The sequence below is a fragment of the Myodes glareolus genome, chromosome 4 (assembly GCF_982192425.1).
Source record: "Myodes glareolus chromosome 4, mMyoGla1.1, whole genome shotgun sequence".
NCBI lineage: Eukaryota > Metazoa > Chordata > Mammalia > Rodentia > Cricetidae > Myodes > Myodes glareolus.
The window spans coordinates 84,882,879-84,950,103 of NC_142029.1; the positions used below are offsets into that span (position 1 = coordinate 84,882,879).

At 41.5% G+C, this 67,225-nt stretch overlaps 1 protein-coding gene across 2 annotated transcripts; it reads left to right on the plus strand.

Moving 5' to 3' along the window:
- The first annotated feature begins 28,226 nt into the window (after positions 1-28,226).
- On the plus strand, positions 28,227-60,298 carry Rcn2 (reticulocalbin 2). Of its 2 annotated transcripts, none has more exons than XM_085689720.2 (8): positions 28,227-28,559; positions 28,931-29,036; positions 31,434-31,630; positions 39,650-39,763; positions 47,143-47,239; positions 48,225-48,367; positions 48,888-49,061; positions 58,221-60,298. In XM_085689720.2, exons 1-7 carry the CDS (start codon positions 28,416-28,418, stop codon positions 49,038-49,040), a joined length of 954 nt encoding a protein of 317 aa, XP_085545846.1. In that variant the 5' UTR covers positions 28,227-28,415; the 3' UTR covers positions 49,041-49,061; positions 58,221-60,298. The 2 variants fall into 2 exon arrangements, with proteins under 2 accessions (XP_085545846.1, XP_085545847.1); XM_085689721.2 differs by lacking the exon at positions 58,221-60,298 and adding an exon at positions 57,591-57,732.
- The last annotated feature ends 6,927 nt before the right edge of the window (positions 60,299-67,225 follow it).

The following is a 67,225-nucleotide window of genomic DNA, read 5'->3' on the forward strand; positions in this document are numbered from 1 at the left end:
CAACAGCTCAAGACTTGAAAATAGAAATAAAGAAAGAAAGCATAAACCAAGGGAATTCTGGAAATGGAAAATCTGGGTAAATGAACAGGAACTACAGATGCAAGTACAACCAACAGAGTACAAGAGATGAAAGAGAGAATCTCAGGACTTGATACAATAGAGAAAATATATTCGTTGGTCAAAGAAAATTATAATTCCAACAAATTCTTAACACAAAATCTGCAGGAAATCTGGAATACCATGAACAGACCAAACCTAATCATAATAGGGATAGAAGAAGAAGTCTAGCTCAAAGGCACAGAAAATATATTCAACAAAATCATAGAAGAAAACTTTCCCAATCTAAAGAAGGATACACCTACGAAAGTACAAGAAGCATACTGAACACCAAATAGACTGGAAGTCCTGTAGTGATATTTTGTTTGTATTTGAAAAAAAGAAAAAACTTGCCTGAAGATCTAAGCCACTAGAGGCCAAGCAGTGGAGGCACACAACTTTAATTCCAGAACTCAGGGTACAGAAGAATCTCTGTTAGTTCAAGGCCACCCTGGGCTACATGAAATTGATCCAGCTTAAAAAAGAAACAGAGCTCAAAGTGTTGAGATCACACAATTGTAATCCCAGCACTAGGGAGGTGGAGACAGGAGTGATATGGCTGGGCAGAAAGGGTAATATAAGGAGTAAGGAAACAGGAACTCCATGGGCAAAGTTCTGGCATCTGTCTCCTCTGGCAGCTACATGGCTTCCCACTGAATCTGCCTTCTTTTTCCAAGTTTCCCTCCTAGCTCTACCCTGCCCTATCACAGGCCAAAACAGATTCTTTATTCATTAACAAATAAAATCAACACATATAAAGAAGGACCTCCTATATCATCTCCTTTGATGTTATGCTGCATGGATTGGACATACAGGACCCACAGAGAAATGACTGCTAAACTTGCCTAAGGTGAGATGGTCCTTCAGGCTTCCTGCTTCATGAAAGAGTCTGCCAGACATTCTATAAGAAAGTGAATGATAAACTGCCAATATAGGTGGGACTGTCTTTGAAATTTCTTGCTTCATGGAAAAGTCTGAGAGATACTATGGGCCTGTAGGCTTAATACAAGTGCCCCAATGTTACAGGACAACTTTGGGTGACTGTCCAGGCAGTGAGATGTCTCTGTCATCTACTGCACATTTTGGAAGCTGTGTGATTGCACTTCCTTCCTACTCAAGTAATATTATCTTCCTTCTCAGACCTTTGATGAAGTTAAAGATTAGATACTTGTAGTTACTTTCCTCTTATTATTTAGCCAAGCCGTTTCTAATACAAGACTTAGACTCCTTAGGATAAAATGATTATTGAGACATTTAGCATATGTTCCTTTCTTAAATTGTTTATGCTGGTTGTAATTCTAGTATCAAATAATTCAATTTAAAAATGGAGTCCAAACTTTAAAAGAGAATTCTAAACAGAAGAATCTCAAATGGCCAAAAAACATTTAAGAAATTGTTCAACATCCTTAATCCTCAGGGAAATACAAATCAAAACAACTCTGAGATACCATCCTACACCTGTCAGAACAGCTAAGATCACAAACGATGGACGATGACAGATTATGCTAGAAAGGATGTGGAGTAAGAAGAACACTCCTCCAATGCTGGTGGGAGTGTAAACTTGTACAGACACTTTAGAAATCAGTATGATAGTTTCCCAGAAAATTGAGAATCAGCCTATCTCAAGATCCAGCAATACCGCTCTTGAGTATATACACAAAGATTGCACATTCATACCACAAGGACATGTGCTCAACTATGCTCATAGCAGCATTGTTTGTAATTACCAGAACCTGGAAGGAACCTAGATGTCCCTTGACTAAAGACTGGATAAAGAAAATGTCATACATTTACACAATGGAGTATTCCTCAGCAGTAAAAAAAAAAAAAAAAAAAAAAAAAAATACAACATCTTGCAATTTTCAGGCAAATGGATAGAACTAGGTAAAACCATCTTGAGTGAGTGAACACATAGAGAAAGACAAATATGGTATGTACTCGCCCAAAAGGGAATATTAGAGGTAAATCAAAGGATAATCAGGTTGCAATGCACAGCCACAGAGAAGCTAGGTAAAAAGGAGGAACCTAAGAGGGGCACACTGAGAGGGCCCCAGAAAGGGGAAATAGTTAAGATCTCCTGAGTAAACTGGGGGGAGGGGTAGAAGGGAGGGGATGGGGGATGGGAACATGAGGATTGAGATTGCCATTTGGGAGAGGGACAGAGAGGGAGAACAAGGAAAGACTTGTCCTGACACAGGGAGCCATTATGGGCTTAGGGAGAAAACTAGTACTAGGGAAACTCTTAGGAATCCACAAGAATGACCCCAGCTAAGATGCCTAGCAAAAATGGAGAGGATGTCTGAACCAGCCTCCCCCTGTAATCAGATTAGTGACCACCCTAACTCCTACCATAGAATCTGTTATGCCCAAATCTGCAAAGTCGCCCAAAAAGCCAACAAGGAGACAGTCCCATATGTAAAAACAAAGAGCCTTTATTTTATGCAAGTTTGCAAACTTGGTCTCCCTGCATGTTCAACGTATTGGAATAAACAGAGAGCCCCGAACTCAGTTAGAGTAGGGTTTTTATAGTAGTAAAAGTGGGGGTGAGGGGTTTCTGAGGTTTAGGGCCCCTGGTTGGCTGACATTGGTCTAGGGGTGCCCTGGTGAGTGTGTGCTGGCACATACTATCTACAGAGGTTGGAATACTAGGCATTTCCTTTGGATGGTCTGTTTTTGGGTGGTGTTCAGGTAATCTCAGTTTGTGGTTCTTCCTGTAACCAGGTATTGCCTCAGTAGTTTACTGAGACTCAGGCCTCTATTAATTTTATTGATGGCTGAGTCCTACTCTGGCAGGTGATAATGGTTGGAAGTAAAGAACTTCCTTTGGGTGATCTGTTCATATTTAGCTTATCATGGTTGGCTCCTACGGAATCAACATCCAGTAGCTGATGGAGGAAGATGCAGTGATCCACAGCCAAGCATTAGGTTGAGCTCCTGGAGTTCAGTTGAATAGAGGGATGAGAGATCATATGGGTAAGGGAGGGGGGTCAAGATCATGATGGGGAAAACCACAGAAACAGCCAACACAAGTCGTGATAGCTCATGGACTCTGGACTGGCACTTGGGGAACCAACATGGGACTGTAATGAGCCCTCTGAATGTGTGTGTGTCTTGAATCACTGACTGTTATGTGACTTGATCTGTTTGGCGGGATCCCTGGCAATGGCACCAGGACTTATCCCTGATGCATGAACTGGCTTTTTAGAACCTATTACCTATGGTGGGAAACCTTGCCAAGCCTGATTCGGGGGGAGGGGCTTAGTCCTGCCTTAACTTGGTGTCCCAGACTTTGGTCACTCCCCAAGGGAGACCTTATCCACTTTGAGGAGTGGATGGGTGGTGGGCTGGGGTGAGGTGGGGAGGTGTGAGATGGGGAGAAAGGGGGAACTGGGATTGGAATCTCAAATGAAAAAATAAACAAACAAACAAACTCGGGCAGATAACACAGGTATCACTTTCTCCCTGGAATACACAATCTTCCTTTGTTGAAGGGTGACAAGGAACAAAGTATTAAATGAGAAACTGAGTCCCTGTGTTGATACTTAGACAACGCAGTATGTAATACGAAATGGCCACTCTATATGAGCAGAGTGCAGCACGTTGTTCAGAAATACAGGCACAGCATTGCTTCTGCGCATCTTGCAGCCCATTGACCTGACTTCCCGCCCTTTTCCCACCTCTGAAGGAGGTGTAACCTCACCACTCCTGGGTCCTTTCCCATTGAATCTGATGCATTACTTAACACTAGCACATTCTGGAATGTTCATTTTCACCAAATCTTTTAGATGATGCTTACATTGCCTTTACACATCACTAAAGGATCTTCATTCCTAAATGGCTTTAGGACAGGGTGAGGAATAATCTGGTACTTGTAGGGTGTGGTTTCCCAAATGGGGAGCCTCAATTCTCCACAGCAGCATTGGTTCTTTCTATGTGCTTTTCACATCACCATGGTGACACGATCAGGATTCCTGTAGCAACCTGCCCTGGGCTATGTTACCTCAAACTCTAAGTTATCATATGCATCCATATTGGCTTTGGAAATCCAGAAATGTGCAGACTCCAGGACCTCTTATCTGGCTAATGACCACAGTTTAGGGCCTCCAAATCTGGATCCGCACATCCGCGCCCACATCGGGCCTTTCACAGAACAGCACTCGGTGCTTTCATTGACTCTTCACTGTGTCTCTTCCATTCCACACGGGGAATGCAGATCTGAATGAAGACGGACACACATCTGTGCTCTTCCTGAGTGACTGACACACAAAGCATGGGAGGCAAATGCTGAGGGCGTTAGTAATTGACAGAACGGTCTGCCACAGACCTCACAAGGTCTCACAGGAAGACTACCTAAGTCTCTAAAGTGATTGCTCTTGGCTACACCCTGCTTATCATGACAGCAATGTCCTCTTACACAGAGCTGGATTGGACTGAGTCAAGAGCTTTAAAACAATTCCTATGTTTGCCTTAGTGCGTACTCAACGTCCACATCCTAAGGAAGGTCAGGAATCTTCTCCACAGTGTTCCAATTGTATAACCATGGTGAATAGTGCCTCTCTGATTGACAAGAGCTCAGAACTCTGGGAAGATTAGCACTGTATATGAAAATGTCTCCTACTGTTAGGCCTGGAAAACACACCATCTTACATTATTAATGCCTCACAAATATGAGGGTTTCCCCCTTTAGCCACCGGTCAGTTTGTAGGAGCAGAAGAAGTTGCGCAAGTGAAGTCGTGAGTGAGTGAGTATTAGTGACAGGCACAGCCACAGCAAAGACCAAGGCCTTGGCCCAGAAGAAATTGGCAAATCCTTTCTCCCACGTGGGCTGGGCTAGAAGTTGGCAAAGCCTTCCTCTGGTCCAAGTGTGAGTGTTTACTGATGACTGGTCAGTGTGTACAAAAACTAGCAGCTATATCTTCCTCCTCCAGATGTTTACAGCGTGAGGCTGCTTGCCTATGGAGACCTCCTGCCAGACAGCAGCCGGCCTTTCCCCCATGCTGTACCTAATACACTGAAATTTCAGGTTGCTAGAGTTAGTAGGTGCCCTGCATAAGAGCCTACACCTCAACCCAACACCTGACTCCATTTTTCTTCACATATGACTATGTGTCTGTCCTTTCTTCACTCCCTCACTCCTCTAGTCAGTGTGTGTTGCCGTACCAATTCATGGCAAAGTCATTACGTTAGCAAAGCTAGCGTGTCATTACCTGAAAAATCCACTCTATCAAAATAACATAAACAGGCAGGCAGGGAGACTTCTGACCAGCGAGTGGCTCTGATCCTGTACCAGAAGATACAATGGAGGGGTAAGTGTGTTCCTGACCGCCACACAAGTCCAGAAAGGGAACACACAATCTTCCCGCCATCCTTATCTCCCTGGCTACTCCAAAGGGGAGGCTTCCCCCAGGTAAACCCCCTCTCCTCCTACGTCATCCCGGCTTTCTGCCTGGAACCCCTACCCTTCCTTTCTCCCTTTTTCGGGGCTTAAATTCCTCCAACTCAGCCTGGATGGGTGCCAAGGCCGGGAAGGGCAGTGAGTGCAAACGGGAGGGAGTTCCTTTGTTTTAATAGCCTGCCTGAAGCAAGGTAGGACTGCAGGCAAAGTGATTCCTGGATAACAAGGGGCACTAAGGTAGCAGAAGACCCAGCGGAGGGAAGAGCCATTGGAGAGCATCTGAAGGAAGAGATGGGCAGGCGCCAAGGCAAGAATTCCTCCAACAATATGAAAAACAACATGAAAACACCAGATCCCAGCGATCTTACGACAGAAGGACTTAAACACCCTATTCCAGAAGAAGTGGAAAACAGTGTCATTATGAAAGCAATAGAGTCTCTTAAACAGGTTATGAATAACTCACTTAAAGAAATAGAAGAGAAATATAACAAAAATGGAGGAAATGAGTAAAGAAATGGAAGAGAAATATAACAAAAAGTTTGAAGAAATGAGTAAATTCGTAAATGATACCCTGGGAAACCAAGAAAAAACAATCAAACAAGTAATGGAATCAGTTCAATAATTGAAAACTGAAATGGAGGCAGTGAAGAAAACACAAAACGAGGGCCAGCTGGATATGGAAAATCTAGGTAAACAAACAGAGACTTCAGGAACAAACATAACCAATACAATACAAGAGATAGAAGAACGAATCTCAGATTATGAAGACACCATAGAGAAAATAAACGCTCTGACCAAAGAAAACAGCAAATCCAACAAATTCTCATCACAAAACATTCAGGAAATATGGGACATAATTAAAAAACCAAATCTAAGAATAATAGGAGTAGAAGGAGAAGAATTGCAGATCAAAAACCCAGAAATTATATTCAACAAAATTATAGAAGAAAACTTTCCCATTCTAAAGAACGATAATCCTATGAAGGTTCAAGAAGCATACAGAACACCGAAAAGACTGGATCAGAAAAAAACATCCCCTCGCCATATAATAATCAAAACACAAAGCATCCAGATTAAAGAAAGGATATTAAGAGCTGCAAAGGAAAAAGGTCAAGTAACTTATAAAGGTAAACCTATCAGACTTACACCAGACTTCTCTATGGAAACCATGAAAGCCAGAAGGTCCTGGATAGAGGTACTGCAGAAACTAAGAGACCATGGATGCAAGCCCAGACTACTATACCCAGCCAAGCTATTGTTCACTATCAACGGAGAAAACAAAATATTCCAGGATAAAAACAAATTTAAACAATACGTAGCTACTAATCCAGCCTTACAGAGAATATTAGAAGGAAAATCACAACCCAAGAAATCCAACATTCCCAACACTGCCTACAATAACTCAAACATCTAGCGACCCTTTACAAGCACAACTTCAAGAAGGAAACCACAGGGGCTGGAGAGATGGCTCAGAGGTTAAGAGCATTGCCTGCTCTTCCAAAGGTCCTGAGTTCAATTCCCAGCAACCACATGGTGGCTCACAACCATCTGTAATGGGGTCTGGTGCCCTCTTCTGGCCTGCAGGCATACACAGACAGAATATTGTATACATAATAAATAAATAAATATTTAAAAAAAAAAAAGAAGGAAACCACATACACTCTACTACCTAAAAAAAATGACCGGAGTCAACAACCACTGGTCATTAATATCACTTAACATCAATGGACTCAATTCACCTATAAAGAGGCACAGACTTAGAGATTGGATACGAAAACAGGATCCAACATTCTGCTGTTTACAAGAAACACACCTCAACCACAAAGACAGACATCTACTCAGAGTAAAGGGTTGGGAAAAGGTTTTCCAAGCAAATGGACCTAAGAAACAAGCGGGTGTGGCCATTCTAATTTCCAACAAAATCGACTTCAAACTAAAATCAATCAGAAGAGATGGAGATGGACATTTCATACACATAACTGGAACAATTCATCAGGAAGAAGTCTCAATCCTGAATATCTATGCCCCTAATATAAAGACACCCACATATGTAAAAGAAACTCTTCTAGAACTCAAAGCAGTCATCAAACCACACACACTAATAGTAGGAGACTTCAACACTCCTCTTTCACCAATGGACAGGTCAATCAGACAGAGAAATAAGAGATTTATTGGAGGTATTGAATCAAATGGACTTAACAGACATCTATAGAACACTCCACCCAAATAGGAAAGAATATACCTTCTTCTCTGCAGCTCATGGAACCTTCTCGAAAATTGACCACATACTCGGTAACAAAGCAAACTTCCACAGATACAAAACAATATTAGTAACCACCTGTGTCTTGTCAGATCACCATGGATTAAAATTTGAATTCAACAACAATGCTTCCCCCCAGGAAGCCAACAAACTCATGGAAGTTGAACAGTCAACTACTAAATCACCCCTGAGTCAAGGAAGAAATAAAGAAAGAAATTAAAGTCTTCCTTGAATTTAATGAAAACAAAGACACAACATACTCAAACCTATGGGACACTATGAAAGCAGTGCTAAGAGGAAAGTTCATAGCACTAAGTTCCCAATTAAAGAAAACGGAGAAAACACACATTGGAGACTTAACAGCACACTTGAAAGCTCTAGAAAAAAAAGAAGCTGATTCACCCAGGAGGTCTAGAAGACTGGAAATAATCAAACTGAGGACTGAAATCAACAAAATAGAAACACAGAAAACAATCCAAAGAATCAATGAATCAAAAAGCTGGTTCTTGGAGAAAATCAACAAGATTGACAAACCCCTGTCCAAATTAATCAAACGGCAGAGAGAGAACATGCAAATTAATAAGATCAGAAATGAAAAGGGGGACATAACCACGGACACAGAGGAAATCCAGAGAATCATTAGATCTTACTATGAAAGTTTATATGCCACAAAGTTGGAAAATGTAAAAGAAATGGACATTTTTTTTAGATAAGTACCATATACCAAAATTGAACCAAGAACAGGTGAACAATCTAAATAGACCTGTTAGTCGTGAAGAATTAGAAGCTGTTATCAAAAATCTCCCTACCAAAAAAAGCCCAGGACCAGATGGTTTCAATGCAGAATTCTACCAGAACTTCCAGGAAGAGCTAATACCTATACTCCTTAATGTATTCCACAATATAGAAACAGAAGAGTCATTGCCAAACTCCTTTTATGAAGCTACAGTTATCCTAATACCAAAACCACACAAAGACACAACCAAGAAAGAGAATTACAGGCCAATCTCACTCATGAACATCAACGCGAAAATTCTCAATAAAATACTGGCAAACCGAATCCAAGAACACATTAGAAAAATTATCCATTATGATCAAGTAGGCTTCATCCCAGAGACGCAGGGCTGGTTCAACATACGCAAATCTATCAATGTAATCCATCATATAAATAAAATGAAAGAAAAAAACCATATGATCATTTCATTGGATGCTGAAAAAGCATTTGACAAAATTCAACACCCATTTATGATAAAGGTGTTGGAGAGACTGGGGATACAAGGATCGTACCAAAATATAATAAAAGCAATATACAGCAAACCGACAGCTAACATCAAATTGAATGGAGAGAAACTCAAATCCTTTCCACTAAAATCAGGAACACGACAAGGCTGTCCACTCTCTCCACACCTCTTCAATATAGTGCTTGAAGTTCTAGCAATAACAGTAAGACAACATAAGGAGATCAAGGGGATTCGAATTGGAAAGGATGAAGTTAAACTTTCGTTATTTGCTGACGATATGGTAGTATACATAAGTGACCCCAAAAACTCTACCAAAGAACTCCTACAGCTGATAAACACCTTTAGTAACGTGGCAGGATACAAGATCAACTCCAAAAAATCAGTGGCCCTCCTATACACAAAGGATAAAGAAGCAGAGAGGGAAATCAGAGAAACATCACCTTTCACGATAGCCACAAATAGCATAAAATATCTTGGGGTTACTCTAACCAAGGAAGTGAAAGACCTATTTGACAAGAACTTTAAGTCTTTGAAGAAAGAAATTGAGGAGGATACCAGAAAATGGAAAGACCTCCCCTGCTCTTGGATTGGGAGAATCAACATAGTAAAAATGGCTCTACCAAAAGCAATCTATAGATTCAATGCAATCCCCATCAAAATCCCATCTATCTTCTTCACAGACATTGAGAGAACAATAATCAAGTTTATATGGCAAATCAAAAAACCCAGGATAGCCAAAACAATCTTATACAATAAAGGAACTTCTGGAGGCATTACCATCCCTGACTTCAAACTCTATTACACAGCTACAGTATTGAAAACAGCTTGGTATTGGCATAACAACAGAGAAGTCGACCTATGGAATCGAATAGAAGACCCGGATACTAACCCACAAACCTATGAACACCTAATTTTCGACAAGGGAGCTAAAGGTATACAATGGAAGAAGGAAAGCATCTTTAACAAATGGTGCTGGCATAACTGGATGTCAACCTGTAGAAGAATGAAAGTAGATCCATATCTATCACCATGCACAAAACTCAAGTCCAAATGGATTAAAGACATCAACATTAATCTGTGCACTTTGAACCTGATAGAAGAGAAAGTGGGAAATAGTCTACAAGATATAGGCACATGAGGCCACTTCCTAAGTAGGACCCCAGTAGCACAGACAATAAGAGAAACAATGAATAAATGGGACCTACTGAAACTGAGAAGCTTCTGTAAAGCAAAGGACACTGTCAGTAAGACAAAAAGGCTGCCTTCGGACTGGGAGATCTTCACCAACCCCTTATCAGACAAAGGTCTGATCTCCAAAATATACAAAGAACTCAAGAAACTAGACACTAAAACTCTAATTAACCCAATTAAAAAATGGGGTACTGAACTGAACAGAGAATTCACAACAGATGAACTTCGAATGGCCAGAAGACACTTAAGGTCATGCTCAACCTCCTTAGCAATCAGGGAAATGCAAATCAAAACCACTTTGAGATATCATCTTACACCTGTCAGAATAGCTAAACTCAAAAACACCAATGATAGCCTATGCTGGAGAGGATGTGGAGTGAAGGGAACACTCATCCATTGTTGGTGGGAATGCAAACTTGTGCAGCCACTGTGGAAATCAGTGTGGCGGTTTCTCAGGAAACTGGGAGTCAACCTCCCTCAGGACCCAGCAATTCCACTCTTGGGAATATACCCAAGAGATGCCCTATCATACTACAAAAGTATTTGTTCAACTATGTTCATAGCTGCACTATTTGTAATAGCCAGAACATGAAAACAACCTAGGTGCCCCTCAATAGAAGAATGGTTAAAGAAGGTGTGGAGCATATATACATTAGAGTTTTACTCAGCGGTAAAAAAAACAATGACATCTTGAATTTTGCATGCAAATGAATGGAAATAGAAAACGCTTTACTGAGTGAGGTAAGCCAGGCCCAAAAAGAGGAATATGGTATGCACTCACTCATAAGTGGTTTCTAGCCATAGTTAAAGGTCTTTGAGTCTAGAATTTGTGATCCTAGAGAAGCTAAATAAGAAGGTGAACCTGAAGAAAATCATAGAGTTATCCTCCTGGTTAGTGGAACTAGGCAAGATTGCCAGGCAAACTTGGGTGCACGGGGCGTGGGGGGTGGAGACGGAGACCCACATTGGAACACTGGACTTAACTCCCTAGGTCCAAATGAGAAGCAGAAGGAAAGAGAACGTGAGCAAGGAAGGCAAGATCAGAGGGAACCTTCATCCGACGACGGATGGCGATACAGATGGAGACCCACATTGGAGCACCGGACCGAGTCCCCAAAGGTCCAAACGAGGAGCAGAAGGAGGAAGAACATGAAAAAGGAAATCAGGACCGCGAGGGGTGCGATCACCCAGTGATACAAGGGGACTGATCTAATGAGCGTTCATCAAGGCCAGTTGTCTGGGACTGAGCGAGCACATAATCCAGCCAGATTCTCTGAATGAGGCCGGATTCTCTCAATGTTGCTGGCCCGGAGTCTTTCTGAAAAGCCATTGACAATGACACTGGGACTTGTTTCCTCTGCATATACTGGATTTTTGGGATCCAGTCTGTTTGGATGCTCACCTTCCTGGACCTGGAGGGAGGGGGGAGGAGCTTGAACTACCCACAGGGCAGGAGACCCTGACTGCTATTGGGGATGGAGAGGGAGGAGGGGAGAGAGTGGGGGGACTGGGAGGGTGTTGGGAGGAGGGGCGGAAATGGAGACTTTTGTATTTTAATAAACTTTGAGAAAAATAAATAAATAAAAAATAAACAAAAAAAAGAGAAAAAACAAAATAACATAAACAGGGATGGGGACAATGGCTGTTTTCCTTTTTGGTGAAATCCTGAGCCTTCTACATTCCTGTGGTTTTTGCATTTGAAGTCTCAACAGACTATTTGTGTGATGCACATTCCTTCTGTGTGATATCCCCACTGTACAATAGTTGCCCATCATCATCTATGTCTTCAAACAAAGTTATCACAAAAGAAATCACTAAACCACTATCTAATGGAGGCAGCAGAAGGACAGGAACACTGGCAGGTAAATGAACTTTGGCTTAGGTGCAAACTGGTAACCAGCTAAAACTCTTGGGAGCATAACACTGCTGGAAGACGGATAAAAATGAGGCCAAAAATGAAAAGCTGAGTCCTGAGATTTCCACTACGAGGCTACGTTCTGTGCCATGACAGTCAACCTATACAGGGCCCTAAGATGTGTGCCCTGCTAAAGATGTGAAATGTCTCCTGTCACACCATTTGAGGTTTGGAACCTTTAAGAGGTGGAGTCTCTCTGGAGGATGTCAATAACTGGGGACAGATCTTTAGGCATGGGAACCTGGTCTCAGTGTTTTTTAATTATTAGAAATGTCAGGTGACCCTCCTATCCCTGCACCTACCAAGATACCTTCCCTGCTAGTTGCCATGCCGCCCATGTAGGGACCACAGAAATTCATCACCATCAAGGACTTGGAAGATGCCCACCACATCTCTCTTTTACTTTTCTATTTGGCCTATGTTGAAGACAAATGGGTCATGGAAAACGGTAGTAGACAATTGAAAATTTAAACTGTGACTCTGTTTGCAGCTGCTGGACCAGATGTGGCGTCCTTCCAGAAGCAGCAACATACATACCTTTACAGTTTCACCCCAAGAGGGTGTTAACTCTCCAGCCTGTGTCATAACTTTGTTGAAAATGATCTTGATCCCATGTATCTTCCACAGAATATCACACTGGTCCACTATATTGATGATATTTTTCTGACTGGACCAAGTGAGCAAGAAGTAGCGACCACTTTGGACTTGTTGATGGTGCATAAGAGTTTCAGAAGATGAGAAATTAGGGTGGCAATCCACAGTTAGGTGCAGACGATCATGATTGAAGTGCAAGAGATCCTTTAGTGTATCTCTTGGTGTTACCATGCCCTATAATTAAAGTCAACAGAAAACTTTAGTATTAGCCCAATCCAGAGAGGATGACAAAGGGCCCAAAACATTTAGTAATGAAGATTTGGGTCACCCCTCCAGGAAAAGAGCCAAGACCTGGTGAGGTGCCTGCTGAAGGTGGGAGAAATACAGAATGGGTAGGAGTAGAGAAAGGTAGTTATAAAAACCAGCTAAGGCCATGTGACCCGTTGTAGAAGCATCGATTGCAATTGACTTGAGTGTTTCTTCTGAGTCCAGCTTGTGTCAAGTTGATATAAAACTAGCCAACAGACTAGTGTCAGCTTTCAATGAGGCTTCAGAAGACTGAGTTTGCCAACAGCATCAGGATCGCAATAGGGTACCACTCCTCATGATACTGAGAACACATTGATTATGTTAGGCCTCTATAAATGACAGGGCAGAGATTTGTCCTTGCTGGAATAGATAGTTTCTTTTCTTTCCTTACCTAAAATGACTCTACAACATCACCAATTGTGGAGCTATAGGATATCATGATTCTATGTGTGTCTCTTTCCACCAAGAATTGCATTTGAAAGCAAGAGAAACAAATTCACGATCTTGGAACTGTCTAGTACTGTCACATATCATATTACCTAGTAGATTTCCCGATTACCTAGTAGATTGGTGAAATGATTGATGGGAGCTGTAAATAGAGTACCACTAGACACATTGGGCTCAGCAAGACCAAGGAAATAGATGTTTTACCCGAGTGACCAACAGATGGCGCTGCTTCCCTTACACCGCAAACACAGCAGCCAGAGCCTGGAAACTACCAGACCTAAAGACTCACTAACAAAACTTAATTCCGGTTGGCATTTAATTTTCACAGTCTGGAGGCTGTGGCAGGCAGATCTCTATAAATTCTGGGCTAGCCTGGTCATTACATAGGGAGACCAGCCAGTGCTACCAAATGAGACCGGCCTAAAAACAAAACAAAATCTTAATTCCCTCTCTCCAATAACCTTAGACTCCTCTAGTTTAGACACCTTTGTCCCTGACTCATTTTGAATTCTTGCTTGAAAAGAGGTCCTGGGTGCAGGTTTTGTGTGGAAGGTGAACCTTGTGAGCATAAGCAGGACAAGAAGAAAGCGAATCAGAGACCAAGCAAACAATAAGTCTGTGACCACTGTGGACAACTGAAGCACAGTCTCACTGTGTGAGAAGCTTTTGAATTGTCCTTTTGGAGGCTGGGCAGGCAAGTTGCATGCCCATCGATTCCAATTCATAGACCATTAGCTACCTGGCATTTTGAATCATAAAGGCGTGACTCACGGGAACTTATCGCCCGTTTATTCAGGAATTGCCTCACTAGTTTTTCCCCTTGGGTTTTTTTTTTTTTTTTTTCCTAACTCAAGAAACTGTATTTTCGGGACTGCATTCCAAATGCCTTCCAGAGAGGTTACTCAGAGTGTTTCTCTCCGTCCCTCCACAGCGGCACATGCAGGAGTGGCCGTGTTTTCTCCTTGTTCCTTTCTTCATGATCCGAGTGTGCAGTGTGGTACTAGTTTTCTAGGAGTGGCAGTGTGCAGCTCAGATGATGCCACCTCCGCACGCCTGCTGTCTCTCCATTTCAAGAGGTGGCAGCAGCGGTGTCCAGACACTGATCTGGGGTTTGCCTCATTGCTGCTGTCTATGTGGCTTCTTCTGTCAGGAGCCATAACTAATACACTAAGTTCTTTTCAGACCTCTAGTGGATCATGTTCTTGTGATGAATCCAGCTGATTCCTAACCTAATGTTAATCCCATGCCCTGTCTGGTTCTTCGGGCTGTATATAACCCCTCAACTGGCAGCCTCAGCACACCAAGAAGGATTTGAGCTAGCATCTATTATCTTAATGGTAGATATAGTCAGAATGGATTGCCAGGGGTAACAACAATAACCATTAAAACATGAGTTGTGTGTGAATACATGGTTCAAACTGCCCTAGTTCTTACAGTTTCACAACTCTATAGTCCCATGCTAATTAACACAACAGCTACTAGCCCATGTATCTGCAGAACAGTAGAAATGCAGTTGATCTGAGTTAATATTTATACCAAATGCAAACTACACACCAGATTTTTCAAAGACTTGATATAAAAAAGTAAAACATCACAATAATTTTCATATTGATTACATATTCATTGTATTGATGATAATTGGATATATTAGGTTAAATTCACTGTGTAAAGTTAGTTTCACCTTGCTGTGGAATAATCCTTCAGTACACGGTTAATATGCATTACTCTTATTGGTTAGTGAAAAGCTGACAGGCTGGTAGCTAGGCAGGAAGTTAGGCTGGAAAGTCAAACTGAGAATGATGGGAAGAAGGAGGGCGGAGTCAGAGAGATGCAGCCAGCCAGCCAGCCAGTCAGTCAGAAAACAAGACATGCTAGAGGACAGGTAAAATCACGAGCCACATGGCAAAATGTGGATTAATAGAAATGGGTTAATTTAAATGTAAGTGCTAGTTAGTAATAAACCTGAGCTATTGGCCAAGCATTTATAATTCATATTTAGCCTCTAAGTTGGTTATTTGGGATCAGGTGCTCAGGACAGGAAATGCTCGTGTACATCACCTGATCTTTTATCCTTTAGGTGTATTCAAGTGTGCTACTTATACATGTGTTGTAGGGTGCTAGAGATTAATGTCAAGTGTCTTCCTCAACTGCTTTCTACCTAATTTTTGGAGAGAAGGTCTCTCGCTGAAGCTTGTAGATTAGGCTAGATTGGCTATTCAGCAGATCCCACAGGTCCTCCTGGCTCTGCACTCCATCATTGGGATTACAGGGGCAGGTCACTATACCCAGTTTTTTCACATAGGTGATACTGATTTTTTTTACTGGGGTGCTGGGGTCAAAGCCAGTTCCTTGTGCTTGCATAGCAAGTGTTTTACTGACTAAGTCATTTTTCAACCTTTTTTTCATGTGAGAAATTAAGATCACACATCAAGTTAGCATTATAGTCCCATTGTGCAGCATTGTTTTAGGGGGAAAAATGACCTTTAAAGGTAGTAAGAGCTGAAAATAGCAAAGATGAAAAGAACTATAGTTGGCTGAATTCCAAAAGTAGCCAGGTGTCTAGAACCTATCACAGTGAATATAGTAAGGATCTTGAGACGAATGCCATTGTCCTAGATTATCCACGTAAGCTTTTACTGTGAATTAAGCAGAAGACAAAGGGAGATTGATATAGAAAAAGGATATTGAACTCAGTCACTGGTGAGAGCTGAGTAAGAGACAATACTGGATGCATGAAATACCGAGGAATGGTCCTTAGTCACGCCAGGCCTTCAAGAAGTGAAACTCTAGAAACTGGAAAACCCCAAGAAACAGATCCTCCCGTAAAGCCCCCAGAGGGAATATAGCCTGGCTGATTCACTCATTCAGACTTCTCAAGTCTAGTGCTATAAAAACAAAGACCCGGGAGTGCAGCTTAGGAGCAGGGCACTCAAGCCCTGATGCCTGAGGCATGGGTTCACTACACATTCCCAACACACATCACGCTGTTTCAGTTACTAACTTTGTCTTAATTTCTTATAGCAGCCAAAAGAAACCAATAAAGGAAACACACACACACACACACACACACACACACACACACACTGAATGTGCCTGCAGTTTACCTGTGTTGTCTAAATTTAGCTTTCAAAGCACACTAAAATAGAGTCGGGGCAACATGAGATAAACACACAAACTGGTTCTTATATTTGATAGATATTGTAGAAGCAAGGAAATCAAGATATAGAGAGATTAAGAAACTTGTTGCAAAATGTTGTAGTCAGTAGAAGGCAGAAGCTGGATTAAGATCTAGGATCATGTGCCTACAAGCCCATTCTGTTTCCATTATACTATACAAATCTTCTCTCCTCTATTGGGCTGCAGTTTTCTTTCAAATAGGTCCATAAGTCACGGGTCGCACCAGTCGTAAGAGTCTATATTTTACTTCCTGCCATCTGAAATTGCATGTGTCCTGGCAAAGTACCCAAAGCAGATTCCATTTCTGGACGTTGCTCAGTCTCGTTAGTATGATGGCATTAGAATATATATCCAATGTGATGTTCCATGAGCTATCCATATGATTTGAGTCTCTTTGTACTAGAATAAAATTAAATGTATACATTCCTCCATCCTGTGTGAACAAGCTACACGGATTCTAATTCCTGATAAGTAGCAATAAGTTACCTAAATTAGCAGCTTCCTATCCTATGCTGGTGGTCATTTTAACTCGCTCTAGTAAACATGGAACACTGCCTCTGCAGTCAGGACTAAAACTTGATTAAATTTGTAGAAGTCCACTGTCATTCACTGTAATATGCCAAGTTTTTTAAAAGTGTGAGATTTAGTTTGCATACCATAATACCCACTATTTTCATATTTGATTTATTTTTGTATTGGAGGGAGCGTGTGCCTGTCGCAATGTGCTTGTGGAGGTCAGGGGACAAATTGCAGGAGTAAGTTCTCCTCCTCTACATGTGGGTCCCAGGGGTCCAACGCAGGTCTTCAGGCTCGGTGACAAAGGGCACTTTTTTTTTTAACCCACAAAACACTTGTTCTTATTTGTCTTTACTAATTTTTTTAAAAAAATTTATTTATCTTTATTTTGTGCGTGTGGGTGTTTCGCTTGAATGTATCTAATCAATGCATACTTGCCTGTGCTCACAGAGGCCAGAGGAAGCATTGATCCCTGGGAACTGGAGTTAAGTTACAAGCCTCTATGAGTGCTCTGGGAATGGAACCCAAGTCCTCTGCAAGAACACAAGTGTTCCTAAACACTAAGCCATCTCTCCACCGCTAGCCATTACCATTTTAAAATTAATGTTTAAATTTATTTTCTTTGTTGTGCTAAAAGATACATAACAGAATTTTAACTATCTTGTGTGCATAGTTTAGTGACACTAAGCGTGGTCTCATGGCTGTGTGGCATGCTACTAGAACCAACTTCTAAAACCTCTTCATTATTCCAAATTGAGATGCAGTGCCAATTAAACAAAGAAGTGCCACCTAAGCAATGATTTCCTTTTCCCTCGCCCGACTCCATTTTATCTTACTTCCTATCTTTATGAATTTGGCTTTCCTAAATACTTTGTATAAGTGGAACCATATAATGGCTTATATCAGTTAGTATAGTATCTTCATGGCTCATCCATGCTATAACAAATATCAGAATTTTATTTCTTTTTAAGGCTAAATAATATTCCTTTGTATGCATGCACCAGTTTGTTTACCTACCCATCTGTTGGTAAGTGTTGGGGTTGCTTCTACCTTTTGACTATTGTGACTTAGACTTTTATAAACACTGGTGTACAAGTATATGATTTGATCCTTGTTTTAAGTTCTTTTATGTATATGCCTAAAGTGGAATTACTGGGTTATATGATAAACCTATAGGTTTTAAGGAACCACGAAAGCTTTCCACTTCGACACTGTTTACACCACTTGAGATTCTCACTAGCAATACAAGCAGTTCCAATTTGTCTGTTGTGGAGGCTGAAAAATGCAGGCCCATTTCCACCTTGGCTGATGGTCAGAGAGTTTGGAGATTTGACAAGTGTAGTTGCATGTCCTAACTCAGGAGGTGATTGCTTAGTTCTTTTGAAATTAAGATAGGCCATGCCATTCTGACAGGTGGTCAGGAAATGCAAATGTACTTCTACTCCTTCTTTAGTAACTATGAGGTCACCGAGGGAAGGGCTGTCTTCAGAATGGGTGACCTGGAGCACCTTCACTACACAGTTAATGTCTCAGAGTCATAAAGTCATTGACTGTGTGAGTTATCCTTTTGTATCATATTAATGAAGTCTTTTGTTACCTTCTCCCCCACCCCAACCCCGGTTACGTTGGGTATAAAAGCTGTCAAAAAATAAACACGGGTGAATTTCAGGATTTCACTCTGCCGATACTTTCTATGTTTTCTGTGTCTTATTATTTTTATGCGTCTTCATATTCTTTACATATATTTCTTCGATTTCCATGCCCCTACCCTGGTAAGAAGTATTTTCGTTGAGGCCGGTCCTCGACAGTCTATTTACCCACAGTTTTCATTCTCCATTTTTTTATGAGAGCCACCCTACTGAATGTGTACTGATAGCTCATTGTACTTTTGTATTGCATACTCTTATCTGTAGTGATTATGAGCATCCTTTTTGTGCCCATTGGCCATTTGTTCTTCTCGGTAGTTATTCCTGTACCTGCCGCACATTGTTTTGATCATTATGAGTCCACTGGACTTTAGATGGAGTTGGAATTGTAAGTCAAGAGGATATATTCTGACAATCGCCCATGTGTCTTTTAATTTCTAGATGACACTGATTTTTGCTCTTCTTTTGTCAGCATTTATAAGACTTCTGATTGCTCTAATTCACTTACTATATTGTTCTTTGTAGAAATCTCTAATTGAGTCAACTTTTACTTGTGTTGAGTTTTTGGTGGTGTTGTTGAGTTGTAGAAGTTTCATATATATACCATGCCCATATATATATATATATATATATACATATATATATAATATCAAATATTACTCTCTCATCAAATGCATGGTTTGTATAGTTTGAGGAGGTTGTCGGGTTTTTGTTGTTCTTTGTTTTTACTTTATAGACAGCGTTCTTTAGTACATAAAAGTTTTAGATTTTGATGAAATTCAAATTGCCTACTTATTTCCTTCAGTTTTCTAGTTTTGATGTCATATATAAGAAATTACTGCCTAACTCAAGGTCACAAAGGTTTTTTGTTTGTTTGTTTGTTTTTTGGGTTTTGGTTTTGTTTATTTGTTTTGTTTTGTTTTTGCCTGCATTTTCTTTTCAGAGTTTTATAGGCTTGGCTCTTATACCTTTGATCCATTTTTAATTAATTTATATATATGGTATGAGTGAGGTATCCAAGTTCATTTGGGGAGTAGACTGGCTCCTTGTTATCCCAGTACAATCCTTTCCCATTGAATAATCTTAGCATTGCCAAATTGTCAAGGGCTGGAGAGATGTTTCGGTGGTTAAAAGCATTTGCTGATCTTCCAGAGGACCTGAGTTCTGTTGCCAGAGCCTATATTAAACAACTCATTTTTATTTTTATTTTATGTGTATGGGTGTTTCACCTGAATATATGTATGTACACTGCTTGCATGCCTGGTGCCCACAGAGGCTAGACCAAGGCATCAGATTCTCTAGAAGTGGAGTTGCAGACAGTATGAACCACTTTGTGGGTACTGGGAATTGAACCCAGGTCTGGAAGAGCAGACTGTAGGAAGTGAAACAACAGCAACAACAACTCTGGGTGAGTGAAGTTTGCTGTTGATGTGGGTGTGGCCTTATCAAGAACCCCAAACCCTCTAGCTCAGAGAAGTGGGACCAATCTCCTTGACGCTGAGTGCAAGTGCAGACGTTGTGAGCAGAAAATGTCCACCGTAGCTTTCTTCCTCTCGATGTTTCTGACCTGAAGACTGCTCCCCTACAGAGACACTGAGATCAGTGGAACTTGCCTCCTGCATCCAACTGTGCGTTCAGCTGTGTGCAATGACTCTGCTTCTCTCTTCAACTCTACCCAATGAACACACTGAGCTCCAGGTTGCTGATGCTTCTCCACCTGAAAGCCCAAAACACCTAACCCCAACTTTCTGTCTGTCTATCTTCATTCCCTCACCACAACAGAGATGTAGATGTGGCACCAGCCAGTGCTTTTAACTGCTGAGCTATCTCTACAAACTGTTTCTCTATTATAATTTTTTAAATAATTATAATACAATGGGCAACTCATTACTATCTGTAACCCCAACTCCAGGGAATTCAACGTCTTCGTCTAGTCTCCTTGAGCGCACAGGCACATGGACACACACACACATAATCACAAAATAAAATAAAATGGTTCTCTTAAAAACTCAGTTGCTAGGCTGTGTTACTTATCAAGCAACCGTGAAAGCCTGAGTTTGGAATCACATGACCCGCATAAACATCCGTGTGTCTGTATCCCAGCTATGAATCAAGAGGATCTTGGGCTGGCTGGTCAGCTAGTTTAACTAAACCTTGGAGCTGCAAGTGCAGTAACAGGCAAGTGTCTCAAAAAGAAGGCAGAATGATGGTGGAAGACACTCAACACTGACCTCTGGACATGTGTTTATATTCATACATGTACCACAAACACACACATGCATACATGCATGAAATAAAGGTAATTTTGTTGTTGTTGTTCTTTTATTCGAGACAGGGTTTCTCTGTAGCTTTGGAGCCTGTCCTGGAACTAGCTCTGTAGACCAGGCTGGCCTCGAACTCACAGAGATCCACCTGCCTCTGCCTCCTGAGTGCTGGGATTAAAGGTGTGTGCCACCACTGCCTGGCAAAGGTAAATTTTTTAAAAGTTCAGTTGACCACAGAAGATGGGTTTGTTTCTAGACTCTCGATTCTGGTCCATTAATCTTTTATGCTTATTCTTATGCCAATTCTACACATTCTTCAGCACTGTAGCTCCACTGGCCTTCAGTAGAGCCTAGAATAGCAATCTGAGGATTTAGATCATGAGAACAATGACTCTTGTGTCTTTCAGCTTCTTGAGGGTGACACTAATCTCTCCTACTCTTTTCGTTGACCTGGAAAGCTCTGCTCATGCTGATCCATTTGATATTTCTGTCTCTTAAAATTTAGACTGCCTCCTGTGAACATGTAGCAATATCTTATTGCACCTTTAATTTTCATTTTCTTTTGACCAGAGACTAATTTTTCGTATGTCTATTAGAGTTCTTAAACCTTTTTTGTTGTGGAATATTACTTTAACTAGGCAAAGATGTGTTACATGTGTTTATGCTGCAGAATAGTATTTTACCTGTATGAAGGTGTGCTACATTTGTTTCTGATACCTCTGTTAATAATGTAAAGATGTGTTACATTCGTTTAATTATGTAAAGATAACTTGCGATTGTTTCACCTTGCCTGCCTAAGGCACCTGACTGGTCTAATAAAAATCTAAGAAGTGAGCAGATAATCAGGAGAGAGATAGATGAAGCTGACTGGCAAAGAGAATAAACAGGAGGGGGAACTAGGAATGAGAAGAAGAAGAGAGGAGAGAATGAGGAAGAAAAAGAAAGAGACATCCAGGGCCAGTCTGTTGCCAGCTAGCCAAGTACAGAACAAACAGGGAATAGGACATCCAGAAGGAAAGAAAGGTAAAAAGTCCCAAGGCAAAATGTAGATGAAGAGAAACAGGTTCATTTAAGTTATAAGAACCAGTGAGATAAACATAAGCTAAGACCAAACTTTCCTAACTAATATTAAGTCTTCATGTCATGATTTGGGAGGCCTAAAAGAAAGCCTTGTACAATTTTTCAGAGATGTATTGTCAATTTTCTCTCAGTGACTTATAGAAGTTAAATACATATGTTCCAACTGATTCTCTTGCCAATTATATATGTTATAACTGTCTTCTCTTTGGCTATCTGAATTATCTATTTTTGTGCAAACATTCTTAATGCTAAAATCAAATTTGTAAAATCTTTTCTAAATGGTTATCAACTTTTCTGCATTTATTTTTGCCTGCCCAAAGCCATAAAGATGTTTTCCCTATGTTAACTTCAGTATGTTTTATTACTGTAATTGTAACATTTAGATCAGAAACTCACCTAGAATGGATGTGTGTGTGATGGTGGTCAAAGTTATTTTTTATATGGTTATATTATTCATTGAGCAATGCTTATTGGAAGGTAATCTTTATCTCACTGCTTGCTATTGCCAACTCTGTTATGAATCAAGAGGCTATGTGTAAGTGGGTTTGTTTCTGTACACTGTCTGATATTCATGCAACACTGTTTTAGCTACTATAACTTTATAAGGATCCCAGTGACCCATGCATTAGTTGTTTTGATTTGGTTTGATTGAGAATTTTCATTGGCAGAGAGCATTAGTCAGGGCAGGTGAGAGAGCTCTCACTCGGTGAGTAAACACTGAACAGAGACCAGAAGTCATATTTTGGAGCAGTCTACCTTGGTCTATGCAATTCTCAAACAGAGGACTTATTCCCTCCCGGAGGTCAGATGGATCCAGACACGAAAGACCAAAACCTAGCTCAACTACAGGTAGTCAGTTTAGCAAGACTGCCTCAGAAAACAAAACAAAACAACAAAAGGATTGGAGACATAGTCCACTGATAGAGTGCTCACCTAGCATATCCAGGCCCTTCATTCAATCCCCAGTGCTCTGAAACAAAACGAAACAATGACCAGATAGAGATGGTTGAGGTGGGATTTGTGATCAGAACTGAAAAGTCACAGCAGGGAGGTAGAGATGAGGAAAAACACATTAGGTAAAAGTGACGTACAGAGAAACTCCTGGGATGACACCTGGATGCTTTCCAGCATGGATAGGGGAGAGGCACGTAAGCCCCACCCATAGCTGAGGAGCTGCATAGGTGGTTAGTGACTAGTGGTTAGTGACTATTGGGGGATGGGAGTCAACTTTCCAGCATGGATGGGGAGAGGCACGTGAACCCCCACCTTTAGCTGAGAAGCTATATTGGCAGTTAATGACTGTTGGGGGTTGGGAGTCATTTTGTCTTCAGAAGTGGAAGATGCCTTGTATGGGTAAATTGCTCAAGATCCTAAACAAGGCCTCCACACATGCACATTCAGGCAGCCTTAATTGGGTTGTTTAGAAGGGAAAAAGACATGAAAGCAGAAGAACTATGTTAGGAGAAAGAGAGGGTCCACGGGGAGCAGGAAGGGGGTCAACAAGAGGGGGTGATTATGATCAAAATACATAATCTACATGCATGAAATTCTCAAGAATAAATAAAAAATATTTTAAAAAGAAAAATAGACATTTACTGAGAATTTTGGGAGTGTTTCTTGGCCTCTCAGGTCATTCCAGTTTATGTTCTCCTGCTTCTTTCAGCTCCAGTGTTGATACTAGCTTCTTCCTCTGTAATTTAATTTTATATGAGGCATATCTGTCTGAAACGGCTTAAATGTCCCTCCCCCTTTCCACAGTCATGTTGAAACTTGATCTCCAAAGCAACAGAATGTTAGGGTGGGGTCTTTAGGAGGTATTGAGTCACGAGGTTCTGCCCTTTTGAATCCTATTGTGTACCTATGAGGACATAGGATGCCTGGCTCTCAGGAATGGAATAGCAAGATGCCATTCTAGAGGCAGCAAACAGTCCTGGATACTAAATCTGCTGACACCTTAATCTTGGACAACTCTTCCTCCAGAACTATGAGAAATAAATTTCTGTCCTTTATAAAACGTAAAAATTACTCCTGTCTTAGGTATTTTGCTACAGCATTACTAATGGAACACGTACACACTCATGCATGCACACACGCACACACACTGAAAACTCAGGTCAGTTATACATCAAGTGTTAGTAGTAATTACTTGTGAGAATACAGTCTCTTGCTTAAGCAGCATTGTGCTTCTCTTTTTCCTTGTTCTCTTATTGCCATCTTTAGCCAAGTTTCACCTCCTTCTTCATGTTCTTAATTTTTCCTGCTAAAGCTGTGAGAAAGGGATTCTGGGGTTTTACTAAAGCACAAGTCTTAGGGAGGAGCCTAGGGAGAGAGCTGGGCAGCTTGAGGGTGAGGCTCAGTGAAGAAAAGCACACACTCAATCTCCTTCCATATACTATGCCTTCTGAGCTATTTTTGAGTGTGTGAGGAGCATGATTAATAATATTAGGTCTTCTGGGAGGTGTGGACACCCTACAAATACAGGGCACAAGTCAGGGAAGATCCTCTGTCTAGTATCTGATGACTGGAACTGGCATTCGGGCCAGAGGTGGGCCAGTGAAAGTGACAGAGGGCCATAAACGTGAACTGCGGAAATAGGGGAGGCAGCTATCATTACATTTGATTATTGGGACAGATAATAAGTTTAATCTTGGGGAAACCTTTACTGCAAAGAGATCACTTTGAATTTCTTTGAAGCACTTCTAGTGGGCTATTGTGATTTTATGAGAATTTATACCTCTTGGATACTCCTTAGACATGGAACTGTTCACTGAGTATTGAATACTCCTACACTTAGGCATCTCCTGCCACCCTCTATGACTCCCCCATAACCCTGGAATTCTCACAGCTCCCCTCCAAAGACTAACAAAAGACTAAACAGCCAACAAAATCCTCCTAATTGCGTGATCATTCAGACTAAGTTGTTTGCCCATTCGCTAGCCTGCCCCGGTTCCTTTGTTCTTTGTGTATTCCATCTGTATAGAGTTGTAAACCCATTGGGTTTGTTGGCTTTTCTACTTAAGTTGTTTATTGTGCCAAACCTCTTTCATTCAGGGTGGAAAGGCTTGTAAACATAAGAATACATGCCACACATGTCAGGTGCATGCTGCTTTGTTTCAAAAACCAGTTTCTTGTAAAACAGAGCTTATCAAACTCTAAAACTAAGAAATCCACAAGTTCCTTTTCCAAATTGTTTGCCTAACCTATAGTGTATATTTCTAAAACAATATATATATATATAGTATATATTTCTAAAACAATCCCAACTGAACTCGCTCATTCACAGAAACTTACGAAATTTCTCTTATTAGCAAAGCTTTTCCACAGCTTTGTAGTCATGTTGACAATCACTATAAACTGCTAAATGCCATAGCAGAAAAACACATTCAACACAAAATAGAAAAAGACACGTAGGAGAGCAACAGCTTTGCATTCCAGGAAGTTGAGCATCTCCTTTGGGAACCAGGCATGGGGTCTGGGAGATAGAAATGTTCTAGAAGAAAAAAGACAAAAGGTTGGACCTTCCTAAGGCAAATGCCTTAGGAAGACGAGTAAATGCATTCTTCACAAAGCATGGTACATGCATCGGATGGGTTTTTAAGTAATGTCGTTTATTCAAGGTTAAATAGTGGGAGAGATAGAGAATGAATGTTTGGGTTTGGTTCCAAAGTTGTCTGTGACATTTATCTACTTATTTTTATTTTTGAGATTATAATATAATTACATTTCTCCTTTCCCTTCCCTCTAACCAAACCCCTCCCTGCTCTCTTTCAGATTCATTGTCCTCTTTCGTCTAAGATCTTTCTATGGCATCATACTGCTTGCTAGCAAGGCAAAATACTTTAAATGTTGTATGATGACATCTGCATGAAGTTCAAGAACAGAGACCATGTATCCATGATGAAACGAGCCAGAACTGTACATACTCCATCCCGTTCTACTCTCTTGCTAAATGAGACTTCTCTGTGTTGCCCAGGCTGGTCTTGAACTCCTTCTGCAGACTCAGTTAGCTGAGACTACAGGCAGGTAGGTGCCTGCTTCTCTGGATGTAGGTGTTTGGGGAAGAGGAAGACTTAGAGTGCTGGGCAGATTTCACACACCTCAAAAAAATTATTGAATTGCTAGGCATGATGATTCACATCCCAGATCCCAGCACTTGAAAGACAGAGACAGGAGAATTGCCATGAGTTCAAAGTGCAGCTTGGCTTACTATCTCAAAAAAAAAAATCATTGAGTTGCATCCTTAACATTTGTGTACTTTATAGAATATAAATATGTCCTAATAAAAATGTAAATAAAAGAAAATTGAAAGCTGATTTCTGTGTTTTCATGTTCTTTCACAGGCTACTTATCTGAAAAATATTTTTCTCTAAAGTGAACTAAATATATGCAAATGAGAAAAGACTGGTTTGACTTCTCTCGAATGTACATTTTTACTATAGTCTGTTTTCAATTACTCCTCCAAAACATGGGTCTAAGAGGTGAAGAGTGGCCTAGGAATCCTTCAGGATCCTTTGAAATTCCAATGAAAGCAAGGCCTGAGAGTTTCCATCTGGAAATGATGCACACAGCCATAGAATTCTGCACAGGTTTTGGAAATAAATACACTCTTGAACCATGTGCAGAGCCATTTAGTGCCCAAAGATCTCAAAACATGGTCTTCTGAGTTAAGTTAGACTCTTTCCTACATTTGAGGGGGAGAAGTAGTTCGTAAGAAAGAAAATAGCTAAAGGAAAACAAGTCCCAGAGCTTTCATTGTTGGTTTGTGCTGATATTTCATAGCTGATTTTATCTCATTAGCTTTCGTCCATCCGTCTCCCCCGCCCCCCACCCCACTCCCGTTTGCCTCCGCATCTTCCTCTGGGAGTCCTGGAGTTTAAAAGAATCTCTGATACTTTGTATCCAATCCATTGTGACTGAATTACATCAGAAACTGTTGGAATTTACCTTTTACTTGAGAATAATCCACTCAAAACCGAGTTCCTTTTATGAAATGGAATTATTTAATTTTTCACAGAATACCTCAAAACCCAGGACTGAAATAAAGCGTAATATGACAACACAGTAATGAAAGTTTTATTCCTTTAATGAAGTTGACTCTGAAGTTTGTCCTTTTTACATTCCGATATTTAAAATGCTATTCTACTGGCAATTATCTTGGCTCTGAAACATTAGAATGGTCTCTGACCAAACTTTAGATTCCAATCTGACCCAAGAAACTTTTGTAATTCATGCTCACTGGATTCCTGCTCCTGATTCAGAGCCTGTGAGAAGGGAAATACAACCCCCTCCAAACTCTCTCTCTCTCTCTCTCTCTCTCTCTCTCTCTCTCTCTCTCTCTCTCTCTCTGTGTGTGTGTGTGTGTGTGTGTGTGTGTGTCTGTGTGTGAGCTATTTTTTCTGTACAACTCTTTGTATTTTTCTTCCCCATGGGTGATGAAAGCATACATTTATCGAATCCTTCACAGAATGTACCAGTTACTGTTCTAAAACCTTTACACGATTTAATTCGCTCTTCACAACTATTTAAAAGTCTCTTTTTAAAAAGAAAAGAAAAAAATATTTTATAAAAGTGCAAACGGTTCTTAAAGGCCCAAATAATATAAATTAAGCATCAGATGCAAACATCTGGCTGCAATTCCTGATACTGTACTTCCTGCTGTGGCGAAATTAAATAAGACACACTGAAGCCTGGGAAATGGATACTGCTGGTCTGTTCGCCGGGCAAAGAATTTTTTTCGAGTTACAATACTGTATTGTTTTTCACCAAAATCTGCAGGCTCTTTCACAGATGGAAGCCAGGAGAGATGCGCAGGGTGGCCAGAGAGTTTCCCGCCAGGAACAAGACTGAAAGGAAAAGGCTAGTGCTAAGGAATCGGGGTTTATTCCCAAGGGTATGGCGGAAAAGGTGAAGGGGCCCGCGGGGGGGGGGGGTCTTGAGGCCCCCGCAGCTGGCTCGCCCGCTGGCTCCAGTGGGAGGCTCTGATCAAGGCCCGCCTTCAGGGCAGCATGGCCCAATCAGCGACAGGCACGGCGCTTCGGGCCCGCCCCCGCCCCCACGGCCATATAAGATTGGGCCTGGCGGGCCTCCGCAACGCAGTGGTCGCCAGACTTCGGGCCGGGAGTGTGGAAGCCCGGCCGCCGCCTCTGCTGCCGCCTCCGCCGCCGTCCCCCGCCCCCCACAGGCAGCGCCGCCCCTCTGTGGACGCCCGCGAAGCAGGGCTGCTAAGCCCGGGCTCCTCCTGCCTCGTTCCTCGCGGTTTTCCGCGTCCTCGCCGGGCGGGCGCGATGCGGCTGGGCCCAAGGCCCGCGGCGCTGGGGCTGCTGCTGCTCTATGCCGCGGTGGCCGGCGCCGGCAAGGCGGAGGAGCTGCATTACCCGCAGGGCGAGCACCGGGCTGACTACGACCGTGAGGCGCTGCTGGGCGTCCAGGTGAGGAAGCCAGGCAGGGTTCCGCACCGCCACGGGCTTTGTCCAGTGACAAAGCTGGGCGGACAGGCGAGGCCTTGGCTGGGGCGGCCTGACAATGGGGGCCGGGCGGAGTGCCGCTTGCGCTCTAGGGGCCCCTGAGGCCTGTAAAGCTGGTGGAACTGTTGCAGCTCCAGGGCTAAGTCCTTCCTATTACTGGAACTAAGGGGACAGGATCGCTTAAGGTGGTAGGGGGGACGTATTGAAGAGAAAGTGTGGGACATCCTGAAACCTTTGGGGCCAATGAGGCATGTGGTAGCCCTATTTCCCTCCACTATTGTACCCCCACTGATCGTTGTACTTGATTCTCCTGTGTGTGATTTCCCTCCCCAAAGGAAGACGTCGATGAGTATGTTAAACTTGGCCACGAAGAGCAGCAGAGACGACTGCAGTCGATCATAAAGAAAATCGACTCGGACTCAGATGGGTTTCTCACTGAAAGTAAGGACTGTCTTGCACCGCCAACAATGGAGAAAGCCCTTTGTAGGAGATTAGTGTACATTTAAGAACAGTGTTGTCTGTTGACTATAGATTGCTGGTGTTCCAACAAGCTAAGCTAAAAGTACTGTGATATGGAGAATAGGTCTTATACCTGGAAGTTAGGCTGCCGAATAAAATCAGTGCTTTCTCCAATGGTACGCAAACATCACTGCCTATAATAGGATAAGTTTGCAAGTCATACCTTGAGACACCCTCTGTCTCACATCACTTTTCCCATTGCCCTTAGTCTGATCCATTCTAGAGACATTTGCTCAGACCCTTCTTAAGACATCACATGATACAGTAGTACTCCTTTGGTATGTAGAATTTTAAGAATCTGCTTTTATTAGTTTATTATAACAATAAGCAAATAGAAAACATTCTATTGCATTGAATTATATTTATTGCAATATAAAAAATGTTGGTGCTGATGGGGCCTTAGAATCAATTTATTACTGAGGTACAAAGAGGAAAACCTTATTTTCAAATAAATGGTAAGCCCAGGGGTATCTATCTTAGTAACTATCTTAGTCTTAGTTCAGTTTTTAATGTCCTCAATTCAAAACAACAACACTAGAGTGCTTTTAGGTAGGCTGTTAGGCAGAAATGGAACACACAGATGATTGAAAGAATGTTCTGAATAAATTGCTGGCAGTACCCCACATTTGATTTAAGTGAGTCCTGTCAGTATTCTAGGTTGATCCTTTGAAGGCTCAGAAATTTGTTATTGTGACAGCATACTGTCTGCGGCGGCTCTCACTTAAATGTTGTTCAGCATCCAGATAATGAAGTTGCCAGAGAGGGAATTACAGTGTGTGCCCTCACTAAAGTCACATTGGTGCCCTCAGGTTTGTTCCCATTAAACTAAATGATGAAAGCCCCTGATAACTGATGGGTTAGGTCTGTCTTTAGTTACACTAGAGTGGACAAATGGAGTTGATCTGGAAGGTAGTACTTTTTGGAATCTAGATGTATTTAAATAGTCTGGGTCTTCATTTTACAGGTGAGAAAACAAAAACTTGAAAGGTCAGCTCCCTCCTAGGGCCAGGCTGAGCTGTGAGCCCGCAGTGCTGGTCTCTGTCACATTCTGTTCTGTGCTCCACTAAATCTTTTAGAGTAGAGAAAGACTTGTGGTGCTTACAGAAACACACAAGCCACTTGAGGACCCTGAAGAGAACTTCGCTGATTTAATGGCCAGGGCTGGGAGTCTCTGAAGCTAGGCCCAAAGGCCCTGAGGCAAGCTTAAACCAGGGAGTTAAGGCCAGCTTGGGCAACAAGGAGAGAGACCCACATCTTTTTTTCTTTTTTTTTTAGAAAAAAAGTAGATGTTCTTAAATGGTAACAAAACACCACAGTTCAAGCTCTGAAGCCAAACGTAGGTTAGAATCTAGACTTTTAGCTATGAAACCTTGGTCTTTCTGAACCTCAGTTTCATTAACTGAAATAATGATGATTGTAAGTTTGTTCAGTGTGTGGTTGCATAAAAATGATTAGGGTTTTGGGGTGGGAGGTAGGAATCGCCTTTGCATGTCTCTGTACCTGAGATACCAGCAGAGAAGCACCAGTCTTTAAACCCGGTGCTGTGTGCTCAGTCTCTGCTCGCAAGTGTCCGTCGTTTGCTCCTTACCTGTTTTCTGTGATGCAGTGTGATAACTGCCTCTATGAAGACATTCTTAAACATTCATCTGAAAATGGGCATTTGGAATGTAAGAACTTACCCCATTCCTTCAGGTACCAAGAGAAGACAGGCAGTTATGCAAGAAAGGCAGAAAATAACCTTGCTACTTTGTTAAAATTTCTTCCACATGGCTGTGATATTTAAAGGAACTATACCATACCAGCATTTCTCTGCTTTGGGGCAGAACTTGAATACCTGTTCACAATTTAATCCATGTTTACTAACATACCTTGATTGAGGTGTGATGGCACCCAACTGTATCCAGTCCTAACACTCGGAAGGCAGAGCCAGGGGATCTCGGAGTTAGAGGCCGGCCTGGTCCATGTAGTGAGTTCTAGGCCAATCTGGCTACATAGTAAGACCTTGTCCTTTAAAAAAAAAAAAAAGGAGCACACAGTAAATATATATATTTGTACATGTTTTTGTTCAACTTATAAGTTAAAGGAAAGCTTAAATCTTTTATAAATAATAAAACTTTTTTATCTAATACATAGTAAGGTATGTAGCATTTCAAATACCTGTGCTTAAGAGACATATGCACAGCTCTCCCCACCTCCTCATTTTTATCGTACTGTTAGGCCAGTTTTCAGGTTTTGCAAACATGGAAGTTACTTTTTCAAAAAAAAGTTAAGAAATCGTCACTCAGATTGAACATTCTGTGTGCTCGGAAATTCTTACAGGCGAACTCAGTCAGTGGATTCAGATGTCTTTCAAGCATTATGCTATGCAAGAAGCCAAACAGCAGTTTGTGGAGTATGATAAGAACAGTGACGGGACTGTGACATGGGACGAATACAACATCCAAATGTACGACCGTGTGATTGACTTTGACGAGAACACTGCTCTGGATGACACGGAAGAGGAGTCCTTTAGGCAGGTGGGTCCAAGCTGATCCTTTTGTCACACCCTGTCTCTGTACTGTCTGAGTGAGTACAAACAGGCCCGCCATCCTAGACAGTTGCCTTGTTCACTGGGCAGCCCCCAGTTGCACTTCAGTGGTTGCTTTGATGGTTTCCTTGTAGCCAAGTGCACACCTCCTAACTCTAAGCGAAAGTATCCCTGCATCCGTTTCCTCTTCACCCGTCTGTTTGCATTCCCAGAGCTGCTCCTTACGTGCATTGCAGCGGTGCTAAGATGAATCTCAGTATTTTATCTTTAAAATAATTTAACCATTAGCTTTATATCATAGTTACATATTTTATTGTGTATCCCTATCCTTTAAAAGTTATATGAAAAAGAAATGTAATTGTAGCAAAATATATTATTTTCCATTATCTTATTTATTTTTGTTGTGACACTTGAAAATTAGAGAACACCCTTGGGTGTCAGTCTTCACCTTGCCCTTCGTTTGAGACAGGGTCTCTTGTATACCGCTGCATGTTCCAGGATGGCTGACTCCTAAGCTTCTTAATTACATTGTCCCCACCTTCATTGTGCTGTAGAGCTGCAGCAATTGCAGACCGTCATGTCCTGCTTTACGTGGACCTGAACCCAGGTGCTCACACTCTCATGGCAAGCCCCTTACCCGCTGAGCCATCTCCCCTTACATTTCCCTTTTTTACATTTTTAAAAATGGTATTGGAGATTCAACCCAGGGCTGTGTGCATCTAAACAAATGTTCCACTGTGAGCTATATCTCATGCCCATTTCAACCTTTATAGGGTTTTCAGTAGTGTTGATTATATTCCTCTTGTTCGACCAGTTGGTCAAACTCTTCATTTTGCAAAACTGAATTCTGTGTACCCACTGTGCCCATTAAACAGTAACTCCTGTTCCTGCTCCCACCATTCAATCATGAATTTGCCTGTCCCCGGTCCTTCATGGAAAGAGAATCGTGTTTGTCTTGTTTATGACTGCCTTATTTCACTTAACATAATGTCCTCAAAGTTTATCTATGTCTTAACATATGCCAAAATGTTCTACCTAGAAGGGGTATAGTCTAAAAAAGACCAAATATCTACCTGGCAGTGGTGGTACCTTTAATCCCAGCACTCAGGAGGCAGAGGCAGTCGGATCTCTGAGTTTGAAGGCAACTTGGTCTATCTACAAAGCGAGTTCTAGGACAGCCAGGGATACACAGGAAAACCGTGTCTACAAAAACAAACAAAAAAGACCAAATATTCTAGTGTGTGTGAGAGAGAGAGCCATATTTTGTCTTCTTGAATTCTTTTTTTTTTTTGATTCTTTGGAATTTTCATACATTCATATATTTATATAATGTATTTTAATCACGTTCACCTTTCGTTACCTCTCTCTGATTTCCTCTAGTACCCACCTTATCTGATCTCTTCCCAACTTCATGTCCTTTTTTTTTTCAGTTGGCTCCTGTAATGAATGTGGTATACAAATATCTCTTTTAGATCTTGCTTTTGATTGTCTTGGGTATGTTCCCAGAAATGAGATTGTTGGAGTAGCTCTGTTTTTAGTTTTCTGAAGGTACTGCAGTATAGTTTTCCATAGTGCTGCCTATTTATAATAACTCAGTTCTGAAGGTCCAGTGGTTTCGCAGTCTGTTGAGTGTTGAGTTTTAATTTATTTTATTTTATTTTTTGTTTTGTTTTTTGAGCCAGGGTTTCTCTGTGTGTACTTTTGGCTGTCCTGGAACTCGTAGAGATCCACCTGCTTCTGCCTCCTGAGTGCTGGGATAAAGGTATACGCCACCATAGCCAGCTGAGTTTTAATTTTTTTTTATTTTATTTCGTTTTTGTTTTTCAAGACAGGTTTCTCTGTAGTTGAATTTTAATTTTTTAAAGCAAATAAATAGCTTAAGCAGAAATGAGAAGAACAATTTTTATTAAGAACTTTTTAAGACTTCAAGGGAGTGTGTTAAACCAAAAGTATATCAATATAAATGACTATGTGCTTGAGAAATTAAAATTCCAAAAGCATTTAAAAATTTTTTGAATGTAGAAAAGAATAAAAATAAAAACAAATACTTTGTTGTAAATGATATGTCTCAAAAAGGTTAAGGTGATTAGAAATCATTTGAGCCTTTCTGCTTTATTTGATTATGTACCTCTAATGGTCATCATTTATTGTTATATGTAATATTTATTTTAGTATTGCACTTGCCATGTGAACGATATAGGCTACCACTGACTCCAGCTTCTTATTTTTTTGCTACTGACTATTCTCTTTTTGTTTATTTTTTTGTTTTTGTTTTTGCTTTTGTTTTGTTTTGAAACAGTGTCTTACTGTGTAGCTCTGGCTGACCCAGAACTCTCCATGTAGACCACTCTCCCTCAGACTCACAGAGATCCACCTGCCTCTGAGTGCCTGCACTAAAGGAGGGCACCACCACTCCCTGGCTTAAGGGCTGGACCTGTCCAGATGTCACCAGTGTTCAGGTTAAGGGTTTCATCCTCCAAGCCAGTCTGCCAGGTTTCACATCCAGCTCTACCACTTGACAGTTGCTAAACCTCCCTTACCTCAATTTCCTCATCTCTAAAAATGGGATAATCCCCATTGAGGATAATAATAGTATGGGAAAACAATATATAGTGGCAGTTGAAATGATGAGTAGTTAGTTTCCAGTTGAAAGAATATTATAAAAGAAGCAGTACTTGGGAGGTGGCATCAAGAAGATCTCAAGTTAGAGGTGTGACTGTTTGGGACCAGCAAGATGGCTCAATGGATAATGGTGCTTGCTGCCAAGACTCAGGACCTGAGTTTTCTCTCGAAGACCCACATGGTGGATGAAGAGAACTGACTGTCACAAGTTGTTCTCTGACCATCACATAATGTGCTATAATACCACCACCACCACCTTCCAAAATAAATAATGTTTCAAAATGTAATGAAGAGTTGAGAAATGGCATAGTTGTTAAGATCATTTGTTGCTTTTCCAGAGTACCCAGGTTCAATTCCCAGCACCCACAACTGTAGTCCCAGGGATCTGATGCCCTCTTCTGGCCTCTGTGGGTATCAGGCATGCATGTGGAACACAGACATACATGCAAATAAAACACCCATACACATAACTTTTCTTAATTTAATGGGAAAAAAGACCTGTTACATAAACAGAAGAAACCTGTACAATTCTCAGAAGTTTATATTTAATAAAAGTGTTTAGGCATTTGTTAACTACATCAGCTATATGTTAGAATTTCATTTGTAGGAGAAAGATAGACTTTTTGTTTCCCTTTTCCTTCTTTGAGTCTTTGTTTCTAGCAGTGGAAGGGAAATGCAGGTCGGTCTTTTCTCCTGGAGAGTACGGAAGAGAAAACAAATGGCGATGAGATTAATAGGGGTTCTCTTAAGCACTGTTAGAGTTCTGGGACTTTTCTAAAAGCCATGATATGCTGCTGTGACCTTCCTGCCAGGGAATAACAGAGACTTCATATACGATATTTTAAAACTACTAGTTAGGTTGTAATTTCCTGCCTGTTTCCTATTTTCACTCCTTCCTAACATTCTTTGTACCACTCCAAAGAATTACTGTCCCACTAAAAAATATGTATCCCTGTGCACAAGCACCTGCATACATGAACACACGGAAGTATGTGTTTCTGTATTCTGGGGAAGGAATTTTATATAAGACATGATGGCATTGACATTAAAGTTTTAATTTTGAATAGATATATTGCCCATTTACAGAAATACAAATAGTCCTTTTAAAAGGTGTCTTGTTCAAATGCTGTACTCCCATCAAGTACCCATTACATGTTGCTGTAAGGCTATTTTTTAAGAGTGAACTAAGGGGCTGGAGAGATGACTCAGAAGTTAAGAGCATTTACTGCTTTTTCAGAGGACCTGACTTGGAGGCCCCAGCATCTCCATAGCTTTGTAACTCCAGTTCCAGGTGATTGGTTGGCCTCTTCTGGCCTCTGAGAATTCCAATACTAATGTGGTACACATAACTCCCATAAGCACACACATAAAAGTATATATAACTAGAAGTTTTTTTTCTTTTTAAAAAATAAGTTAGATGGATCTTTTTATCCTAATGGAAATGATATAGCCTCAAATTAACACTTGCTGGTAGGAATCCTATTGGCTATTATTTGACGAGAATATGACTATCTTTTTGATGTTCTAATCATACTTTTTTTTTAGGATTTGATGATTTATAACCTCCCCAAAATTGGTGTAGAATGTAAGATAAACCCAGAGAGAGTGTACATTATTCAAAATATAAAGAGTCTGGGCATGGTGGTGTATGCCTTTAATCCCAGTACTCATGGGACAGAAGCAGGCAGAGACTTATGAGTTCCAGGCCAGCCTAGTCTACATAGTGAGACTCTGCCTCAAAAAAATAAATTATAAAAAATGAAGCCTTAGTCAGTTTCAAAGTTACAAATTAAAAATTGACAAGAATAAAGTAGTCATAAAAAGCAGATATCTGAACAAAATAAAATCTCTATATTGAAATCTAGTAGAAAATCAAAACTTCATATTAGAATATTAAATAACCTATAAACAGATGTGCAGTAAATGAGGACAATGACCTCAAAATGTAAGCTATGTATAAGTATCTTGACCAGAGGTAGGAATAATTTATAACGCAATATAAAAATATATCCTGAAAATTGTATCAATATACAAAACACTTAAACAGGGGTAGAAATATATATGCATACAATCTGACAAAATAACTTTGTGTAGGTTTTCAAATATTGTAAACAGAAATAACAAATATAATTTGAACTTGTATCAATTCTAAAAGTGCCTCAGTTGGCCCTATTATCAAACCATGTTTTTAAGGCGAAAATATGAAGGACAAAGCTAATCCCTGAAATTAAATATAGGGAATGTAGGAGGCAAATCACATAAACCTTGTATAATACCATCTATGGTATAAGTAAAAAAGATGTTGACCTCTTGGATTGTTAAATTATCTGTCATCTTGACCTTGTAAATTATAAATTTAGCCCTATAAATCTTACCTGTAACAAGTTGGAATAGGTGCAATACCCTTAATTGTCAGTAGGTGTCACAGTTGTAGCCGCGTGGCCTGCTTGAATATTTTGAATTGGTTTTTACTGAAAAATATGCTCAAATTAAAAGCAGTTATTTAGTGTAAATTATAGACTGTGCTCCACAGAGGTCCCTGACTGGTCAGTAGCGGCACAGGGACATCAAGGCAGCAACACCAACAGAGACACATGGGGAAGCCCGCACCCTGCCTGAGCTTCTCTGGTGCATGAGGAAAGCTGGACCCACAAGCCAGCCACAGTCTGCCAGTGGTACAGGTGTCTGGGGACCCAGAGCGACTTCTAGATGCTACTGAGGCTAGCGGCTACTCATATCCGCCTCGGCAAATGCACCACGTGGAGCCTGGCAGCAGCTGGCTGAAGCTGTGGGGGACCTGAGCCCCAAGATTTGGTTGGGCGCCAACTGTTAAAAATTAATGCAGATCAAAAAATACCAGACTAACTACAAGATAGACCAATTATAGTTTTCTTTATTATAAGGGGCAAACTCACAAAACAGGAATGGGAAGTGTAGTGCAAAAACTGTGTAGTGCAAAAACCACACATACACACACACACACACGGGGTGGGGGGAGAGAGAGAGAGGGAAGGAGGGAGGGAGGGAGGGAGGGAGGGAGGGAGAGAGAGAGAGAGAGAGAGAGAGAGAGAGAGAGAGAGAGAGAGAGAGAAAGAAAACCCTGAGTCACAGGGCATTTTTCCAGATACCCAAAAGGTCATACCCAAACCTGATCCCACCTCTTAGAGATCATTGGTTGACACAGATTCCCCATCAATTGTCTTAATTTACAATTCAAAATGCTTATGTTCACTTCTTTAATATGAGACATTTTTAAGAGACTCAAAAGGTTTTTTTAATTTTTATTTATGCACATGGGTATTTTGCTTACATGTATGTCTGTGTACCATGTGCATGTCTGATGTCCTCAGAGACCAGAAGAGGGTATTGAATTCCCCAGAAACTGGACTTACAGAAGATTGTGAGATGTTCTGTGGGTACTGGAACTCAAATTTCTGTTCTCTAGAAAAACAGCCAGTGCTTTTAACCACTGAGCCATCTTTCCAGCCTCAATAGATAGCTTGTTGTATAGCCTCAAACTTGTGATCCTTCTGCCTCAATCTCCCAAGTGCTGGGATTACAAGTATGTCCAGCAGTTGGCACAGTCAATTGCAAGCAAATGGCCATGAAATATGACACTCCTCCAAATGCTTTTCCTTTTCCTCTCCTTCCTGTGTCCTCACTCCTTCACTTGGTGAAAGAGAGTCTTTCTTTCCATAGGCAAATCTAGCCAAAGTTAGCTCACTTTGCTAAAACATGGACTTTTCCCCCCCAGGTTGAAGAGTTCTTTCATAAGGAAATCAAAACATTTGGTATTTTGAACAATGATTTATTCAAAAAGACTTAGTTGACTGTACACAGGACCTCAAATTCTTGTTTTTCTACTTCTCCCCATGTTAAACCTGAACATTAAACATAAATTATTTGATCTAAAATATTTAAAGTTATGAAACATAAATGCAGCTATTTGGAAACATTTTTCCCTTGCTATAATTGAGAGAATGTCACTGGCTTATAGAGTCTAAATGTTTAAAAACCAAATTCTTTAAGGGAGCTGTGAGCCTTCCTCTGGGTGTCGGTGAAACACCTACTGTTTAAGAAAATAATTTCTGAGTAAGCTATTCTAAAAAAAATGCTAAGAACATTTGTAATTATCTTTTAAATGATAAAGTTTACTATATGTAAATTTTTAGAAGGCTATACCCCAAAATATTAAAAATAGAAAGTGTGTGGTGTTAGGAATATCATACTAACGGCTTTCATAGCTGTTGGTTACAGAATTATCCTTGAACATTATATCAAAGGCATCCCTGTCCTAATTGCTGAATCATTTCTGTATTTGAACATACTTTAAAAGGAAAACAAAAAGTGTTTTTTTAGCCTCCAGGATGAGACGCCATTAAACCTTTGGACTATTTATTTCTGGATATACATAATTACCAGAATGAGGAGCCTACTAAGAGCATGCCTCCATCAGTAGTAAGAAGAGTGGTATCTCAAAATAAGGGATTATTTTTTTGAAGCATATTTTTGTTTGAGCAGTTTTGTTTCTTGTTTTTTTTTAAAAACAACAACAACAACAACAAAAAACCAAAACAGGGTCTTTCTATGTAGCTGAGGCCAGTCTATATCTCATAGACAGGCCTTAAACTCACAGAGATTCACCTGCCTCAGCCTTTTAAGTGATATTAACACATTTTTGAAAAAACATTTAGAGGAACCAGAAACAGTTTTAAAAGGCTCTACCAAGATTATAATTGGTTGTTTTAAGTTTGTTGTTTTGGAAGTATTCCAAAACTACTGGGCTGAATTAATGAGGTCTAAATGTCTGTGGCTTTCATTAAATTGTGTAGTCTCAATTACTCTGTCAACAATATAATAATTTATTATTCAGGGTTTATTTTTTCGTTTATTTGGAGATAGGGTCTGACTTTTTAGCGCAGGCCGACCCCAGAGTCCTAATCCTCCTGCCTCAGTGTCTGGAGTGCTAAGATTCCAGGTGTGTGCCACCACTCCTGGCTAACACTTACAATGTACTCAGTACACATCAGGATTACTATTCGGGTTACACAGTAGCAGCTGTCCAAGTTTCTTTGTAGAGATTTTTGTACCAATTTTAGAGAAGAAGAAACCAAAGACATTAAGCAGCTTGCCCTGAATGCCATAGTTAATACGTGTTTTTCTTCAGCCAAGGTTTGTATCCATCTGACTGTGGTGCTCTGTCTCTATGTTGCCATATATGGATGTTTGTGATTAGCCCCACCTACTTTCAGAAGGCTATTATAAAGATAAATGAGATGATATATGAAAATGTACTTTAAATCTCACATTGTGTGCATTTTTCAGTGTTTTTCAAAGCGATATCGTACTGAGATTCCTAAATTTACTCTTTTCTTTTTTTCCAAAGCTTCATTTAAAGGATAAGAAGCGATTTGAAAAAGCTAACCAGGATGCTGGCCCTGGTCTGAATCTGGAAGAATTTATTGCATTTGAGCACCCTGAGGAAGTTGATTATATGACGGTAGGAGCAAGTTTAACAGCATTATCGAGTGACTAAAACCTATTTGCTAAGTTATTGAGAATGAGTTGTGAAACAACCAAGTTAGAGGTGAGCAGACTCATGTTCAGATGTTCTCACGTAAGACTGAAAGTGGTGAGGGAGTTTACTGGGAGGGCAAGAGAAGGGTTTTGTTCTCAGTCTGCGTATATGAGCAGCAGGCTTCCTCCGGTTGCCTCTTCTCTCATAACCATTACTTACCATCAAGGCCTTTCCCTCCCTTTCAGAATTTTCAGGTCTTTTCTAGGCTTTTGATGTTCTTATCAGTAGAAGTCTCATGTAGTTTACACATACTTCTGAGAACTTCTGGTCTGGAAAAGTGGATCACGTTTTGATTGGTTTTCCGAGGATGGGATGCTTTTTTGACTTTATACATAGTAAATGTTCTCATTCCCTGAGTACCTAAAAGAAGTGCTAGTCTGGGAGTATTGTTAGTAGCCCGCAAAGGCCGTCATCCCCAGCACCACAAACAATGATGGGTCAGCTCTTTTTTTTGGGGGGGAGGGGGTTCAAGACAGAATTTTTCTGTGCGGCCCTGGCTGTCCTGGAAATCACTCTGTAGACCAGGCTGGCCTCGAACTCACAGAGATGCATCTGCTTCTGCCTTCCAAGTGCTGGGATTAAAAGCATGTGCCACCACCACCAGTCGATGGGTCAGCTCTTTGACACTGAACTGTTGGATTGTAGTTTAATTGTCCTAACACTAGTTGAACCCCTGTGTCTTAGCAAGTTTCTTGAGAAACTTTACTTCCCATCATATTCATAAGAAAAAAATTAATGATAATACATATGTACTGAAAGCTGTTGTATAGCATAAACCAGCTTTGTGGCTTTATTTCCTGTATTTTATGGAGGGCAGTGTAGCTTTTGTTGAGTGGGTAATGACCAGAATCTGCTGTCTTGAATAACAAGCAGGCACATTTTTCTCAATAGCTTGGTGGCAAGACTGTGCCATTATGCCACTTTTCTTGTCATTGTGAAGTTTCTAATTTCTTGGCACAAAGGACATGACCTAGTTTAAGGCCAGTGCTAGGTGGGATTTAAATGCCAAATCTTAGCTGGGCCACGCTAATTGAGTTCTAGAAAAGAAGGCAGAGAATACTGGACCTTGACTTTTTAGAGAACAAGAAACAGTTGACTGAGGATGGGGAGAGCAGGTGAAAGCAATTAAATAATAGTCATTATGTAATAGAAGCCTGGCAAGGACACAGTGTAGATTTCATCAACATTTTGAAGACCTCGCAATGCCAATAATGTTGATTTATAAAATTAGTGTTAAGAAATAGAACCCTGAAGTTTACGCCTGTATAAAAGTGACAAAAGCTGGGCTGGAGAGATGGCTCAGTGGTTAAGAGCATTGCCTGCTCTTCCAAAGGTCCTGAGTTCAATTCCTGGCAACCACATGGTGGCTCACAACCATCTGTAATGAGGTCTGGTGCCCTCTTCTGGCTTGCAGGCATTCACACAGAAAAAATATTGTATACATAATAAATAAATAAATATTTTTTAAAAAGTGACAAAAACTGTACCTTTGACACAGTGGGATACAGCAGATGGAGCCCTCCTTGGTTGTGCTTTCCATGCTGTGTTGGAGCTGATAGGGTCTCACTGAGAGCAGCATCTTTGACTCCTACTTACCTTGCTTATTTTTATATTGCCTTTTCCCCCTCTAAAGGGTATGTTGGGGATAGAAAAAGACAGGGATACAGCATCAGTTAGGTGATTTTTACTGTGGATTCAAGTTAGAATTAATTTGAAAGGTATGTATGTTCTATTTTTGTGGTACTGGGAATTGAACATGAGATTTTGTATCTGCTACATCCCCAGCCCTTATAAGTTATGTAAACTGGCCTTGAACTTTCAGTCCTTCTACTTTCAGTCACCATGTCTCAGACTCCCAAGTTACTGGTACAGCTGGTCTTCTCCACCAGGCCTAGCTTTAAAATATTTTCATTCGTATTGTTCTAAAAATTCTTTTAAAATATGTCAACATAACTAAAATCTGCTATAGCCCAAGGATATTGCTTGAGTGGTAGAAATATCATTTATAAACTGAAGTGCTATCCCAGAAGAAGTGTAGACCTACCACCCAAAATATTAGATTATATTTTTATGAGATTTTCACATACTTTCTCTAAAACTATTCCTTGGGTCCCTAGCCTCGTCTATATATAAAATGTGTACAGTTTGGTTTTTAAAAGAACGATATTATGTATTTCAGTGTTGCTTCATAAAAATATAGGTGAAGCCCTGGGATTTGTCCGGACCGAAAATTTGAGAAGACAGTTCAGATACAAAGTCTGGATTGAGAGGCATAGGGAGCAGCAGGTAGTAAAGAAATGAGAATCATAGTGTGAAGCCTGAGAGCAGGCAGGCTGGTAATTAACGAGTAAAGCAAAGCTCTGTGACGTGCACATCACAGAAGATGTAGGTAAAGGACCCAAGGTCACAGGGTCAGAGTCTTGGTGTTGCCAGAGATGAGACTGAGCTAAGGGAAAGAAACACTCCACATATGAAACAAATGGAGGATTGGTTGTTTGGTAAGAGTTTGAAATGAGTGAGGAACTGTGGTGCACCCCTTGACCAGCAAGGAAGAACGACCACGAAGTCGAGGATTCTTCTCAAATCACACTTTATTGGAGCCTCTTGGTTGAAGGGAGCGCAGGAAGTGAGAGAGAGAGGAAGCGAGAGAGAACGAGAAGTGAAAGAGAACAAGAAGAGAGAGAGAAAAGGCGAGCGAGAGAGAGAGAGAAAGAGAGAGAGAAAGCAAGCGAGAGAGAAAGCCAAGCGGCATCTGCTTATATAGGTTGAAGGGACTCGAGTACTGTCCTGATTGGTGAATGCCCGAAGCCTCAAGATTGGCTAGGGACAAGGCTCAATTGCGCATGTGCAAGCAAAGGGCGCTCAGCCCCACGCGGCAATACCAAATAAGGACTTGATTACCTCCAAGCTGCAGGACCGCCAGCGCCATCTTGTAATAGCGATAACCGGACGGCTCCTTACAAGGAACATTTAGAATGGTGAATGAATATAGGTTTAGAAGCCATAAGGGGACTGAGTTTGGAAGTCAAGAACTGTAGTTGGTCTTTTTTGTCGAATTTTCTTCGGACTAGCAGTCCCCAAATAATGACAGAGACCAATTAGTTATGAAAACTTGACCTTAGCTTTGGCTTGTTTCTAACTAGCTCTTATAACTTAAATTAACCCACTCACATTCATCTACATTCTGCTACATGGCTTGTTACTTACCCTCTAAACCATAGTCCAACTCCTATATCTCTCTGACTTAATCCCCTCTCTACCACAAGCCTCAGATTCTTGCCAAGTTCCTCTCCCTCCCTGGAAGTTTTGCCTATCCTCTCCTGTCTAGCCATTCAACTCTTTCTTTTAGGCAGAGACACATCTTCATAGTCTACAAAAAGATTATCTGACAACATTTCCCCCTTTGTCTAAATAAATCTAGTCCATTAGTATTTGGCAAATTTTGAGAAAGTACTCTATTATCTATCCTATCTTGAGTTCAAAGTTTTGTACCTAAACCACTTTCCATCATAACTTGTATTACCAGCCTAAAAATGCCCTTTTAGACTTTAAAACATTTTTTTAGATAAACCACTTTAGCTTTTATATCTCTTAACCTTTATAAACTTTACATCTTTTTTGTGAGGTTTTTTTTTTTCCTTAAAAATTTGGTAACAAAGATGTAAAACTAACTGATTTAGTCTTCACCCCCATCAGAGACCTGAGAAGGATAAAATATTACCTGAGTAAACAGGAAGTGCAGAGCTAGCAGCTTCAAAATTATAGAAATGACAGAGACTGATGGCTGCCTGGACAGTCACCCAAGGTTCCTCTGCAATGTTGGGCCATCCATCTTTGACCTAAAGGCCTCGAATATTTGACAGACTTTTCTGTAAAGCAGGAATTTTGAAGGACTGTCTGGCCAAGTTCGACAAATGCCTTCTTTTGTGTCCTGCTTGTGCAACTTGGACAGCATACTGTCAACAGTTGAGGCGAGGTCAGTTTCTTGCCCAGTGACTAACTTTGCCACCTTGAAAGCAATTTCAGTATGGAAGTTCTTCAGTGACCATCTATTGTAACAGAAGTGGATTGGTGCTGCCATACTCAGACGTGTCTCACTGTCAAGAAAAGCCTTATGTTACTGAAGCATCTTAAATGTCATATTCTGTAGCTCTCTGAAGTGTTTGAAGATCACCTCCCTATCTAAAATATATATTTAATCTTGAAAACATACCTAACATGACTACAAATTTGATTGTTATAGATGACTACTAACCTGTATTTCTTAATTTCCTAAAAAGTTTATAATAATAGTTTTTAAGGAGTAGAACTTTACATTTTCAAATGAGCTGTATAGATACAATACCTTAAACAAGAGTAGAAATATGTACACAGAACAACATAATAAAAATAACCTTACATTTGTATCAATGTACAAAAATCCATACCACTGTAAATATTTCAGATTAGTAATTGCTTTTTAGTTTAAAATTGATTCAGTACTGTACATTTTTATCTTATTATTCCTTTATTCCCCCCATTTTTTTTATAACGAAATCCCTGAATCTAACTTATTTTGCTTAGTTTCCTCCCTGACCATGACCAGTAACAATGTGCAACACCCCCCCACACACACACCCGCTAAATGATGACAAGCATCCATAACCCACCAAGTGACCGAAAACTATTCCTTCACCTCTCGGGAATGGGGGTGTCATGTTCTTAAAATTGTTTCCTGTTGTTTGGTGATGATGGCATCTTTGGACCCTGAGAAAACTGAAATAATAGTCGAGTCTTGGGAGAGCTAGCTGTATCATTTGTTGTCCAGCCTTGATGTGATGGAAAGGTACAGAGCTTAACTGAATTCCTGACTAGAGTAATCTCTGAGGCTGGGTCATCTCAGCTAGCTGCTTTGCAGTTGTTTTAGATGTAGATTTTTGAGGAAACTGCAGCAGAAGCATTCTGAGAGGCTGAATCAGATGGGATATTTGTCTTCATTGGTGTCTGGCACTTTTTGTTCTGAAAACATACAAACCGTTAAAGGTAGCTTACATATCTGTATTAACACAAATATGGAATATGCAGTATGCCCAAATCATCTAAAGATGATTTTTCTTCTCTGTTTGAGCATGTAAAAGGCATCTGTCAACTTTATAAGTTGGTTTGGACTGCATAACCAAACTGTAATATAAATTTCCATCCATGCCATGTGAAAAGGTTGGCATGTAATAATAAGTTATGAGGACTCCATACCCAACAAGATTTATTACGTCTCCTCCAGTCTCTGAGCTGCTCCCATGTAGAGCGATCAGCATATACGTCACCTGTCTTGTAGTCTTTCTTGGTTTCTTCCTTCCTGTCTGTATCAGAGATTTTCAGGAGGTCTCCCCCAGTCAAATCTGGTTTTTATTAATTTTGTGGAAACAAAAGCATAACCTCTTTCCTAATCAACACATGATTTCCATTCCAAAATTAGGACAGCCTTAAAATTTATAGGTTTGTTTAATTTAGTAGTGTTTACATGATCTAATGTCTCTCAGCAATGTTTGTTCACTTATCAGCATTCAAAAAATTCAAAGTCAACAAAACACCATACAGGATCCAGATGCTCTGTGTACTTCCCATCCTTACATGGCTCATTTCTTTTTTTAAAAAAAAATTACTTTACTCATTCTTTAAAGAATTTACTTTATTGTTTTTAAACTACTTTTTCTCTGTCTGTACCCATTTTTTTTCTTTCTTCAGCACCTCAGCACATTTTCAAGCATACTGTACCTGTAATAGTATGTTAAAAAAAAAAGACAAAAAGAAACCTCGGGTTTTTTTTCATCTGGTCCTGGCTTTTTTCATGTCTGTAGCCTTCTCTGACCACACGAGCCAAGCCTTAAATGACCAAGCTATCTTCTGCATGGCTCTGCTTAGCACATGGCTCTGCCTCCCTCAGGTACATCCAGCAGGCTACCCCACTGGTTCTGGACTGTAGCTGCTGTTTGCCCTTCTGTGAGAGTCAAGCAAGAAGGTGCATTTACCTGCTCCAATTCTGGGAAATTGGTGGGACTGTGCTGCAACAAGTGTTTGTACCTAATGCTGAGTAGCACCAGCTACTTGAGTGCTCAACTGCACAGCAGGGCCTCTTAAAGGAGCCACACCTCTGTATGCCAGCCACCTGCCAGCCACCGGATCTGCTTGAGAGTATGGTTACTATGGCTCCATGTTTGGAACTTTTTTCTGCTTTTACAGGGCCTATGTGGATATATGTGGCTGCACATTGGGTGCCAAATATAGTCACTTTTATGTGACTTTCTTTGAATCATCAGTCCCCAAATAATGACACAGAGACTTAGTCTTAATAATGAAAGCTTGGCTGGTGGCTGGAGAGATCTTCTGGGGGGAATAGAAAGGATCTTGGAAGGACTAGGCCAGAGAGACACTCTATTCCCCCCAGAAGTCCTGCCTATCCACTCCTGCCTAACTATTGGCCATTTAACTCTTTATTAAACCAATCAGAAGGTGCTAAAGGCAGAGACACATCTTCACAGTGTACAAAAAGGTTATCCCACAGCTGGTCGCACCCTGAAGAAAGAGCAACATCTGTGTGCTGAGGAATACAAGGTCATGATCTTTGAGAGCCCTTACTAGATTGCAGAACTAATGGAGGGGGGACTGTGGGTAATCAGAGGCATATTTTTCTTTCATACATTTTAATAAAAAATATTATTACTTCTCTCTTCCCTTTCCAACTCCCTTTCCTCTAACTCAATGCTCCCCGGGACACTCAGATTGATAACTTTTTTTTTCTTGATTGTTGTAGCACATATATGTATATGTATGTCTAAGTATGTAAGTACAAACCACTGAGTTCATTTTTGTTGTTTGTGTGTGTGGTTTCAGAGCTGACCACTTTGTATTGGAGAACCAGTTAGGGTGCTCATCCCTGGAAAAGGCTAATTCTCTGTCTCTCAGCAGTCATTAGTTTCCTGTAGTTCTTTGTCTAGCAGTAGACCCCATGAGACTTTCAGGGAGATCTTCTTGAGAGCAAAGAGAATATACAGAAAGCAGGAGCCTGTGTTTAGTGCTGAGGTTGTTTATGAAAGTGAAATAGAATTCTTCACCACACAGGTGAATAAAGATGTATAATTTACAATCACTTAGTACTTGGAAGTTTATTCTTACTTCTGAGTTCCAGAATTTACAAACATTTTCCTGCAAATATGAGCAACCAGAATGATTGTTTATGAGGAAGTTCTGCCATAGGATGGTTAAGATGATGGCATTGAGATGTTTGTGACAATCATTCTTTCCTTTGAATGAATATCTGACAGGAGTTCGTCATTCAAGAGGCTTTAGAAGAACATGACAAAAATGGTGATGGCTTTGTTAGTTTGGAAGAATTTCTTGGCGATTACAGGCGAGATCCAAGTAAGTTGCCCGTGGGTAAGGCAGAGAGAGTAGGGGTTGGGATTAAGGAAGTAGCGATGTTTAGTGAGGCTCTGTATGACAAGAGGAGCCACACAGGCACTCCCAGCCTACCTGACATGCTACTTTGCTCATTTTTGTTTCCATGTATGTTTCAAACATTTCCTTCCCTTTCTAGCAAATATAATGTTATTGTCAATTAAAAGGAGGGAAGAAGGCTGTCTTTAAACAAGCTTCTATGCAGCTCTATGTAGATCTTGATAAGGGACATAAAATACTACAAGTAGTGTAGGCTAGATGAAGTAAGTTTGACCTTAAGGGGAATAATTCCCTTTCTTTAAGCTGTTGTCTGTTACCAGAATTATTGCTTGCAACCTTTAAAAAAACTGAGGTTTTAAAGTTGTTTTCCTGGCTTGTTATTGCAAATGAAACTTAAATAAGGCATTGCTGTATATGAACATGTAAAACAATCAGTAGTCACATGATGTATATCAAAGTGCTACTCTGGGCTGGGCTTGTGGCAGTTTTCTAAGTGCTGCCCAGCATGCAGGAGACCCCTGGCTTCTAGCCTCAGTACTGCACTAACCAGGCATGGGGGAACATCGAGTTCAAAGTCATCTTCAACTACATAGGAGGTTTGAGACTAGTCTGTCTAGACCCTGTCTCAAAACAACTTTTTAATTAAAAATAAATGTTACCCACTTAAAAATAAGGAAAACTAGAAATCAGGATAAATACACAATAAAAATACTACTTTATTAAATTTGTAACAATTAAGGCTGAGTTATTTAGTTAATATCTCATCTTTGGAAATCTTGACATATTTATCCTTGTTTCAGAATTTTTCTGGTAAGAGTTCTGTTTCATTGGGTTTCTTTTTGTAGTAAATTTTAAATTCCCTTCCTTTATTTTAGAGATATATCAAGCTTCTTACTGGTTTGTGATACTCTTAATATATTTGTGGTTTTGTTTTTGTTTTTTTATTAAGCTGCAAATGAAGATCCAGAATGGATACTTGTTGAGAAGGACAGATTTGTGAATGATTACGACAAGGATAATGATGGCCGGCTCGATCCCCAAGAGCTTTTGTCATGGGTAGTGCCCAATAATCAGGGCATTGCACAAGAGGAAGTAAGTATTACAGAATTGCTGTTCCCCTCCCTAACACATACTTTGTGTTATTGATAGGAAAGGAAGCTGGAAATCTCCATCCAAAGAAGAAAGAAATGGAATTACTTACGATAGATATATTGTTGTGCTTTGAATTAAATGAACTTCTTTCATATTGTCAAGAAGACAAGAAAGTTAAGATTATATCATGTCCTGATCTTAAGACACAGTCTATATGATGACAGCTGTGTCATACCTTTGCACCCTGTACTAACCTAATCCTGACCCTGTGTGATGATGCAGAACCCAGGATAGATTAAATAAGGGGATGATGAGAGAAGCAGTAGACAGACACAGGGGCATGTATAATAGTTTACAGGTATTATAGTGTATAATGTATATCATATTATAATGTATAATGGAGATGTAGACATTAATGAGTTCTAGGTATACCTAAGTGGTTTTGACAAGTCACACTAAAATGTGAACATTTGTGTAAAAGACTTACTCTGGACACCTTTTGATTTGGTTTATTTTAAAGGCTCTTCATCTAATTGATGAGATGGATTTGAATGGTGACAAAAAGCTGTCTGAAGAAGAGATTCTGGAAAACCAAGACTTGTTTCTTACCAGTGAGGCCACGGATTACGGCAGACAGCTCCATGACGCCTATTTCTACCATGATGAGCTGTAACTCCTGTGTGCCCAGTGCAGGGTGGGTCCTTTTGTAGTTTGCTACCAGCTTTACTTTTATGATAAATTACTGATGTTGTGTTTTACACTCTTGAGTCTTACCATATCAAATTTTAATGTAGATTATCATTTTGGGCCTTCTAGAAAAAAAACAAAACTTGATATTTATTTCAAGATTTATTGAAGGAGTAAAACATTAATATTGTGCCATATGACCACACAGTCTTTCCTAAGTACTCCGTCTGTGTGGTACTGTGTTGTAGAATGATTGAGTTCTGTTTTCATACTTGAAAAGATGGAGGACTTTAGACATGTCTAAACAATAGTATTTAAGTAGCATGTGATGAAGCGATCAGTTTTTGTTCTGTACTAAGTAGATTTACTTTTGAAACTGATAAAGGACAGTGTTTTTAGGTTTAGTGTTATATTTTAAAACCTTTTAAGGAACCTTCAGAAGGACTTAAACCTCACGTAGATGTTGAGAAGTTCTACTTAATTTTAAAATGGTTTCTACAAAGGGTTTTATCGTATGAAATAGAACTTTATATTTTTGCATATGTATAGATAGTAATTATATTTAATGTATAACTATAGCATTATGGTGAGTGGAAATGACATTGTCCAGACTCTTCATTTTTGACTGATTAAAAGTAAACTGTCCTATCTTTTTACATGTTTGTTTTTTTAATTTTTCCAGATAAACTTTAAATTTAGCACGGGGTTCATTATATTTTACATTATTCATTCCTTTATTCAGGTAGTGGATGGTCTCAAAACTGTTAATTATTCTTGGTGTATATTCTTATTTTGCCTTTTTTTAATAAAAAAAATTATGTTATAATTGAATGTACACCTGAGACATTTTCAGCTGCCCTTATGTTGAGTGTGATTTTGTATTTTGGTACTAAAAATGTTTTTGTTTTGTTTAAGATGTTAGGGAACAAGCCCAGGGCCTCTTGCATTCTAGACAAATGTTTTGCTACTGAGCTAAAAATTATGGAGGCTGAGAGCCATCCTCACTGAGCACTTATCCATACCCAGACAGCTGGTTTTAATCTCATTCAGGAATTAACATACCTTTGTTAGGGTGCAGAAAAGTTGGTAAGGAATTAACTTACAGATCCTTTATTTGTGGGTGAAAAGTCAGTTGGAAAATTTGTTAATTATTTTCAGGCTACCATTGTCTCATAGAACACCCAGTGTAGGTCACCATGCTCTTCTGAGGATTTGAGAAGACCACCCCCATCCCCTGCCAGCTCTCCTCTGACAGAGTTGACTGCCTACTACTGCCCTGCCTTTGCTGGCATTGGATGTAGATACAAACGCGAAACTCACTTTTAATGATAGCTTTTACCCTCGTAGCTGAGGTGCATGATTTCATTTTAACTTACAACATAGCTAACTATAGCCATTTAAGAATTGAATTATTGTCATCATCTGTCACTTCTCAGCCTCACTGATATTTAAAATGGCTGATTGGCTTTCAGCATGTTAAGTGTTTTTCTTAGTAGATCCTCTGAAGCTCCCGTCACAGATGTTAAACTATCAGATAAAAATTTAATTTTAGTCCTTAGCAGAAATGTTTTCCCTGAGTTAAGAAGTTGCTCATTCTGGTGGCGCAGGCTGGTAGGATTTGCTGAAGGCGGCAGAGGCAGGAGAATCTGGAGTTCGAGACTAGTCTGGGATACACTTTAAGAGAGAGAGAGAGAGAAAGAGAGAGAGAGGGAGAGAGAGAACGAGAACGGGTGATGGTGGTGCATGCCTTTAATCCCAACACTTGGGAGGCAGAGGCAGGTGGATCTCAGAGAGTTTGAAACCAGCCTGGTCTACACAAACTTGTTCCAGGACAGGCTCCAAATCTACAGAGAAACCCTGTCTCAAAACAAACAAAAAAAGTTACTGCTGTCCATTCAGTATGGATAGGCATAGCCCTCTTATAGGTGGGCAGTGAATGGCTCCAACCAGTTGAGTGTAGTTGTCACTTCCTGACTAGATCATTGTCAATCCCTTTCGTTTGTCATGGCACTGTGGAGAAGGCCCAGTGGAAATAGTGGAGCCACAGAGTCAAAGGTCCATGATTGCTCAGTAGCCATACAGAGATCAAATGGATCCACAGTGGAAATAAACTTTTTTTTTTTTTTTTTTTTTTTTTTTTTGCTGTTTTTGAAACAAAGCACGATTCAGCCCATCCTACATGGAGAATTTAGCATTAAGGAAATGACTTACATAGGTAGGCATGTAAGCCAAAACATCTTCCACCAAAACAATAGAATTGTTCTCGTTTCCTCTTCTGCTTTGAAAGAGTTAGTTCATCCAAAGCTGTGATTCTCTTGCCTCCATCTACCCTTGGGCAGCTCTCACGGTCTGCGTCCTGCCCTATGACAATCCACACTAACATACTGTCACCCAAACTCTTGTTGGACAGTCCACTTCACTTTGGTGTCATGTAAATACGTCCTGTAACACAGCTCTGTAGTATCTCAGGCATGATCTGTTGTCCTTAGAGTTGGTGCTGGAGTAGAGTGTCTGCACTGAGGAGGCTGGCTGTGTAGTTCAGTTGGTAGAGTGCTTGCCTAGCACACAAAAATACAGGGTTCCACCTTAGGCACTACATAACATTGGGGACAGAGAGGCAAGAGGATCAGAAATTCAAAGTTTTGTTTGTTTTTGTTTTGCGGGCAGTGGTGGAGCATTCTAGTCCCAGCACTCCAGAGGCAGAGGCAGACAGATCTTTGAGTTCAAGTCCAGCCTGACTACAGAACAAATTCTGGGGCAGCCGGGGCTAAGCAGAAACCCTGTCTCAGGAAACCAAAAGTAGAAAAAAAGTGTCATGTGGCAAAAAGAAGTAGCATAAAAACTGAGCTGGGAGTCCGTGCAGCTTGTCCCGTAGTAAAGCAGAACACAAGCTGAACTGAAGGCTCTGCTGTCTTCACTGCTGCATCTTCAGGTCCCAGTGGTGAGCACATAATGGATCAGTGCACTAAGGGACTGTTCCAAGGTGATAACTGACATATCGTCTGTCACAGTGACTTTTTTAATGACTTGGTCTCTTGGTTCCATGTATGTGAAATGTATAGAAACAGAAAGTAGATTTTGGTGTTTGCCAGGAAAAGATGTGAAGTATCCCTGCTTTTCTGTTGGGGTTGATGAAAAGAAAATTAAATGGGGCTCATGATGCATAATTCTTAATATACCAGCATTTAAAGAGTAGGGTGAAGAATCCAAGCGAAACTACTTTATGAACAGCCTTGCATAGAAAGTAATTATTCTTTGTCCCGCACGACGTCACAGCACCTTTTCATGATTCATGAAAGACCTGCCTATGAACAAACATCCAAGCCTAGAGTTAAATTCTCCTTTAAATGAACATATTTATATAGCTCTGATATGTGCCACATTTCCGGAATTTGCCTGCTTTGTAGATCAAAGGAAGTGATATTCTTATTCAACATTTTCCAGTGTTCTGCAGAAAACCAGGTCACAGATGGCAGTGCTGCCATCTTCTGGTACAGTCTTGTAAGTTATTCTGAGGAAATGGTCCTCCAGTCCTTCCTTTGTTTCTCATTAGGGCCCATGACCTTCCAGGTAGCAAATGCTACACCATTCACAGAGGCAGGGCAGGTTTAAGAGAACCAGTAGGGATTGGTGATGTTTCTGCAGCAAGCAACTGTTTTGTGTTATCTGTGTTTGATGATAAAGTCCAGTCATGTGAGCTGTTACCAAGCAGATAGATCGGTTTTGCAGGTGTCTCAGCAAAGCAGGCAAACAATGCCCTGATCACTTTACTCCTGTATCTCCTTCTCATGCACTGGCCTGTTTCAACAGGAAGCTAAGAACCTGGGACCTGAGCTGGTATCACTTACAAAAGAGAGAGCATGGGAAAAGAGAAGAGTGTGTATTTGTTTTTAGTTTGATTTGTTTTGTTGGGTTGGAGGTTGTTTTGTTTTGTCTTTTTGAGACAGAGTTTCTCTGTGTAACAGCTCTGGCTTTCCTGGAACTTGCTCTAGACCAGGCTGACCTTGATCTCACAGAGATCCACCCACCTCAGCCTCCCAAGTGCTGGGACTAAAGGCATTTGCCATCACTGCCCGGCCAAAGTATATATTAAAAACTGTATATGTAATCATCGTTTTCTCCTACCCTCTCTCTAAACCCTCCTGTGTACTCCCACTACTTTCTTCTCTTTCAAATTCATGGCCTCTTTTTCCTTAAGTTTGTGTGTGTGTGTGTGTGTGTATGTGTGCGTATTTGTGCATGTTCTGAAATATATGATTACAACCTGCTCAGTCCATATAATATTATGTCTATGTGTTTTGGACTGACTGGTATTGGATAACCAGTTAGTGTGTGCTTCCCTGGGGAAACTCTTTCTCCTTCTCTCCACCTTCCTTACTTGCCTGGAGTTCTTTGTCAGTGTCGAGGCCCCCTGAGCTTCACCCCTTCCACGTTAGCATCTCTGTTGGTGTTGTCCATGTTCATCATGTTTAGACAGTCATGTTGTGGAGATTTCATGGCCATAGCTTCTGACATTGCTAGGACACACAGTCTCACAGCAAACTTACAGAGAAATGATGTAATTAAAATTTCAAAAATAAAATAAATTGCTTAAAGTTGATATATGTAGAGAAGTGATCCTACTTAGTAATTTCATTTCCTGAAGTGAAGGGGATTGTTACATCATAAAGATCCTCATAGGGGCACTAGAGCTGTTAGGGTTGAACATGGTTTCCCAGGCTAAGGGGGAAAGAGGTTTTAAATGGAGGCTACTTAAAAAAGAAATAAAAATTTTTAAAAAAGCTATGACATAAATAATGAACTAAAGTTGTATCCAAAAAAAGTGGTGCTGGATGTGGTGGCACAAGCCTGTGGTCCCAGAGCTCAGGAGACTGAGGTAGGACTGCCTCAAGTTCAAGTCTAACCTAGGCTACCTATGGAGGACCAGGGTGGCCAGGACTACATAGTCATGAGAGTTTATCACAAGATATTGTTATAGGCTAGCGAGATGGGTCAGTAAGTAAAGGTATTTGCTGCCAAGCCTGACCAGAATTTGATTCTTGGGACCCACATGGTGGAAAGAGAGAACCAGCTCCCGAAAGTTGTCCCCTGACCTCCACACACAGAATATGGTTTGCATGTATCACATGCAAACATACACATACAGTACAACCATTTTTAAATAATTTCTAAATGGTAAGCATGTTAAGGAATCTGGACACATTAGTTTTAAGGAACCTAGCGGGGAGACAGTTAGCATTTCACTGTTGGAGGACACTGATCCTAAATGTTCCAGTTACACAGTCCCTTGTATGTCAAAACAAAAATGCAGTGGTGCAGGAGAATTGTCTGTATTCTGACAATCATGTTTTAAATAAACTGTGATTGGCCAGGCAGGAAGTATAGTTGGGACAACCAGACAGGAAGTAAAGGTGGGGCAAAGAGAACAGGAGAATGCTGGGAAGGAAAAAGCCCATTCCTCCCCAGTCCTGCCCACATCACCGAAGAAGCAAGATGTGACCTGCCCCGCTGAGAAAGATACCGAGCCATGTGGCTAACATAGATAAGAATAATGGGTTAATATAAGTGATAAGAGCTAATAAAATGCCTGAGCTAATGGGCCAATCCATTTATATCTAATGTAGACTTCTGTGTGATTCTTTGGGGCTAAATGGCTGTGGGACCTGGGCAGGAAAGAAACCCCAACAAGCAGGACCTCATGTTACAATGCAGCACCTTTAAAGGTGGTATTACACATAGATTATGGTAAATATAATTACAGCTTTAGAAGACACATTGCGTCATAAAAGGTGAAGCCAGTCCTAACTGACTGGAAGAGTAATTCTCCTTTCCACAGACGTAAAACAAGTGGATGTGCTCGTGCCTACCTCTAATGCTGGCACTTGGCAGGCTGAGGCAAGTGTGTTCCCAGGGTTGTCAGAGCCTAAGCCTATTACAAGCCAGGCTCAGCACCATCCTCCTTAGGGCTGCCAGACAAGTGACAGTGAAGAGGGCAGGAAAAATAAGACTCAATATGGCCAACAGGGAAGATAAACAAAGAGGTCCAGGGGCTCCCAAGTCCACCTTGAGGATTTGCATGAGGTTGCGTTTAAGTAGGAGTCAAGGGTGGGCAAGGTGTGGATCGCTGACCCCAGGCCCTGTCAGCTCCGCACCAGTCTCTCCTTCAAGGTAGTCTGAGAGTTGTGAGAACTGTGTGGAATCTTTCCAAGAGACAAGTTTCTCTGGCTGGCACCAGGCTTTAGCCTTTTCCGTTCACAGCATGAGAGTTCCAGGAAAATTCCAATTTCTCAGAGCCTATCATCTCAACAGTTTGCTATCCAAAGGAAAGGTCACCTGCATCTCTTCAGAATATATTCATTCCTGCCAGGATCATTACAGGATCATTGGGTTCTTTAACAAGTCCAGACTGGGCTAGAGGGTGGTCCGGTTTTGAAACAGGAGAAAAGTAACCTGGTAGGAACTGGAGAAGGGACTCAGTGGATAAAGCACTTGCTGTCCCAGCACAAAGACTTGAGTCCAGATCCCCAGAACTTGTATAAAAGCTGAGTGTGGAGGATGTAAGCCCAGCACTAGGGGACAGATAGGTGGATGGGTCCTGGGGACTTGCTGGGCAATGAATTCCAGTCACTGGATATGCCCCGGAAATGAATCCTGCTGAAACAGCAAGCTCCAAGAGAATGAGAGATCTCTCAAAAAATAAGGTGAACCAATAATCACCTTTGGCCTCAACATGGGCATACCTGCACTCACATGAATACAACACACACGCACATATGCACACGCACACACACCATGCAAAAGGAAAGTTGTGAACAAGCTTGGCTTCGGTGTGACTCAAGGAGCCCTTGCTTCTTCCCACTGTCCTCTCCCATGGCCGTCTAATCCCTCCGTGGGATAGGGTTGATTGGTTCTCCTTACCGCAAGTTCCCTGGGGCAGGGACTGTATTCACTTCTCTGTGTTCTGATTTTCAGTTTCTCTCAGAGAGATGCGTGGTAGAAGCCGAACCTCGTGTTCAGTTGCTTGTTGGCTTCTTTCCAGTTTGTGGGGGTTTACATAAAAGCAATGGAAATTTTTCAAACCACCGGTCCATCCAGCTCCATTCCTAGAGATTCTGATTCAACAGACCCAAGGCAGCAGCCTAGCTGGACCTGACGTGCAGCCAGCATGGCAAAGTCTAGCGAAGGGTTTCTCAGCCCTGCCACTGTTGACATTTTGAGCTGAATAAATTTTTGTTGGGAGCAAGGGGAAAGTGCTCTCTAGTGCACGGTTAGAATGCCTGGTCACACCGCTGGCCTCTCTCGGCGGGTGTCAGTAGTCTTCAGCTGCTACTAGACAAAAAAGTCACCAGATGTTCAACGGCGGCAAAATCGCAGGGCCTCGAGCAAGCTAAGCCTGTGTGCTGGCCCCTGGATATGCCCAAGCCTGTAGCTTGTTTAGAACTCTGGTCTCCGAGTTCCTCTAAGTTACTCAATGATTTTCTTTTCCACATCTGCTCTTGGAGGAAGTTCCTGGGATGCCTGAGGAAAGAACTAAGGTCCTGTCAACCCTTCTTTCCCTCCCTCCTTCCCTTCCCCTCCCTCCCCTTCCCACCCTCCATCTCCTGAGTCTGTTTTCTTAGCAGAAGGCTATGGAAGGAATCCTAAGTAGTAGATCTCTACATTTCTTTCCAGCTCTGACATTCTGGCCGTACCTGTTGTCACCGCAGCTGGCTGAAATAGGAGTGTGTTTTGCATTTGACACATTTATTGAAGAAAAATTCTATTTCCCAGTTAATTAAGAAAAAGTTAATTAAAGTGCTGTGTGGTTGTAACTACTGACTTTACCTGCACCCCAATGAGCTTCCTGGGTGATCTTCCCCATGCCCCAACCTCCCAGAGGAGAGACTGAAAGGAAGATCTGACATGGTTTTCATTCCTAAGTTACATAACCACTCTCAATGCAGAATATGATTTAAACAGACAGGAAGAAATAGCTTTTTTATGAAAGGACTTAAAAATGAGCATGATAGATTTAACTTTGAAAAAGAGAAGTAGGCTGGAGAAGTTTTTAAATGTAGCCTTTAAAAAGTATAATGATAGCATTAAAAGGATTATTTTTTTCTATGAGGGGGTGGAATTTTAGTGAGTCTCTGATAATCAAAAAGAGACCTTTTCCCTCCCTTCCTTTGTTTTCTTTCCTTCCTCCCGTCCTTTATTGAACTTTTCAGGAAGGAAAAATGGGCACAGCCCATGGCCTACGCTGTGAATTGAGTGCCCTGGAGCTGTGCAAAGGGCAGCCCTGCCTAGGCATCAGAGGAAGCCCTGCAGCAGCCCTGTAAAAGAGAGAGTCGCTGACGCAGCCTCAGTGAACCAAACGTGCAGTCTTTGTGCTACGGTTTAGATATATGTTCCAGAAAGGCCCGTCTGTTGGAGGATTGGTTCCCCAGCCCATGGCGCTAATGCCCTTTTAGAGGAAGGGTCTAGTGAATATTTTCTAGTCCTATAAAGGTTGTCTTAGAGAGTGTGTTGGAACCTGGATATCTCCTTCTGTTTCCAGTTGCCATGCTGAGAGCAGCTTCCTCTACCACATGACCCTGTTATGATGTACTGCGCCACCAGGCCCAAAGCAACTGGGCCGTGGATCCTGGACTGAAGCCTCTAAAACTATAAAAGCAAAAATAAATGTTTCTTCTTTTTAAGTGGATTTGCCTCAGATATTTGTTGAAGTAATCCTGGTTAACATCCCTTGCCATACCTCTCTCTCTGTCTCTGTCTCTCTGTCTCCCTCTCTGTCTCTCTCTGTCTATCTCTCATCTCTGCCTCTTTGTCTCTTTCTGTCTCTCTCTGTCTCTGTCTCCCTACCTCTCATCTCTGTCTCTGTCTCTTTCTGTCTCTCGTCTGTCTCTGTCTCTCTGTCTGTCTCTCTGTCTCTCTGTCTGTCTCTGTCTCTGTCTCTCTCCTCTCTCCCCCATCTCCATATTCAGCCCAGCCGCTGTGCACTATCCACAGCTACTAGGTACTGCCTGGAACATACCTTGACTGCATTCGTGCAGCTGCCTCCTCTCTGCCCTCGACTGCCGTCTCTACTCACAATTCTCTTAATCATTTGACTCAAATAAGGGTCAAAGTCCTTGCAGTAGCTACAAGACTATCTCCAACTAATTCCTCCTCCCTTCCCTCCACACAGAGCACCATTACGGAGTTCCTTCAACACAACTGGACAATTGCACTAGCTGCTCCGACGCCCAAGGACCCTCTTTCCCGAGATCCACAGGGTCTCCCTCCCTCCCTCCCTTCCATCCAGGTTGAGGTCTCCCGTTAAGCGCTCCCATCCTCACACATCCGTGTGTGGAGCCCCAGGCCCTAAGCGCTGGTCTTACTTTTTTTGTACTTGTCACCTCCAAATCTGCTCCAATTCTCACATGATGCGCACCACTGCCCGTTTTCCTTCACTGGGATGGAAGATGAAGACCCCAGAGGGTATGGCTCTTCGTTTTTCTTTCATGTTTCTCAAGCACCTATGACTCAAACATAATAAATGTTCCCTAAACAATTCGGGAGGAACGAAGAAAGGGAGGATTTGTTGAGGCCCTTGCATTCTACCACTACACTGGACTATTTTTGTCTTCCTCTCCCAGAAGCTACGAAGTCTGCTTTGGGCAAGCAGCTGAGCTTCTAGCAGTCTTTTATATATATACTATTAGATGGGGTTAACGAGTTATTAGATTTACCCCAGATGTAGATTAAATGAGCTTCTATGTTGGAATCAGTACCTAGCACACACAGTCTTTGCTACATTAGCTGTTGTTATTGTTAGTATTGAGCTGTCTTCTAGGACAAAAATAGCAGACCCTGAGTGGAAATGAATGAATGGTGCGTGTTCTATTTAGGTTTCTATTGCCGTGCTGAGTCACCATGACCAAAAGCAAGTAGGGAGGACAAGGTTTATCTGGCTTACTCCTCCACATATAGTCAATCACTGAAGGCAGTCAGGACAGGAACTCAAGCAGGGCAGGAACCTGGAGACAGGAGCTGATACAGAGGCCATGGAGGGGTGCTGCTTAGTAGCTTGCTCCCCATGGCTTGCTCAGCCTGCTTTCTTACAGAACATAGGGCCATCAACCCAGGAATGGCACCACCCGCCCTGGGCTGGGCTCTCTTCCGTCAATCGCTAATCAAGAAAATGCCCTAGAGGCTTACCTACAACCAGATCTTATGGAGGCATTTTCTCGATTGAAGTTGAGATGACTAGCTTGAGATCACTTTACCTTTCAGATGACTCTAGCTTGTGTCAAGTTGACATACAACTAGCCAGCACAGTGCATGAGCTCATGTATGGCTAACAAGCAAAAGCTGGGGGGCAGGAGGGAACATGAATGAATCATGGACCACACAGAAGACTGTGAGACTGTGCCAGGTGGGAAGAGGCAGGCATGGATAAATCCTGCGGGATATAAAAGCCCACCTAGGAACTGGGCCTGCTTGGGGAAGAGTACAGAGAGTAAATGTTCACAAGGCCCACATGGGAAAGGATGCCAGAGTTGAGGTAGGCGGGTGTGCACTCATGTGGAAAGGAAAGACTCTGCCCTCTGAGCCCATGGCCATTATCATCATCAGAGGAGCTAGGACTACTGGCACGGGGCCTCAGAACCAGGCTGTTTATAGTCTCTCATGGAAGTCGATAAACAAGTCATTAGACCCTCAGATTCCAGATCCCCCTTCATCCATCTTCCTCCCAGCTGTAAAGAACTCTGCCCAAGCTACACATGGTCTTGGGAGTGACAGAGCACACGGTGAGAACTCCACCTGAGGAAGTAGGTGCTCCGCCTGAGGAAGTAGGTGCTCTGCCTGATGAAGTAGGTACTCCACCCGAGGAAGTAGGTGCTCCACCCAAGGAAGTAGGTGCTCCGCCTGAGGAAGTAGGTGCTCCACCTGAGGAAGTAGGTGCTCCGCCTGGGAAGCCGGCATCCGTTATGGAGTGAGACTTTCCAGGGAAGCGGACATTTGCTGACATCTCCATAAGGGAAGTTCACGAAACACTTGGGAAGAACAACTGTAGTAGAAACAGAGGGTGAGCACATTGGGGGGCAGAACTATCAGTGAGACTAATAAGACTTTCATCATTAAGAAGCAAACCTACCAGCGTCTTCAAAACAAGAGTAGAAAGGCCCTCTCCACGCTCCACCAGCAGCAAAATTTTAAGCCATACGAATTGGACTGAATCTTCCCTACCATGAATTTTAAATATACTTTAATTTTTATTAACAGTCTCTCTGGGTTTATTGCTCAATAGGGCAGTAGACTGTTTTTCTCATGAAAGAATATTTAGACTAGAAATTACCTTGCTGGCTAATGAAAAAGAGGAATCAAGCATGGCCAAAATACAACAGGAAGGTAAGCTCCGGCGCCGGCTGTCTCCACCTATCCTCATCAGACCTCAGCAGGCATTACAGCAGTTTCTCCTAAAGGTTAGAAGAGAAAGCTCCCAGTTCTCATTAAAGCCCTCCTAAGTTCTGATTAGGAACAGATGATGGTTTGAAAACACCTGCGTCCTCCAGATGCATCAAAACCACTTTCTACAGCAAAGGGGCAAGCTTTGATAGGGTGCAAGGTGAAAAGAACACAGCGGTGGAGTGAGGATGGCAGAAATGACCTGCCTTTTCCACTTACGCTGACAGCTCCCAATCTTTATGCTAAATTGCTTCTCCCCTGAGCCCAGGAAAATTCACACTTACTTGTTAGTCTTTGATACTTGGTGGTGCTAAATATCTTAAAGCCAACAAAACCTTCTGAAGTCTAACACCTCTTTGTCCTGAGGACAGCCCAGCTCCTTCCTCTAGTTCCCAAGGGGCTTCTCCTTCTCAGCAGCCTGCTTCAGGGTTGCCAGATGAGGTACTCACTATTGCCATTTAGAAACAGTCCAAACCCCGCATCTCTAGGGAATCATATTTCTCAGAATTTCGCAGGGCTAGAGTAGAGCACTTGCCTAGTGTAAGGCTCTGGGTTCCATCTCAAGCACTAGAGAGATGTAATTTTACATTTTTCAGCACTAAGGTTGGGAGGCCAGTGAAACACATGTTGATATTTTATTTTTATTATTTTTGGGGGGGTTTCAATGTTGTTGTTTTGGGACAAGGGCTCATTATGTAGACCAGGCTAGCCTTGAATTCTCAGAGATCTACCTCCCCCTCTGCCTGCTGAGTGCTGGGTTTAGGCATGTACCATTATGTTCAGCCTTATTTATGATGATGTTATTGTTGATTCAACGAGCATGTATGTAAATGCATGATTGTTCTATCCTCTGATTATTGCCACTTCTAAATGAAATGACTGTTTACCTATTCATTTCTTTAGTGACTGAAATCAGATCCAGAAGAAAGGTTTCCCTGCTCTTTAGAATAAAATGCCATGTCAAATACTCTGCTTCGGCCCAGCAGACCTCCGTTGGGGGATGTTGTCAGCAGAGAGCACATGCAGTCCAAGTTGGCTCAAGCAGCTATGGGCATGCAAATTTGACTGCATGTTACTCTACTAGATCCTTGGGAACCCTTGTATTCTTTGACACCTTGCTTTGCATTGAGTATATGGTCATTTAATCCAGTGGTTCTCAGAGTTTGATCAGTTCTAAAATCATTAGCATCAGCATCTCCAGGGAGGGGTGACCTAAATATTCTCTGGCCTGCTCCTATACCTCCTGAATGCCAGCCTCTGGGGCCCCTATACCTCCTGAATGCCAGCCTCTGGGATGATGTCACGCATGGTCAGAAAACTGGTCTTCTTTCAGCGGGCTCCACATGGAGTTCCATCTTTATCCTTTCTTTGTCAATGCTTTACCTGTGAAGTCTCCTTGTAAGGCTACTGTGACCCTGTCTGTGACGGTCTGAAAGGCAGAGAGAAGGCTGCAGACACCTAGGGAAGAAATCCCAAACCTTCTGGGGCCTCTTTGAATCTTCACACCTTTAAAAAGGGTGAGAACTCACAAATGGGGGGTGGGGTGGACCCCAGCAAGCCCAACACCCTTAAAAGAGAAAAACAGCTGCTACCTTAAAGGGCAGCACAGCGAATGGAGGTGAGGAATCATAAAACATTTTTACTCTGACAAAGAGACTCTCTTTAGGGCAGGTGACGGCCTGTTTAACACAAAAGGAAGGGACAGGGCCCCACGCTGTTAATATGGAGACAGATGAGGTACAAGGGTGGGAAGAATCTGAGCTCTGACTTCAGTTAGCCACAGCCCTGTGGGAAGAGAACCAGGAATGAGACCAAGGCAGCAGAGAGAGCAGTATCTCAGCCATCAGAGTTGCCCAGCCGTGGGTAGCATCTGTGGGACACTGAGTCTCCATGACTATGTGTCATAGACAGCACAGTAAAAACATTTTTTTAATTTTTTAATCACATCTATCTATCTACCTATCATTTCTCTGCCTACTTATTTATTTATTGTGTGCATGTATATGTGTGTACATGTATGTAGACAACATGCCATAGCAGGCTCGTGGAAGTCAGAGGACAACTTACAGGAGATAATTCTCTCTTTCTATCACATGGGTCCCAGGGATTGAATTTAGTTCATCAGGCTTGGTGGCCAGACCCTTAACCTGCTGAACCATCTTGCTGGCCTAGGTAATTTTTGTATTAGGCAAGAAACTACAGAAGCCAACATTTTTCAGATCTTGGACAATCTCAGAGCAGAACAGCTCTTCTTCGAATGCAATAATATGCCACGGTGTTTCAATTTAAGAAATAGCAAGCCTGCTGGGCGGTGGTGGCACGTGCCTTTATCCCACCACTCAGGAGGCAGAGGCAGGGAAGCTCTGTAAGTTCAAGGCCAGCCTGGTCTACAAGAGCTTGTTCCAAGACAGACACCAAAGCTACAGAGAAACCCTGTCTCAAAAAACCAAAAAAAGAAAGAGAAAGAAAGAAAGGAAGGAAGGAAGGAAGGAAGGAAGGAAGGAAGGAAGGAAGGAAGGAAGGAAGGAAGGAAGAAAGAAAGAAAGAAAGAAAGAAAGAAAGAAAGAAAGAAAGAAAGAAAGAAAGAAAGAAAGAAAGGACATTCAAGAGGAATCATTATGGCTCTCACCACGTGACCTCTCTGACTCAGGACTTGGTCTCTTCCAATGCCAGCCCCTCTGACTCTTCATTTCTCTGATGACTTCTCTATTGCCCCCTCTCCTCAGCCATCTCCTGGGGTGCCCATCAGCTTCCTTACTTGTGGTATCGCCAAGATGACAATGCCCAAGGGGAGCAGGGCACATTGCAGCTGCAACCCCATGCCTCTCAAGGCCCTCTCCAGGGATGGCACCCAGGCAAGGTGAGATTAGCGCTTTGAGAGCGTTGGTGCCGCTGGAGGAAAGGGTAAATGAGTGGGCATACGCAAAGTCTTGCCACCTGTAGTGTTATTTGGACCAAGTCATGTGAAGGTAGTTCAGAGGCTGTCTGAACTTACTGGTGGAGTCTCAGAAGTGGCCATGAGAGCATCTCCAAATGTCAAGAGGGTGAATTTGAGATGGTCATGGGCTGTCATGAAGGCTGTCCAGCCAGGGCCCTCCCTTCTCTGCTTAACATTTGCAGGCTCTAGACTTTTCAAAATCCCAATGGAAACAGAGTTTCTGTCATAGAATCCTTAGACTACTTAAACTTGTGCATTGTACAGACCCTATGATCACACTAACCTTCACAGCCATGGGTCTCAACCTGTGGCCGTGACTCTTTGGAGGTCGAATGATTCTTTCACAGGAGTCTCCTAGGAACATCAGAAAACACAGATATTTACATTACGAGTCATAAAGTAGCAAAATTACAGTTATGAAGTAGCACCAAAAATAAATGTATGCTTGGGGGGTCACCACAACACGAAGAACTGTATTACAGGGGTCACATCGTTAAGGCTGAGAACCACTGATCTACAGGCAGAGAATGTTTTTCTTTTAGAAGGGTAACAAAAAGAATGATACTACAGAGACTTTACCTGTTTTCTACCACAAAAGGCCCGGCAATTAATTGCATTTTGTATTTCAGTCTGAGACACTTTGGATGCAAATCCCAGACAACTATGTCTTTCCGCAGAGGAGACTCTCCCAAGCTTTGACAAAACACATTGGTGGTTCCTAACCATTCTAAGGTTAAAGAACAGATAGCATTCTTCAAGGCCCAGCTGATCTCTCTGCCAAAAGGTCAATCCATGGATTGATCAAACAAAAAGAGGCAAACCCGTGAAGAGTTTGAAAAGTACTAACCAACACTAAAAAAAAGGGGGGGGGGGACTGTCTTCATATGCGACAAATTCTTAGACAAGAAACAGGGAAAGTGAGTATGAATATTTTTAAAAGGCAGACTTGTAAATGTTTGTACTGAAAACAGACAAGAATGGAAAGATAAACCAGTAAGATGCCAGCCACCATGGTAGAAAGGATGGGAGGGGTACAAGTGAAAGAGGTAAAGGAAAGAGCTGAGGGCTGGAGATGCGGCTCAGTTGTAAAAGGCTAAGCTCATAAGAAGGCTTAATTTGAATACATACTGTTTTGTACATTTGACATTGGGACCAAGTAAAATGCTTTCTGTAAATAAAATATCAAATTAAGTTAGAAAGGAACCCCTAGAATAGAAGAAGGAGAAAGGATGGAGAGAGGGAGGGAGGAAGGGAGGGAGGAATGGAAGGAAGGAAGGGGGGAGGAAGGAAGGAAGGAAGGAAGGAAGGAAGGAAGGAAGGAAGGAAGGAAGGAAGAGAGGGAGGGAGATAACCGTGCTTGCATCTGGCTGGTGGAAGAAGCTCACAGGAACTGCTCTGAACACAGAAATGTGACTATAGAACATGTGGGCTATAACCTGCACACAAAAGACCTGCGAGTGTGAACACATAAGACGCTCTTAAGCCACTTCCAGCAACCATTTGACTGGTAGAATTGCTATTGGAGTTTTGAGACTGCAATGTGAAACCGAGCAAAAAAGAGGTTTTTATAAAATTCTTATTCCAGAATTCCTGGTGTCTGACAAATGTGGTACTGCCCACACACACACCAAGTTTCATGTGTGTATGGTGTGTGTGTGTGGTGCGGTGTGTGTATGGTGTGTGTGTGTGGTGTATGCATGTGTGTATGTGGTGTGTGTATATGTGTGTGTGGTGCGGTGTGTGTTTGGGGTGTGTGTGTATGGGGTGTGTATTGTGTATATGTGTGTGTGGTGTAGTGTATGTATGGTGTGTGTGTGTATATGGGGTGTGTATTGTGTATATGTGTGTGTGTATATGGGGTGTGTATTGTGTATATGTGTGTGTGTGTATGGGGTGTGTATTGTGTATATGTGTGTGTGGTGTAGTGTATGTATGGTGTGTGTGTGTATATGGGGTGTGTATTGTGTATATGTGTGTGTGTATATGGGGTGTGTATTGTGTATATGTGTGTGTGTATATGGGGTGTGTATTGTGTATATGTGTGTGTCTTCAACTTAAATTAACCCATATTTCTTGTTTATGCTCTACCATATGGCAGTACTTTTTTTTTTTTTTTTTTTTTTTTGCACAGTGCATTCATTTTGCTTCTCTCTGGGTCTCACTGGTAATTCTGCCCTCTTTTACCCCATGCTCTCTCTTGCCCACAAGTCCCACCTAACCTTTTCCTGCCTAGCTATTGGCCAGTCAGGTCTTTATTAACCAAAGCAAGTAATACATATTGACAGTGTACCAAAAGATGATTCCACAGTAGGTGTGTGTGTGTGTATGATAAGTGTGTGGTATATGTATATGATGTGTGTATGTGGTATATGTTTTTGTATAGGGCGTGTATGGTTTGTGGTTATGTTGTGTGTGGTGTGAGTGTGCATACATATATTTATATGTCTTTAGTAGTGTACATACATGTTTTTGTATGTGTGTAGGGTGTACATGCACATGTGCACGCTTGCATATGGAGACTCCAGGTTGATGTCAGGAATTGTCGTCATCCACTCTTCCACCTTACTCAGTAAGGCAAGTTTCTCTGTCAAAACCAGAGCTCTCCAGTGTGGTACTCTTGTTAGTCAGCTTGCCCCAGAGATCTCCTGCTCTGCCTTCCTGGGAAGGCCAAAAAATGCAGGCCCATTTCCACCTTGTCTGACGTCAGAGAGTTGGAAGATTGACAAGCATAGTTGCAAAGTCCTAACTCAGGAGGTGATTGCTTGGTTCTTTTGAAATTAAGATAGGCCATGCTGCCATCCTGACAGGTGATCAGGATATGCAAGTGTCTTGAGGATACCTGATTTCGAGCACCTTTGCTACCTAGACAACAGAATGCTAATGATTTGGTGTTTCCGAGTGATAAAGTGATTGATTGTGTGAGTTATCCTTTGTATCAAGTTAATAAAGTCTTTTGTTACCCTTCTCCCCCTTTACAAAAGCTGTGGAAAAATAAACGCGGGCAGATTTCAGAATTTCAGGATTTCAGACACTGGAATGTCCTGACAATACTTTCTATGCTTTCTGTCTTATTATTCTTATAGGTCTTCATATTCTTTACTTATATTTCTTCAATTCCCATGCCTCTACCCTGGTAAAAAGTATTTTGTCGAGGCAGGTCCTGGACACCTTCCAGTGCTGGAATTGCAGGCGGATCGCGGCGACTGTCCAGCGTTCACCCATTTGCATGGATCAGGGTTCGGGTGCTCACGCTTGTGCAGCTGAGAGCTTCAGCTGATGAGTTATTTCCCAGATCCAGAAATGAGGTTCTTACCAGGCACCTGGTGGCATAGGCCTGTAATCCCAGCAGCTGGGAGGCAGAGGCAGGCAGATCTCTGTGATTTTGAGATAAGTTTGGTCTACAAAGCAAGTTCCAAGACAGCCAGAGCTATTACACAGAGAAACCATGTCTCAAAAAAACAAAAGAAAATAAATAAAATAAAATAAGAAATGAGATTCTTAACACAGGAGAGACAGATACAAGTAGAAAAACACAAACAAAGCAACAACAAAACAATTGTACAAAAACCCTTGAATTTGAATTGAAAATATAAATATGAATTTATACCCCATTTTAAAAACTAACAGGGGACTGAAAAGATAGTCCAGTGGTCAAGAGTGTATGTGATGGCACAGAAGAAAAACTGATGGTAGCTCCACCACACGGGTGAGTCTTGACAGCAGATGCGTGAGAGATACAACCAGAGGCATTCGGAGGAGTCTGTAGCAGAAAGAAGTAGACTGAGCACCCAGCAGACTGGACA

Excerpts from the sequence above, each read along its gene's own strand:
- Rcn2 (XM_085689720.2), top strand. The coding sequence starts at position 28,416 with ATGCGGCTGGGCCCAAGGCCCGCGGCGCTGGGGCTGCTGCTGCTCTAT. Across the intron at positions 28,560-28,930 it reads AGGCGCTGCTGGGCGTCCAG|GAAGACGTCGATGAGTATGT; the intron begins GTGAGGAAGCCA and ends CCCTCCCCAAAG. Across the intron at positions 48,368-48,887 it reads AGGGCATTGCACAAGAGGAA|GCTCTTCATCTAATTGATGA; the intron begins GTAAGTATTACA and ends TTTATTTTAAAG.